The following is a 69,616-nucleotide window of genomic DNA, read 5'->3' on the forward strand; positions in this document are numbered from 1 at the left end:
ATTACTTTTTTTTAGGATTTAAAAATGGCTTCTGACTCTTGATCTGTTGATTTTTCTCTGCTTCAAGCCTTTGCAGGTCCCAGGGGCAGTTTTACCGTGGAGATTTAACATCCAAATAAACCGAGTATTGTTTTAATTCCAGCAGCCCTCAAGGCACTTATTTGGATCATAAAAAAACTATAAAAAGCTCCTGCTGCGCTGTGTTCTGAATTACAGACTGAAGGAAACTAGACAGAACTGAAGCATGACTCAGGCTAGGGATTGTCCTTCTGTTTAATACGCTGCTTGCTGTGCCAGTGCACATTAGACATGCAATTTGAAAGAATCCATCACAGGCTACAGTTCATCTCTGTCCAAGGCACAGAGGAGTGTGGTGCCTCATGCAAGAATCTATTAGTGAGTAAATGTAATAGAAAAAGCCCTCGAAACCCAGTAGCAGTTGCTTTCCCTGCTGTATTACATTGTACATATACAGCATTTAGTCTGGCTACTCACTTAGCAGGAGTCATAGTGATCGTAGTCGTAGTATTTTTTACAGTAGACAAGTTTCTAAGTAAAACAGAACCCTTTAATAATGGGTACCTAGTAATTGAGTGTGAAGCGGTGCAGCATGAACTGATTCTCAATTATTCAGATTGAGTTCTCTAAAGAAATCAGGTGCTGACAATCAGGTGAGGGACATTGGTGCTTGATATATGTAAGCACACAATTGAATCAGAAAAGAGTTAGGGTTAGGGTTAGGAGGGTTGGATTTAAGGTTAGGGTTAAGTACACTGTAACTATGCCTAATAACATTGTAATTCTGTGTAAGTACACATGCATTTACTAAGTAACTGCTATGTAAATACACAGTAATGAAAGACACTTCATGTAAAGTGGTAGCGAATGTGACAGATGTCCACATGTACGACCGCCTCCACAATATCCCAGTTGTCATGAATTTCATCTCATGTGAAGGATTATAAGTGGCTGTTGTACCCTCAGCTGGATTTGCATATCTCCTGTGTGCCCTGTGGCTAGCTCCTTCTGTATTCATCGATTCAAAACAAACAGGATTGTTTATTATTCTCATCGTTTTATACCTTATTGAACCCGGCAGCTGACCAAGCTATCAGAGAAAGCTATCGATGGCTTCCCTTGAGGAAACACTATTCCTTCAGGGAGAGATCCTCAAGAACACACCAATTACAAGAAATGGAAAATTCAATTGAGAGACGCGCTCTCTTAACAGATAATGACCTAAGAACAAAGTTCAGTTCCTTTACGATATGAATACAGCATCGTCAAGTCTCTCCAGCACACTGATGAGAGGTTAATTCAATAAAATACTTCTCTGAATGCATGGTGTTGAAATTGATTCGCTCAGAAAGATAAGGGATATCTGCTACATGGCGTCTGAAGGCTCTGTCTCTATGTCAGGTGATTTCTTCTAGAGGAGAGGCGAATTGCCGTATTTACTGTTGTGTGCTATGGGTAAGCACAGTAAAAACACAGTGAAATGGGTATGTCTAGAGGTGCCTGTGCTTCATTATCCACTGTTGTGTGCTGTGGGTAAGCACAGTAAAAACACAGTGAAATGGGTATGTCTAGAGGAGCCTGTGCTTCATTATCCACTGTTGTGTGCTATGGGTAAGCACAGTAAAAACACAGTGAAATGAGTGATGTAAGCTAAAAACAAAAGCACACTGAATGTCTGATGTAAGGATTCTAAAAGAATTGCAAATTCCTAAATCACTGTGCAAATGTATAATGGTGAATACTGTTATGATTAATACTACTAGTAATAAAAATAACTTTAAAGACACTACAAATACAATACAATTACACATGTTAAACACATTATGAGTATACTTCTATTGTTAGTATGTTTAAAAAAAAATTGAAAAAGGATATGACCAAAATATTTAATGAACTGAAACACTTTCAGTGAAGAAAAAAAACACCTTCTGTCAACTGTAATGAATCTACGCATATGTAAACATGTATTGGGTTTCATTAGCAGGTATGTAATAAAAGAGAAATGATCTTTGCATGCAAATTGCTTGTTCAGCTTTGAAGAGGATGACCAGCTTTTTTGTTCTCTAAAGCTCACTATAATTGGAAGCCTTAATGTATGTGTACAGCAATGTGTGGAGTAACTAATTGCCGTTTCTGGGAAATGGGATATCATTATTTGCCCCCTTCACCTGCACTTAAGCACTCGGTTCCATTACTGTTTTGGAATCTAAAAGGATCAAGTCTGAAAGGATATGACAGCTTGCAGATCAAATTGTAATTGTGCAATTTGTAATTGAAATGGTAAAGCACTATCTCCTCCCTGAAATATCTATTTATTCATCGTACAGATATCTGTCTCGAGACACATGCTCTTCTGTAACCTGCTGTTGTCTGACACGGATGAGGTCATTGCTGGGTCTGTACTGTGCCTACTTCATTGTAACAGATGCCCTGAGCACTGAACAAGATACATTGACCTGTGCAACAAACCAGAGCCTCGTTTCTACTGCCCCTGTAAGGTGAAAGTGGAATGGGCCGTGATCACAATCTATTTCCATTAATGCTTTTTTCTCCAAACTTTAACCTGTGTGGCAATGACCTGCTTAATTTGTGAGACACTGGGAGTGAAGGACAGAGGGATCGTAAGCATCATTGCAGAACACTACGCTTTGTTTGAAATGAACGAGTCCCACTACAAAACCAAGGCCTGTTCGTTATGAATACATGTAAATTGAAGACATGTGCTGAATCAGTCATGCACACCTGTGCTAATACATGCACAACATCAATCTGAATTACTGGTAAACAAACTGCATGAACTGATTAAATGATGCCTGGAATGCAATGAGAGCACTGAGCAGTTTCTTAAAAGTCACAGCAGAGACGGGCTGCAGTTCTCAGCTTCAATGCAGCACCTTGAACTAGAGAAGACTGTCACAGCAGGCAACACGAGATCAGTTTCCACAAGAGCACTTTTAAACAAATAGACCTTCAGCCATGCTGAATCTCAAGGGATCGCTCCCTTGACCAGCTGGAGAATCTTTTGTTATTTCAGTTTAATTAACTATAAAACAGAATTGCAAAAAGAAGCACTTAGAGGTGAATAGCTGAGATCAGTTCAGTATTCATGGAGGACACGGGAGGATATTCCTGTTCAGAGTCGTGCCATTCCCATCTTTAATGACATATTCATGGAGGATATTCCTGTTCAGAGTCGTGCCATTATTATTATTATTATTATTATTATTATTATTATTATTATTATTATTATTATTATTATTTATTTCTTAGCAGACGCCCTTATCCAGGGCGACTTACAATTGTTACAAGATATTACATTATTTTTTACATACAATTACCCATTTATACAGTTGGGTTTTTACTGGAGCAATCTAGGTAAAGTACTTTGCTCAAGGGTACAGCAGCAATGTCCCCCACCTGGAATTGAACCCACGACCTTCCGGTCAAGAGCGCAGAGCCCTAACCACTACTCCACACTGCTGCCCTAATTATAGATTCCCATCTATAATTACATATTCATGGAGGATATTCCTGTTCAGAGTCATGTCATTCCCATCTATAATTACATATTCATGGAGGATATTCCTGTTCAGAGTCATGCCATTCCCATCTATAATTATGTTTTCTTGACAAATCCAACTTGGATGTCTCGCAAAGAAGCTTTAAGCTTCTGACAGCTGTTTGATGTTCTGAAACATAACTTTAAAAAAAAAAGTTCTTTCCTATATTTTCTTGTTGCAGCAGTTTCACAGGATGAAAGCAGCACTTCCTTTAAGTTAAAGATAAATCCTTTCAAATATGACATTTTTTCTAGTGTTGTATGGGTGCAGTTTTTTTTGCACCATGGTGTGCGTGTGTGTGTGTGTGTGTCCCAAGGGGACTGTAGATCTCACATTGTGAGCCATTACAAATCAAAGAATGTTTCTTAACCAATCACAACGCTGCAGATGCCCTCAGGAGACCTGCTCCAGCTCCCCTGAGGGATGCACAGAGTACGTCACACTCATCTGCAGTCAGCAGCTGTCTGGCAAAGCTCCCAGAAGTAAGATAACTTCAATTATAATTCACAGACTGCTATAAAAGAGTGACGTTTATTGGGATTGCAGCCAGCAAACAACAGAGCTGGAAGTAAATCCAGATTTGCTACAGATACCTGACAATAAAAGAGCGGCCCATGAAAAGAAAACTGAATGAATAATATACAGTACTGTATTAGACAGTGCCCCTTATGCATGCCGTACCAGTTTACAAGGGTATCCAGGGGTGATCTCAAGATCAAGGCTCAATCATATGCTTCATTACAAACAGCGCTCCCCCTTTATAAAGCTGAGGTTGCACTGGAGCAAAGCAAGTGCAAAGGCAAAGGCTTGAAACCAGCAAGACACGCCTCGTAAGTCAACAGTTCATTCCTGGGACTTGCTGGTTTTATGCCATTGCAGTAGTTTTACTTGTGGTTACCGTCCATCAATGCAAATGACAAGGTGTTAATAACTGCTGGGGCTGACTGCCTCAGTGTAGTTCTGAACGAGCTGCCTCAGACATGCTTTTCATCAGCTTTAAAATGATAATCAGCCCACAGGCGTTGTAGTGTTAAAGGTGCTGTCTATCAATACATGTAAAAGCACACGCGCCTGTTCTTCAGGAATGCATGCACTCACTGCTCTTCAAGTGAGACTGTATGCTAATAATGTGGATGATGTTTTACTGCTGCAAACATCAAAGGGAGAAATAATGACAGCATTATAAGATGAGTAATGAAGCTGTTTTATTCAGTAAAGGGAGTGCTAGTACATAACATATGAATTATGTGTGCATGATTGAACCCTCCTCTGCATACTCTGCAGACAGGCCTTACCTGTGGTAAGTGAATTCTGAGTACATGCACATCCTTTGCATATATATCTAATGAATTATTTGCATTTCAACCTTAATCTATGTCCCCTTTTAGCTCAGGAGCGTATTCTCCACGTACTCTACTAAACTACTGTGTGTGCCTTCTTTCTTTTGTCAGCATCATTTTCTTGCCTAATTCAGTCCTAAATGATTTTTAAAGGTTAGTCTTACATATTCATTAAAGACCCAGTGCTTGGCCTTTTACTAATGTGATCCAAGGATAACCCTGAAGAAAAGGGTTTGGCTTTGATCCTTACACTGTTTAAAGAAAGCCTCCATTGAGATCATGAATTGCTTTAAAAGGGGTTAAAATTTAAGAAGACATTGGAACAGAATGCATGTTAATTAGCCTCCAACATGGAAAGGGATTGGTTGTGTCCGGCTGGGTGCTCTGAGACATAGGAAGGGATTGGTTGTGTCGGGCCGGGTGCTCTGGGACATGGGAAGGGATTGGTTGTGTCGGGCTGGGTGTTCTGAGACATGGGAAGGGATTGGTTGTGTCGGGCTGGGTGTTCTGAGACATGGGAAGGGATTGGTTGTGTCGGGCTGGGTGCTCTGAGACATGGGAAGGGATTGGTTGTGTCGGGCCGGGTGCTCTGAGACATGGGAAGGGATTGGTTGTGTTGGGCCGGGTGCTCTGAGACATGGGAAGGGATTGGTTGTGTCCGGCTGGGTGCTCTGAGACATGGGAAGGGATTGGTTGTGTCCGGCCGGGTGCTCTGAGACATGGGAAGGGATTGGTTGTGTCGGGCTGGGTGCTCTGAGACATGGGAAGGGTTTGGTTGTGTCGGGTCGGGTGCTCTGAGACATGGGAAGGGATTGGTTGTGTCGGGCTGGGTGCTCTGAGACATGGGAAGGGATTGGTTGTGTCCGGCTGGGTGCTCTGAGACATGGGAAGGGATTGGTTGTGTCGGGCTGGGTGCTCTGAGACATGGGAAGGGTTTGGTTGTGTCGGGCTGGGTGCTCTGAGACATGGAAATGTCTTTCATGTTTTATCTTTAATTAGAAATGTGCTTGATTACTGAATGAATTATTGCATTAACAGGGAGAGAAATGTTTTATATATGCCATTCTGACATGCACCCCAAGCTTTCCCATGCTTGCCCATGCTTGCCCATGCTTCCTCATGCTTGCCCATGCTTCCCCAAGCTTCCCCATGCTTTATTACACTGCTGTGCTTTTACTATGGGAAACTCATGCTATAGCTTTAACTGTGAAATGAAAATGAACTGAACTGAAATGCACAATACAATCCAGTCTTTAATGTCAGTCAAGAAATAAATTACATCCACTTTCTTATATAAAACATTGGTCATAAATATTCAATTCGTGATTCCGTCTACCAGAGGCTCCCTGAAGACTTCAACCCTAACTTGATTGTTGAGAATAAACTTTCTAGTGCAACTTTTTATGGAAAATGTAGGAATAATATTATATATATATATATATAGGCTGGAACTTAACAAAATGCAGACATACTGTGAACAATTGTGCTGGACTGCGCAGTGAAATAATCAGTTTCATGAGAATCCACTGTTCTTGCATTTCCATGTTAGGCAGAGCTAGATATGTCATTACTGGGAGTGTTTGATGAGCAGAGGCTGAGTGCTGCTCATTCCCTGTCCATCTCATTAGTGGAGCCCTCAGGGTGCTGCTTATTGCTGCACAGAGAATGTGGAGGAGTATAGCAGTGGAACGCTGACTCGGGACGAGGCGCTGCAGGGTGTGGAGCGGATGCATCAGTCGTGTAAAACACTGTGATTGCGTGTCAGTACACACGTATTTACTAAGCAACTACTATGTAAATACACAGTGATTAGAGATACTCAGTGTAAAGGGTTACTGAATAAAGCAGAGTAGATGCATGGTATAAGAGAAAGCAATACAGACGCCAACAATAATTGCATTATGGAAATTTATATCTTATGAAGGTTGTGTGGCAAAGGAAGGGCTTTCATCCCAACCTAATTACACTGTGCAGGAACAGGCATCTTCCCCACCCCAATTCAGAGACCTGTTCACAGAAACAGCTCCATCTCATAGTTCAATTGACTCCACCTGTTTAATATCTTCATTAATCAATTTGATGTCACGATACAGTCAGTTTGACCCTTGACTCCAAACTCTATTGGGAGGCTATTGACCTATGACGAATGTTGTTAAAGGTGACACCCCGGGATCCTTCAAGAAGCTGCTTGATGAAATTCTGGGATCAATAAGCTACTAACAACCAAACGAGCAAGATGGGCCGAATGGCCTCCTCTTGTTTGTAACCTTTCTTATGTTCTTATGCTCATAATAGGATGACTGAATTTAGTGGTTCATTTAGTGGTTCAACTTTAAGTTAGGGTTGTTGTGTTTTAAGGTAACCAGGTGGTTGTCCCACAAACACTACATGATATTGATTTTCCTGTACTCTACCTATAGATAAAATAAATTAGAAAATATACTGATCTCTAGGAATACTCGTAATTCAGTCCATTGAGAGCAACAGATGCTGGTTTTCTCACTGTTCCATCTTCTCCTGGAAGCTATGAACCTTTTTCATATGTGCCAACACTTTGCAATTATTTGTAGGAGAGATGCTACCAGACAGTCATCCCTAGGCTTACAGCATGCAATTATTTACGTTGGTTTAAGATGTAAAAATGTATTCTTTTTAACTGTCTGCAATACAGAGCCTGGAGGTCATTGTGAATGGCACTTTAGTTCATTATTTCTGTATTGTAAAATGATTGCAGATTCCCTATTTTAAATGCACTTCCCCACAGTGCTACTGCTCTTCACTTGTTACGAGAGATGAACACAAGGAATGCAATCTGACAGCCTCTAGATGGACAGAACTAGTCACCTGGTTGCCAGTCCATGTTATTTTATGCAATGATGATCATGATCCACACTGTACTAGGCATGTGAACAGAGTTCAGAATCCAGTTTAACTGAGGTTCAGCGTTGTTAGATAGAATGGATTGATTCAGCTCAGGCTCAGGTTCAGGTTAACGTCACATTATCTTTCACTTAGAGAAGTGTTAACTTGATGATTGGAAGGCTTCGAGTAGCCCAGTGAAAGTTAATTGACCTAAACCAGAGTAATCCCCAAACATGGTGGTGGTGTTCTGAATCCGGCTTCGCAGACACCCAGACACTCTGTGGGTTGCGCTATTGGTGATGTGCATCCCAGTGCAATATCTGAATAGCAATCCAGCATGCACACGGGCAGCTCGCAGGCTTCACCATTCATTTATAAATCAAGTGTCATCAGCACCCTGCCAATCAGGCTGTTTAATTACACAATGCATGCCATGTGCAGAGGGCTATGTGGAAGAATCCTCTGGGGCGGGCAATCAATATGCTCGAGCCTGCCTGGAACTTTGCCACACGCCTCTCAATGCTCCAGCTACAGGGCACATTTCATTGCATGGATTGTAGGATAAATCATTATTTGTAGAGAGTAAATAGATTCCTGGCATAAAAAAACAAAACAGATTTTAGTAAAAACTACAAAATATTCTGTGCTCCTGCCTGTTATTGCTCACTCTTGTACATTAATCATCATTTGAAAGATGAATTGGACCCTTCATGTGGATATTGTATGATTATATAAATGACTACTGCCTGATTCAGTAAGAGCAGAATTAAGCCTGCCTGGAGCCGTACAGATACTGAGTTCAGGGTGACCTGATATTTACCCAGGGATGGCTAACAAGAGCATGCAATATTTAAACAAGATTTCAGAAATATGCTTCATGTCACAGTAAACTTGCTTTTCTCTTGTAATTACTATCTAAGTCTTAACATCTACACAATGGAATATGAGTATGATGAATGCACACCCTTACATCTCCTGATTGCTCTTCAGTATGGGCCTGGATTTCAGTAGAGAGAAAACAGATAATTTTATGTCAATGCATTTCTTATTTATGCCACACAAAATAAAACATTTACAGGGTTTATGAATAATTCCAACAATATGAAAGTATTTGCAGAAAGAGTTTTGTGCTCGGGTGCGCTAGCAGAACTCAGTGGCTGGTTTAATTTAAACCATGATGACCCAGAGATTTCTGGAAAATCCAATATCCAGTCAAAACTCAATGTAAATATAAGCGCCCACTGCCATTGCCCTCCAAGGCTGCACGATGATTGATCCCAATTACGGGGGGGGGGGGGGGGAGGGCATCACTGTCATTGATAGAAGACAGTCATCAGGTGCAAAATCTTGCCCAGATCTGACAAGGCGTCTGCGAATAACAAAGGCCCTTACCTGTTTCAAGTCCAATAAATGGATATTGCTGGCTGTGGAAATCTCTCCATTTTCCAGCAAAAGCTGTCAGCTCGCTTTCATTGAAAAGAGATAGAGAGAGAGAGAGAGAGAGAGAGAGAAAGAGAGAAAGAGAGAGTGCTCGGTCAATTGTGCGTCGCCCCTTGGGAACTCCCGTCTACGGTCAGCAGTGGAATAGCCTGGATTCGAACCTGCGATCTCCAGGCTATAGGGCGCATCCTGCACTCCAAGTGTTTTTCCATATAAATCACAAAGTAAGTTTGCTCATAATTAAAGCTAAATGTTTTTTTACAGCACATACAAAAAAAGAGCTACTGTATTGTAATGAGCATCAGTCCACTTCTAATGGACTGAGGTTCATTGCAATTCTGACACTGTACAGAAAGCAAATCTCTCTGATATGCATTTCCAGCTCGATTTGGTTTGTTCAAGAAACAGAGTGGAGACTTTGAGAAAAACAACATTGCTTACAGTGTGCACAAATCTCTTCAGTGTATTTGTACCTTTAAAAGCATGTAAGGTCAGGATTAGTAATATTTTAATATTTAAACAGTGGGGCTATTTAGACCCGCCACTGTTTGGATGAGTTGAATAGACGTCTGTGTGTGTTTTCTTTTCTGTTTTCTTTCTTTTTTATTACTACAAGGATAAAGTGTGTTGAGTGATAGGGAGGGCACTGGGGTTAACAGCTCAGGCATATTACAAAGGTAGCAGCAGCCCTAAGCTGAGAGGAAGCTCAAAGCTTCAGACTGGATGCCATGACCTTATGAAATCTTGAGCCACAGTGACAGCTACCCTTGTTTTTATCATGGTAGGTAAGGAGGGGGTCATTTCCCAGCCCTATGCTTTTCCAATGCCATACTGTGATATCCTTAACCACAGGTATATTACAGTAACCTTCAACAAAGCAAACTCCGATGAACTCACTTGTCCAATGGTGTAGAATTCCACGGAGACCATCAACAGCTAATGCAAGAATGCCCAGATGAGTACAAGATTCTGCCCAGTGCATACGCACTGACAAGCACATTCAATCTGTATTAGCACCTGGAGCAGTTTTGAAATGTGACACACACCACATGGACACAGATTGCTCTCTTATACGCTTGCCTCTCCATTATCTCCAAGGCAAACTCTCTGTCTCTGGAATCTGCTTTGTTTCTTGCCTGACAAGTTGATAACGGGTATTCGTTTATTGTATGTTTGCTTCAAGATGCTGTATCAATTGAACATTCAATTTCTGAACTACAGTACGGTACCTGAATGTATGTAGTGAACCAGTTTGAATGCTGTACTACTTTTCAGACCCACATTACAGAGGAATGATCCCTGATGCGGGTTCATCTGTTAGATGATTTGACATGACTGCATTATAAAGTGCTGTAGCCCAGCATTAAACAGGAGAGCAGATATACAGGTAACACACGCTGCTGGCTTCCTCTATCAGAGAGATAGAATTGTTGCCTTTGAAGAGGTGACATGCTGGTAACACTTACAGGAAAGAGATCCTAGAGATGTCGGTAACACTTTAGGCTTGAGATCCGTTATAAGTGGTTATAAACAATAGCAACAAAAAAACCAAATGGCAAAGTGCATAATAACTGTATTGCAATAATAAAGCAAATTGGTGAGACAGACATATAGACAGACAGACAGACAGACAGACACACAGGCAGACAGACAGGCATAGAAAGATAAGCAGACCTGAAAAGACAGACAGACAGACTATATCCGTTATAAGCGATTATAAACAATAGCAACAAAAAAAATGACAAGTGTGTCTAATAGTCTTATTATATCTAATCATATTAAATCATTATTAATAGCATAATTAATAACACGTTTATAGATATTGTTTATAATAACTTGTGTCGGATCCCTTAACTAAACCGCGATGTTATCCTCCAATTTACTTACATAAATACATTGGCAGTCCAACTCAAAACTCAGATTTCTCAAACAAAAGAAACAGCTGCTTGACATTAGGCTGCCCGATGACCTGAATTGCCTACATTTTTACTTAATTAATCAATTACCTTCAACCAAATTGAACCAGCCTGGAAACCCTGGCCTGTTACAGCAGACCCATTAGAAACGGCTGTATAATTATTTCCCTGTGAGTCGGACAGTGCTGTACAATCCTAATGTGAGGTGAGAGGGAGCAGCGTTTTCTTTTTTCCATGCTCTGAAAGCACATGGAATGCATTTGTTATACTGGATCTATATCTAGATATATTTTTACACTTGTGATCGAAACCTGCTCTAAGAGGAAAGTTTATCTTGTGAATCATCCATATGGAAGGTGAGAAGATGGAGAAGATGGAGAGTGGAATTCACAGGATCCTGACAGCAATCCATGCAGGATCAATCCTGCCCTTGCAAGCGTCATATCTCCTCACAATACAGACTGCAATGATATCTGATCTAACTGCTCGGCAGCATGGTGAAATACTGTGACATCAGAGTCTGCACGATATTACATGTACAGCAAACCAGTGGCTCTGCTTAACAGCACTCAACACAGCGTCAATGCCTTCCCAGCATCATTTCAAACATGATGGGGCGCCCTTAAAATACTCCATGCGCTATGGAATTTATGATTTTGCATTTAAAAACATGTTCTGTTATAAAATGAGAGAAGTGATTTGTGATAAGTAATCATAAACACTATATTAAAATTGGAAAATGTTTTTGTTTGAACAGTTCTGATTTCAAACAGTCCATTTTAAGGGACAGCTTTTGTGTTTTTTTCTGATCAAGAATAAATACCAGATTAACAAATGAGTTCACGATTTTCTTATTTTGTATTCTTTAAGCAGCTCGAGGCAAGGTAATTTAGTTACTCTCTGTCTGTTTTAATGGGCAGCACATCATTTCTAAAACAAGACAAAAAAGAAAAGAAAGCTGAAGCCGTGAGCTGTCAGTTTCTCCCTGCGGTTATTAGTCATGAACCAGCTGCATTTTTAGCATGTGTCCCGCTACCATTTGTCATGTCAGTATATCTTGTTATAGTTTCCCTTGGATTTTAGATGGATGTCACAGTATACCCAATCCTCTAAAATCTTCTGAGACCACTGACAGCTATATAGACTCACCAATCCATTACCATTATCCAGTGCTCTTCACCGTTGCTCTTTCATTTACATTACTATACCTTCGCTGCTTCTCCTTGCCGTGCTGATCAGGGTCATCTGAGCGGTGGAGATTTTGAGAAGCTGATACCATCTGCATAAAATAAACAGATACAATCTTTCAAAGCATAATGCTGTAGGTATCTTCTGCGGGTCAAGGTGGAAATGAAGAAATGCGGTGAACAAGCTGTATTGGAAAGTGCCTAATAGATGTCGAAATGATTATTGGGTACAGCTTCATTTATCTGTGTAAAGCTGTGACACTTACTGTAAACTGTTCAAAGAAATAAACATATCAAATACATACACTGAATAGCTGTTGAAAGACTACCCGTGCTCTGAGCAAGGTAAAAACAAACAGAAGCACAGCACATGGTCGTAAATATATTTGACACGAGCCAACGTTCTATAAATGTCAGTAAGGTTTGTGTGTTATTTTACTCTCTGTGAGCGTGTAGACATTACAATAACACACAGGCTACAATCATGCATCTGCTAGTTTTTTTATGTAACTGAATAATACCAGAATACATAAAAATAAAATCGCTGCTTTGCTTTTATTATTGAAATATTGATCTAATAGCTATGCGTTTTAGCATCCTGCTGCTTGAAACTGTTTTTCTGTGTACGCTTTCACGCACTTTGAACATAATGTTCTGCATAGCAGATAATTTTTGTATGCTGTAGGTGACTCGACAGACAACCACATAAATAGTTTCAAAAGGATATCCTGTAAAATACGCTTCCGGAGTTACTTATTTTAATCTTTTTAAACGATCAAGTACAGCCTTTGAACCCAGGTGTAATTAAAACTGCAGTACAGTACTTCAAAGGCTGTTCTGTGACGCGCATGCGTTCAGGAGGTTGAGGCGCTGGACAGCTCCCCGCTGAACTCAGTGAGGTTTTAGACGCGCGGAAGAAACAGCTCGCCTGTTGAAGACAAATACTCCAGAGCTTAGAGCTCTAACAAAAACACCGAGCCCGCGGGGAAGAGACGGGGTTGCATTGGTTGCATCATTAAACTAATAAGCAAACATGTCAAACATCTGTTCCTGGGCAGAACATGAAACGAACCCTTTCATGGAGTGAAAATACTTTGAAACACTACATCGAAACAAGAAGCACTCCCAGGACCGCACAGGTACTGCCTTTTCTTAAATGAAATATAAATACAAAAAGCAAGACTTAAATAGCTAAGAAGCGACTAATTACGTCCTGAAGCGAATTCAGGTATAATGTATACGAGGACACAGTACTAACTAGACATCAGGAATACTGACGTGGAGTCTGCTGAATTTGAAATTATTAAAATATGTACGAAATCATTTTCTGCCATTAACTTGACTGCCCATCCAGTTTCTAAGCGTGTATTGTCATTGGAAGTCAATAACTTTAGAGCAGCGACTTGTCCTAACCCTGGAGATAATGGACAGGCTTGGCAGAAGCGCTTTCTTTACTATGCCTTACCTGTTTGATAGGTCCGCCAGATCACATAACTAAGACGGAATTGCAACCAGCTGTCGCTTAATTCCCATCTTGTTGCAGGATTATGCATTGCTAACTTGAGAATCGGGATGAGTTTCTGTGGCCCCTGCTCGTTGATCGCCGCCTGTCTTTTGTTCTGTCTCGCAGCCCGGTTCACCGATGGTAAGATTGCAATTCTAATCAGCACCGCTCCAAATACAATCGGAAGAGGTGCAGTAAAAGACAGCATAGTCTTCAGCTCTGTGAACCACTCGTGTGTGTGTGGCGCTACAGAATAGGTAGGGCAATATTGATTAGGTACTGTAGTGTACAATGATGAGATGCTGTTAATGCTACATAACTGCAGCTTTGGTCAATTGTCTGACTATAATAATTGTTTTATAACACGTCTTGTTATTGTAACTTTTGGGAAACATTGTTTTAATTTTATATATCAATAAACCTTTTATGAATGAAACATGTGAACTACACATTTGCTTACAAACCTATGCTTGTGTCCTACGTTGTATTATTATTATTATTATTATTATTATTATTATTATTATTATTATTATTATTATGGCATTACTATTTTAGGTGCTGAATGTAGTCCTGATTGCAACCCCATGAACGGATTCTGTGAGAAGGCTGGTGAATGCAGGTATTGTACACGCTTCTAGATTAACTGTGAGTCACAGTTATTCATCCGTGTAACAATTTAATTCCATATGTGCTTCCAACGGCACACAACAAATGTGCGAGTGAAATAGAAAAGCATACAAGTCCAGCCATTGCTTTGTATTTTACTATTGTGTGATAATTGTACTAAAGTCAGCATGACAAAAATTGTATGATAGGTAAAAAGAAAACTGCTTTATACCCATGGGAAATAATTCCACTGGTGTGCCTTTCTTTCCTGCGTCCCTTGTATTTGCCTTCAGTAATGAAGATTGAGATTCCTGCAGCATACAGTAGCCTGCAGGTGCAGAGTCCCAATGGACGGGCTCGACCTGCAGGCAATACATCTTACCAGAAAAGCTTGGGAAAGTGGCTGACAGAATGAAAGCAATTCAGACTATTAATATTTTTCAGTATGGACCCAGTGGGGGTGAAGGTGAAACAGCGTAATCAGAGTTTACATTGAAAACACACACACTGACACACACACACATACGCACACACACACACACACACACACACACACATCCCCCACACACACACACCCCACACACACGCACACACACACTCACACACACACACACACACACATCCCCCACACACACACACCCCACACACACGCACACACACACACACACATACACCCCCCCCCACACACACACACCCCACACACACACCCCACACACACAGGCACACACACATACCCCCCACACACACGCACACACACCCCACACACACACGCACACACACGCACTCACACGCACACACACACACACACACAGACACACACACACATACACATGTGCACACACACGCACACACACACACACACAGACATGCACACACACGCACACACACACACACACACGCACACACACACGCACACACACACGCACACACACACAGACACACACACACACACGCACACACACAGACACACACACACACGCACACACACAGACACACACACACACAGACACACACACACACAGACACAGACACACACACATGCACACACACACACACACACACTATGTTCACTTTGAAGAGACTTGGATGGCAGGGGACCCATACTGTACTGGGTTTGACTTGTATTCACAAACCCCACAGTACATGTTCCCACTTGCTGTGTATTTCACGGTGGCCGATGTTTGAGCCTCATTGCTGCTTTGTCATTTTCAGATGTAAACCTGGCTGGCAGGGCCCGCGGTGTGAGCAGTGTGCTCCTTTCCCTGGCTGTCTCCATGGCACCTGCAGTACACCGTGGCAGTGCATCTGTGACCCGGGGTGGGTGGGAAGTCACTGTAACATAGGTAACTGAGATCAAGCATTACACTTTGGAATTATAATGTAACCATTTGCTTTTTACATGTTTATACAAACTAACAAAAAAACAAAATGGAATATGAATAGAAATCATAGTGTGTTAAATTTAGTATATAATTCTGAACACAGAAACAGAAAGCTGACGTTCAATTGATATATTTTTTGGATATTTTTTATAGCAAATACCACAAATAATAAAGCTTTTTAAGCCTGCTAGAATACTACTACTACTACTACTACTAATAATCATAATCATAATAATAATAATAATAATAATAATCCTGATCATCATAATAATAATACAATCCCATTGCATTTAAAAAGTATGCCATGCTGATATTTTGCAGATATTCACCCTTGTACTACAAAGCCCTGTTCTAACAACTCTACATGTATAGAGACTGGCGATGGTGGCTACATCTGTATCTGTGCACAGGGATATACAGGGAGAAATTGCCATGTGAAGACTGGACCCTGCTACACCAATGGGTAAACGCTATGTGTTATAGAAATCGTTATTCATGTAACATCTTCATAACTCTGTACTTGTTGCTATCCATCATGATCAGCTACCGAACGGGAGCACCTGGGAGTCATGTCATAATGTCTATGTGTAGTTATGAAATGGCAAGAATACAGGGACTAACAAAAGTGTTCCAACCTGTCCAGATATGTCACCAGCTCATCCAATACATACTTGAGAAATACAGTCAGTTCTGCTGTACACTGATAATTGTGCTCTGTGATGCGGTTTGATTGGCCTAAAGGAACTCATGTAAAACTCCAAAACTACCAAATGCTAGCTCGTCAGAATTAACCCCCTTTCCATTATTCCATTCCCAGCTCTCCTTGCCAGAATGAACCCCTTTCCATTATTCCATTCCCAGCTCTCCTTGCCAGAATGAACCCCTTTCTCTTATTCCATTCCCAGCTCTCCTTGCCAGAATGAACCCCTTTCTCTTATTCCATTCCCAGCTCTCCTTGCCAGAATGAACCCCTTTCCATTATTCCATTCCCAGCTCTCCTTGCCAGAATGAACCCCTTTCTCTTATTCCATTCCCAGCTCTCCTTGCCAGAATGAACCCCTTTCTCTTATTCCATTCCCAGCTCTCCTTGCCAGAATGAACCCCTTTCTCTTATTCCATTCCCAGCTCTCCTTGCCAGAATGAACCCCTTTCTCTTATTCCATTCCCAGCTCTCCTTGCCAGAATGAACCCCTTTCTCTTATTCCATTCCCAGCTCTCCTTGCCAGAATGGTGGATCCTGCATTGATGCCCATGGATCTGCCCCACACTCTTCCTGCTTGTGCCCCTCTGGCTTTACTGGAGATTTCTGTGAGATAGATGTAGACGGCTGTGAGTCCGGACAGTGTAAGAATGGTGGCATGTGTGTGGACCATGGCTCTGACCACAGCTGTGTTTGTCCTGGGGGCTTTGTAGGCAAGAACTGCAATGAAAGTGTGATCCCCTGCCTGAGCCATCCGTGTGAGAACGGAGCGACATGCAATGGACACCCGGACGGAGGCTTTCACTGCGCCTGCAAGCCGGGATTCTTTGGAAAAACCTGCAGCTCTCATAAAATGAAGCCCCCCAGGCTCTCGGATGCTGCTCACGGTCACGCCCAGCACTCCAGCCTGCCCTCGCATGTCTTTCACAAGATGATGCACCACCCAGATCGGGAGGTGCTGAAGGTCACAGTGAAGGAAGCGCTGCACAGCCCCGGCTCCCTGCTCAGTAAGAGCCAGGTGGTGTGTTTCATCGTGCTCGGCTTGCTCACCTGCCTTGTGGTCCTGGGCACAACGGCCATCGTTTTCTTCTCTAAATGCGAGATGTGGATGGCCAACGCCAAATACAGCCAGCTGGTGAGAAAGCAGAGGAATCACTTCTTAAAGACCAACAACGGCGAAGAGAATTCCGTCAACATCATCATGCCTGAGAAAATCAAACTGAACAACTACGGCAAAAATTACACATCCATCTGAGCTAAGCTGCGTCGCTTCCAATTCCTTGAGGAAGTGTGCGTCATGACGTGTAAAATATCACCGTGGAGTACGATATTCGAGGCAGGAATAATTTTTGCTCTGCAGTTTCATTTAATAATAGCTTTCATTAGTTTAGTTCAGCCTCAGAATGGAACCATACTGTTTACACTTTTTATGTCAAAACAATGAAGATAAAATGCCATGATATCAAGCAAGGTTGGAATAATATTTTCTCAAACTGCAAATATGTTTTTAAAGAACATCTCGTTGTAATAATGTGTCCTTCATGACCAGGGAAGGAGGCGACAGAAGCAGCTTACTCTGATCTTATCATTCATGGAGACTGATGGTTTCATCTCCACAAGGGTCTTTCCACTCATGTGACCTGATCTGGATTCATCAGGGTCTTACATCAGTACCAAGGCAGGTGTATGAAGGCTCAGTCTAACGTGGATCCGGATTCTCTCAGTTTGCAGTGTTTGTGTATTTTGTCAGACAAATGTTGTGAATATTCATTCACAGTGTGGTGCTTTAGTATTTCTGTCTCTTCTTTTCATATACACTGTGCCAAATGAAAGTGTAATATCTGAACCAAACTCTAACTGACTTGCAAAGAGAAAGCAAGCATGCAGCAGCTTACTGCAGAACCTGTCACAGTACGAACGATGTATGTATCTGTATAGAGATATAGTGGATGGGTTATAAACCACTGAAATATGATTCATGTCTAAAGTATGTTAGAAGTATACAATGGAATCTAGTTATCAAACGTTTCAACTTTAAACAGTACATTATTGGGTTTTTGTTGATCAGTTTCTGTTTCATTGATGTGCAATTCCCCTGGTCTTTTTACAAAATAAAAAAGGTTGTACAGGAGATACAGTATAAAGCGTGTTTTATTACCTGTATCACTGGAGTGATTAAACTCTTGTCAGATTTGTGATGAAAATGTGTGTAACAAATAACAATACTAATTCCCAGTGTCCCTGGTGGATTTGTGCATGAAATAGGTACAGATAATATAGTGTTGTGTTCAAAAGCTAATCCATTTTTCATCTGCCATAGGAATGCTTTTTATTATTTTAAATTTTAGAAAATTTAAATCATACAAAATGGTCACAAGGGGGCATACAGGGACACAGGGACACAGGGATGGACAGACACACACACCCATACTGGGTCCCAGACAGCAGCTGACTGATCAGGGATGGATTAGCCACCAGCATTTAAATCAAAGACTGTTTTCAACAAACTAGAGAACTGGACAGTAATGCTGTTTCCAGAGAGGTAAGTACACTGAATCTGGGATTTCCAGTTTTAAAGCTCTGGGCTGCCATCTACTGGTAGTGAATTATATTGTTTTGTACAGAATGTACGGCAGGAACGTGCTGATGAGCTGGAGCTGAGCTGGGCAGACTAACGGGGGGGGGGCGGGGGGGGGGGGGGGGGGAAGCGGGCTCTCAAAAGAGACGGAAAACCACTAGCAGAAAACACGTAATCATTGGAATACAATGTAAGTAGGTTAAGTTTACTAAAACAAAAACTCTTACTAAATAGTAACAAAGAAGAAAATAAATGTTTACCACACTAATCAAAGAAGGAATTTCTGTGCTTGTTAGGCTGAATCTGTTTCGTTGCATTTTAACTGCACCCTGCACTAAACACTTAATCCTGACAGGGGCTTTTTCAAACCCATTGCCAACCATAAATGGGACAATCCAATACTAGCCTGAGTCAGTGGATTACTGTGTGCAAGTTACCACAGTCAGATGTAACCCCTAGCCTTAGTGAGAAAGACAGAGAAGCATATTAAAGCATTGCTCTTTGTTTGTGGAGTCTGAAAATAGAACCCTTTACAGCCTTCACTGAGACCCTTGTGTAATGTGTTCACGCAATGTCACGTAAGCGTTGATTACAGAGAGTACGTGGAACTGTAACAGCCTCTATTGTAAATCAAGTCTATTGTGCAGTGAGAAAGCACTGAATGGGTCCGCTGTGGAGTGACGCTGTAGCAGAGCTGCATAGCCGGACTCTGTCCACACAAGAAACCTGGCCCTTTCTAGCACTAATTCACTCAAATGGCAGAGACTAAAGCCATATCCAGGAGGGACTTGTAACCCAACTGGAAAACCAGCTGCGTTGCTTGGGACACACTGACTCTCGTTTCACTGGCTGCCAGACCCTGTTATTGAAGATACAGCGTGGATTTACAGCAGTGGGGTAAACTGTATTCCAAGGATTGGGACAGGGGCGAGCAATACGGAGGCGTGCAGAGGCTATACATGTTAATAAAGCGAGCAGTTAGGGGTTCAGAGTAAAAGCTGTTTGCTGTCACCTCGTGGTCATCATTGATATCATTTTCAAAAGCACTGAATGCAGAGCTGCAGCTCTGTAACCTGTGCACATGTTCAATGTGTGTTTATCTCTGTAACCTGTGCACATGTTCAATGTGTGTTTATCTCTGTAACCTGTGCACATGTTCAATGTGTGTTTATCTCTGTAACCTGTGCACATGTTCAATGTGTGTTTATCTCTGTAACCTGTGCACATGTTCAATGTGTGTTTATCTCTGTAACCTGTGCACATGTTCAATGTGTGTTTATCTCTGTAACCTGTGCACATGTTCAATGTGTGTTTATCTCTGTAACCTGTGCACATGTTCAATGTGTGTTTATCTCTGTAACCTGTGCACATGTTCAATGTGTGTTTATCTCTGTAACCTGTGCACATGTTCAATGTGTGTTTATCTCTGTAACCTGTGCACATGTTTATTTTCTGTGTCCTGCTTGGCACATAATGAAAGTCTGAGAAGAATAGCGAAGCTCTCACTGTTCTGGGTATTTGGTTCCCTTTTGTTCCAGTGGATGGCAGCACCTGTCCGTTCAACGACATGAGCAGTGCTGCTGCTCCATTCTTACAACAAGATGCATCTGCTTCATGCACCCACTGGATATACTGCAGAGAAATAAGCCCTGCAAAATGCCTCTTGTGGCTGCTTCTTACTTGTACACATTTTTCATTTCGCAAAATAGTGAGTCAAAATGAAGTAGTGTAAGTCATTGGGCAGTAAATCATGTTGACAAAATATGGCTGTTGAATCCCAGCCTGTGTGAAATGTAATTAGCACCCCTGTACCCCTTCACAACAGCATATTCCCTTTGCTTGAAGTAACCTGAATTCTTAAAGGGAGGCATTTCAAAAACATGGAATTAGAACCACCAATCGGAATGATAACAAATAGAGAATGAAATGGAAAGCTGCTCACTGTTTACAATGAGTGTGCAGTTGTCATCAGCTGTAGTTCTTTCTTTAATAACTATGAATTGGAGATGATTAAAAATGCATTTTCAGAGAGCACACACAATCATTGTATTGGGAGTTTGTTTAGTCTGCGACAGATCATACAACTATTTGATTTTCTTCAGTACTGTAAGGCAGCGTGGCTCAGTGAACAACCCAAGCAGGACCACAGCAGACCCTGTGAGTGGACACTGCATCTCTCCAACTCTGTGACCCAGAGACTGTTCCAGTTGCAGGAGTGTAGAATTGCACTTGTGTTAGAAGAATCCCTGACTGTGCTGCAGCTCACCCTGTACTCTTTCAGACCGCTTCAGTTCATGCTAGGACTTTAAAAACAACAAAACAAACACTTATAAAGAGTGAGGCCATCCAAAGTTGATACTGCAATATACAGTAGCTAATACTGTATCACCAGTACATGCCCCTTAGAACGGGATACTTAACTGAGAGGGCATTTTCAACATGACTTAATAAGGGGAAGAGAAAATCTGTCTATTCCAAAGATTCCCAAATATTTCTTATGAGAGAAGTGTAGAGAGAGTAGTTTGCAATACATATGTTTCCAGTGCCGGACTTGGAAATTCCCTGAAGAGCACGGTGGTCTCTTGTCGTGGAGCAGGCTGGGACCCCCTGCTTTAAACAAACCGCTATGTGTTCATTCCTCACCCCCCGGTTCCTCTCAGTCTGTTTTCTTGTAGTAAATCAGTAATAAAAACTGCTGCGCTCCACTAAAGTGAAAACAGATTTTGTTACGTAAGTTCTGGGCATTGGTTTATTTCCCAGTAACTTTTAAACGAGGCCCTGCCAACATAATAAATGAGAAGAATGTGTGGAATTGTCATTGCGGTTTTGAATTCATAGCTGTACACGTCCAGACATCACAGAACCTGACTTCATAGCTGTACACGTCCAGACATCACAGAACCTGACTTCATAGTTGTACACGTCCAGACATCACAGAACCTGGCTTCATAGTTGTACAGGTCCAGACATCACAGAACCTGGCTTCATAGTTGTACACGTCCAGACATCACAGAACCTGACTTCATAGCTGTACACGTCCAGACATCACAGAACCTGGCTTCATAGCTGTACACGTCCAGACATCACAGAACCTGACTTCATAGCTGTACACGTCCAGACATCACAGAACCTGACTTCATAGCTGTACACGTCCAGACATCACAGAACCTGGCTTCATAGCTGTACACGTCCAGACACCACAGAACCTGACTTCATAGCTGTACACGTCCAGACATCACAGAACCTGGCTTCATAGCTGTACACGTCCAGACATCACAGAACCTGGCTTCATAGCTGTACACGTCCAGACATCACAGAACCTGACTTCATAGCTGTACACGTCCAGACATCACAGAACCTGACTTCATAGCTGTACACGTCCAGACATCACAGAACCTGACTTCATAGCTGTACACGTCCAGACATCACAGAACCTGACTTCATAGCTGTACACGTCCAGACATCACAGAACCTGACTTCATAGCTGTACACGTCCAGACATCACAGAACCTGGCTTCATAGCTGTACACGTCCAGACATCACAGAACCTGACTTCATAGCTGTACACGTCCAGACATCACAGAACCTGGCTGCTTTGGTCTTGTGGTCTCCATTTACACTACGGCTAATGATTTCTTCATGTGTACCATTCACAGTTTTAGAGTTATTATTAAACAGAATCCCCATTAGCGGGTTGAACAGACGTGAAACCATCCAGTGACACCCAGCATGTATTTTCAGAGATGTTGCCTAAATTTAGACAACAACAGAACACTTAAGCATGAGTCTTACCAGAATGAGTTTGAATGCAAAAGAAAGAACGAAAGAAAGAAGCTCCATACCAGTTTTTATTGAGCTTCATTATGATTTGAGAAACTATTTTTGTCTCTCTGGTAATCAGACAGAACATTCAAACACGTTGGAAGCATTCCGGGGTTCCGAATACTGGGAGACAGGCAAAGATACATTTTGCTTCTCCATAGTTGTATTTTCCAGAAACAAATAATTCATAACGGATGTTGGGAATAGTGCCACTCGCTGGCAGACTTCATTAATGCATTCCACAGAGAAAGACCACCCCAGATCTCCTGTTCCCTTTTTAATAATAATAATAACACAAATTGAATGTTTCCTTTTATTTAATATTGGCCAAATGAAATATATCTATGCAGTACAAGAGACAATTATTCTGCTCCCTTTTTAATTGGATGTTGTGTTCTAGGCTGACTCCCATTGATGCTCCTGAGTTTCAAGTACAAGGTTACTGACTCGTTGTTGGGTTGGCTTATACCCAGGACTCTCAGCCATTCCAAAGCTGGATATATAATAATAGACTGCATTCCTTGTGTCCAGACTGAAGAGCAGCTTGGCAGAGCATTGTGCCTTTTACTTTAAAAAGGTCCTTAAATTGCATATATCCAATTAACAATTGTGTCTTCACAATCCTTTCAGTTAATCTGCAAAAACAAATAAGCAAAATGCTGAACCACTTGAAGGCTAAATCACTAAAACTGCAAATACATTTGCATTGATTGAATATTTCCCTTTTTCCCCCACAAGGAGCTCCTTAAATTACCCTCTCTTGTGTACCTTTCAGTTAGATAAGACCGCAAAAGTTTGCCAGCTTTAATTATCCCACCAAGCAGCTCCCTGTCCGAGACAGACCAGCTTCTTCAGCCGCTTTGCAAATCTGTTCAAGCGGCTAATTATCCACTGAAGAACTCAAAAAGACCTCACTCTCTATTAACAAACTGCATTATTAATGTCACTATAAATAGAAGCCCATTCGATCATTAAAAAACATCACGTTTCATAGCCGTGATCTCAAATTCTAAAAAAAAAACAACTAGCAGCAGAAATGTGAATGGCTCCTTTGTTCCCCAGTAATAAACAGCATGTCTTTCCTTATTTAATAACAGGCTGCGCTTCTACAAGCTCCTGTGAAGCTCCAGAGCTGGTTAAATAGGCATCCTGCTTCTCAAGAGCCATACAGAAGAGCATCTCGGTGTATAACCGCAGAAGAGACCCCAACAGGTTTGATAGAAGCAGCTAGCTGTGCTCCTCTTCTGCATTCCTGCGATAATAGCACTGCAATGGATTTGAAACCAGTATGGGTACGGTTTGATATAAAACAATGCGCGAGGGACACTGAGCATCAATACCAAGCACATTGAATTGATAGCTATAGCCCACAAGTGTCTGTGAGCAGTCAGATAGTGAGATTCAGGTGTAGAGGTGGCGATGGGGATGAATGGTTGGGACACAAACTGCACAGAACTGCAACCACACCATATATATATATATATATATATAAAGAGAGAGAGAGAGAGAGAGAGAGAGAGAGAGAGAGAGAGAGAGAGAGAGAGAGAGAGAGAGAGAGAGAGAGAGAGAGAAATTCTTTGTTTTTGAATGCACAATTGTTCCCTTTGATAGGTTGCTTTGCAAGGTTGCAACGTGTCAGGATTGAGTGGACCTGCTAAGTAAAGCTCTTTGTTTACACTGGGATAATTGTTTTGTACTGTACTCTGATTAGTGGATTTCCCAATTGAAAATCTCAGTTTAAATATTGTCAAGAATTCTTTAGCTGAGCTACCTCGATGCCTTGGCACTATAATAGGGCACGTAGCTAATCAATAGTCCTTGGTACTGTACCGACTGAACCATGGGGCAGTTGAGGTACGTCTTCATTAAGTTTGGATAAGTATGGGAATGGTGTAATTGGCTTTTCCTACAGCATAGTCACCAATATATTACTTGGGTACTGTCTAGGATATGCAACTCTGCATCAAAAACAGTAAATCGAAGCACTGCCAATAACTTCTTTACCATTCAATCACAATCAAAGAAATAGGACCGGAATCATACCTGTGGTGGTTGGCATGGAAACCTCCCCGTAAAATGCGTGTCCAGTTTTATAAAACTGACTTTTTTAAATGAGATATAAGCACACAGTAAAGCAATCACACCAACTTAACCCCATTCTAATGAAGGGATTATACACAGGGGAAGGCCTGCCAAGCTGGTAGAGGAATAGAATGTTTACCAGAATGTCTGCATCCTTTTGTTTAAAGCAGGAGTCTGTGAAACAGTCAATCACATCCAGATGTGTGGTCTGAAGTGTGTCAGGAAAGACAACCAAATCAAAACCTAATAAAGAACTGACTGCAAGAAAGAATCTAATGAGCTGGGACACAAAGTAGCTCCAAGCATGGAACATTTGAACAGAACTGCTCCAGAAATAACACAGTGTGACTTACTAGTGCATAGGCTGGATAGGCATAGGCGTTATAGTGCATAGGCATTGGCTGAGAGGGAAGGATCATACAAGCAACACAGCATTCCTTATTGTAGGAGAATCCCAGGAATCCCAGGAGAGCTATTCAAATGAGATGGTAATGCTGGTGGGCTCCTGCTTACATGACTGAGTCACCTTACAAAAAGAGGACCCGCTCCTTTAAGCACATCCGCTTCTCTTCAGTGAAAGTGGCTCATCACACGGTATGCAAACCCTGCTTTCCTTCCAGTTATCCCAGGACTCAGGACGGTTTCAAAGCTTCACAAAGCTTATAAACTGCTCCCACATGTAGCCTCCATCCCCTGCCGCTCACAAACCCAGCCTGCTGGCAGGTGCTACTATTTGGGGTTTGTATTTTGTTTTACAATCTGTGGTTTTTGCAAGAATCCAGTGTTGTAGTACAGACTTCATAATAACATCTAAAAAGGAGTCATGTGATTGAAAATCACAGAGTGTTCCCAAGCGCTGGGATTGCTAAATCTGCTGCACTACTACAGCACGTAGCGTAGTAGAAGTCATAGCTGAGATGCCAAGTTTGAAAAAACAACATTAAAAAGGTCATTAATTGCTGTGTGCAACGTTGAGGGCACTTGGCGAGCCTCTGTGTTTAAATATCCAGGTGTTTTTCATTTCACAGTTCACATGAGGTTCATTTCAAAAGGAGTAAACACTGCTATAAATCTAACTGGAGGAATCATAATACACACATTGCTGCACGTGTTGTTATTCGAGTGCTGTAGGTAAACTTGGGATTGTTTGATCTTAATCAGAAAAGAAGGAATCCCCAATGGAAACTTAGAGGTCAAACTCAACTTGTTTTTTAAAACCAGTTGTTTTTGAAAAATGGGTTTATAAAACAATGTTGTTGCTTATTCCTCCTGGGGCTGATCCCCACCGCCCAAACCAAATACTGTTACAAAATCTGCTTTATTATTCAAAGCAACATTCTTCATACGCATTGATTTGCCTTAGTGTTACATTGATACATATCTGAAATATCTTCACATTGATCGTTTTGTGTGGTTTTGGCAGGGGGGTGTTGGGGGGGTGTGTGGGGGGGGGGGGGTTAAAACTCATTCCTGCAAGGAAAATTCATTTCAAACCACCTGGGAAGGCAAACCAAACATGTAGAAATGTGCTTTGTTTGAATGGGAGGCCTGGCCTCATTGGAGGGGAATGAAAACCTCTGTGTGGAATGTGGTCAGGCTGAATTGGATGATTGCGTTCCTATTTAACCTGGCCACACAGAAAAGCACAGATTGACTGCTGTAGTCATTCAGAGCAGGGACGTGTGGAGAGAGAGAGATAGCTGGGGTTCTCTCATCGCTCTGCTGTCACGAGGCACACACACCTGTTAACAAGGGCACTGTGGTTTATTAATAAGTGTGCAATCCTGCACTTCAAACATCACTGTTGTGTTTGTGTGACTCCTGCATGCCTGCCTGGCCACCCAAATACCATGATAAAAGATTGCACAGATACTGGCTGACTCAAAATGACGTTACTCAAAATCTATTTTTATAAACACGTGATAACAATAAACCCTCCATATTAATGGAAAAATAACACGTATTTACATTTACGAGTGTAAATAACGAGTACAGCTATGTCCTAAAGTTTTGCATCCCTCTATAGAATTAACTCATTTTACTTCATGAAGTCCAATCAAACCTGCTGAATAATGTTACATTACCATATTGAATTACACACCGCTTTGTAGTTTTCCATATACTTAACGAAAAACTGACAAAGATTGAAAAATATGACATTTTGAAATCTAACATGAAATATTGTACCACTAGTATGGCTTCCGGTAGACTTTTGCGATATCATTTTGTAGTTTCTTTGATTACATGATGTTAAATAAAAGAGCTTTGACTAGCCCAGTGTGTACTGATCTGAACTAGACTGTCCTTCATGAATCACTCACTGACAGCCACGATGCAAGCCCAATTGCTGTAGATCTATAGGATTTAACAAGTTGTGCTTCAGGTATGAACAGAAGTAACTCATAAAGAATGTGCTGCAGTCCACCTCAGGTGCCCCTCCACGTTAATGTCAAACTCATTTGTTTTTATGGCATGCACTAAATTCGTTGCCCTGACCTCAAACACCCAGATAACCCAGTGTAAACACACACAAAACAAGCAGCGTTTACTCGTGCATACATACCTTGTTAAAGGTTACTCGCCTGAATTGGCCGATAAAATAAACAAACAGACTAGTAGAGTGCTCCCTCGGTTCAAGGTTACGGTTTCGTGTTTTTTCCAGCCACCAATCAGGTGCTTCGACTTGTTCTCACATGAACTTGCTTTAACTGCCCCGGTAAAGATTACACTACGCTGATTCAGGGAGCAAGCCGCTCTTCACAGCAGGGCTCTGTGCAAGCACGCACCGTCAGGTGAGGGGAACTATTCAAAGCAGACCCTTTCCTGTCCAGAACTGCTGCCTTATACAATTCACAACGGTTCCCAGTTAGTTGCCTAACAGCCATGGTTGTGGGCTGCTTTATAAAGCTGTCTTAAAAATGTCATTCAAAACCTTAACTACTGGTTTGTCAGAAATGACATTACACCCCCGGTGGAGATTCAAAAATGAATCGGGTAAGGTCTGTTATGCTTTTCATTAAAATCTAACGGCACCACTAAGTTCAAAAATAAAAAAAACACTGAAGAAGTTGTTCTGCTATCTATTGAATTAAACAAAACAAAGGGAAATAAAACAGCCTTTAGGACAGAAAGCCTGCAAAGCCCTGGTTCGTCTCTGATTGCTCTCAGAAAATACTCCTGTATTGTGAATTTAAAACACCTTGGTTTGATTAACCAGGCCTACCCAATGCACCATCCTGCGCAGGATGGGACTGAGTGACTCTGAGAGGGGGTGGGGTGAGGGGAGGGGGTCCAATCCAGGCACCACATGAGAGCAAAGAAACCGTGGGTGTGCTTCATCAAGTTGCAGTCTTTACAGCGCTTGTTTATATGTGGTTTGGGTTGTCAGTCCCATGCTGGTCTAAGAGATCTCTAGGTGCAGCCAGCATCAACAGCCTGCCCTGCAAGTCTGGGCACAGTGAAGGCAGCACAGATCCACCCAGCAGTCTGGTAACAGCTCATGGACAGTACATCACTCATAGGATCCTGCAGCCAACCCTTCCAATTAGGACAAAAGCCATGACAGAGCTATAAGCAGGCAGGTGACAGTGAGATTCCATTACATTATGTTCATAGGAAACTGAAACCTGAGTGCTTGGAACAACTTATCTAGTTTTAAAAAGCGTCCCTAATGAATTCGAACCTTGTTTACGAGATTTTTTAAATCAACTTGTCATGGTTTTGCATATTTGGGTGTATATATGCAGTAGTGTGCACATTTATTAGATCACCCCATTGCTTCTGTAGTTTATTGGACTTCATGCTTGACAAAAGTACCAACTGTACAAAAGTCTGTGGATACAACTTCAAGAAAAACTGGAATCATATGACACCAGGGATTTTGAGAAAGCACACAGACACAGTGCCAAAAAGATGCCAGCGGTTATTGATGCCAAAGGTGGCCATACTAAATATGGAGAGACAGAGAGAGAGAGACAGAGAGAGAGAGAGAAAGAGAGAGAGAGAGAGAGTAAAAAATAAGGTAAAAAGCACAGTTCATATTAATAACGTAAAAAGCACAATTCATATTTCTAGCTAATAAATAAATAAAAGATCATTCAAGACTGAATTTTGGAGCACATTAACTTATACAAGACATTTCCCTTTTCCCATAGCTGAGGCCTTAAAAAAAAGGAATTGATTGAAAATCTGTTCTGTTGTTAGGGAAAACATTCCAGATAATGACTCTACTTCTCCTGCGACTCTTTTGAAAGCTTTCTAAACGGAGATCTGGAAAATAATAGGTTTCCATGACAATATCTCTTTGCAAAATGATTCAACCACTGAAAAAAAAGGAAACCCACCAAGGAAACCCAATGGAAGGGCTGAAGCTGGATTGTACTTCTAAAAATCCATGCAATATATTGCGGTTGAAAAAAATACCTATATTTGAAATATTGGTTGTTTTTTTTGTGTTGTTTTCAAATAAATTGCTGTTGCTGAGTGACCAGTAATGCACCCAGCCATGGCCCAGGAGTTTAGAGAAAAACAGTGTTTGTTTTTGGAGTCTCAGTGGAACACTTACTGAGATCTTTACTAAAATATCCTTACTCACAAAAGCCTCTCCAGCCGTTTTTTTAAAGAGTTTTATTTTGAAATAATTGCTGCCTCTGAGTACCTCCAAGAGTGCCAGCTGGCAGAGGGCTTTGTAATGTGACAAAGCTCCTGTACTTCATTGTGTCTGCACTCTCCAGGGGACAAGGTGAGGACACTTATCAGGTAACAAACACCCTTGCCCAGCCCGGCTCTGTATCTTCACACTGCAGTATTGCTTATACACAACCCTGTGCACTTACTATCTGCAATAACATTAAAAGCAGGCCAAGGTGCATTGCTAGTAAAGGCCAGTAAACAACAGATGTCAACGATAAAACAGAGTCAAACATATCCTCTGCTTATGTGAAACCCTTTTTTTTTTTTTTTTACACAGCAGATAGAAGCTGTTTTTACTGTTACAAGAGCCCTGGGGTGACCTGGGGAACATTCAGCACTTTAGTTTTGCATTCAAGCTCTGGTTTTGTTCTGCAGCTCCACTTCACTTTATAGCACTGCAGGCCAAGATGTGCAACAAGCCAAAGCCTTCCATTCCAAAAGACCTTGGAGCCAAGAGCTTGATAAAAATGGGACTGACTAAGAACCACCATGTCCTGAAAGATGCAACTGAGCACAATCCATTGACTGTTTAGGTGCCAGAGTGAAACTGCAATACTGGAGCTTATTGTGAACCAATTCTCAACCAATCAGATTTGCTGCTGGGTAGGCGTGCTGTCAAAGGGAAGTTCAAACAGATGACAAGCCTCAAACTGTCTGGAGAGTCATGAGATTCTTAAGGGTTAGTCTTAAGGGTTAGTCTTAAGGGTTTGGGTTAGGGTTAGGTTTGGGTTAGGGTTAGGTTGAGAGTTAGGTTTGGGTTAGGTTTAGGTTTAGGGTTAGGGTTTGGATCAGGGTTATACCATGTAAGAAAATGCATGCATTATGTACATTGTAACTATGCATAATAACATAGTAAAAATAAACTCCTATAGCATGATTTGCACAGGACTGAAAGTCAGGGGTCCTCAGAGTTGAAAATGTGTAGGACGTCTAGTAACCTCACAGACGAGGATTAGTTTTCATCAAAAAAAGTTGTTAAATTCAAAATGAAATGTGATGTTGTGGCCAGACAAGGCAAACCATGAACCGGGCGTAAATAACACATTTTGTACCTTCTTTTCCAAAGGCTAGAATAACCATTTCATCTCTGAGTGATGTGTATTTCCATACATACCTTCAAATGCACCATTCAAAGCATCCATTTAAGAGTCACCAATTCTGTTTTGTATTTTGCCCCGATCCCCAGTTTGGTTCTGCCCCATCGTTGTGTTTTACTGAAATACGGAATCTTGGGACAGAGGTCCCTTTTGTATTGAGGGGATCAGAATTGAGCACAGTATTGTAAGTGCGGTCTCACCTCATCATAATCTCCTTTGATTTGTACCACACCCGTATGAGTGTAAAACATGATATTGTGGGTGTCTTTCACATGAGCGTACATGAAGACTGTCAAGGCCCGATTTTAAACAGCAGCTTAGTTTCATTAGACTCCGTGCTCCATGCAGTCCACTGTACACTAACTGAACCGCTTGCTCTTCGCATTGACTTGAAGTGCAATAGCAAACTGTAATGGGACCACGGTCAGTGTTCGAAAGGTCAAGAAATGAAACAAGTCCTCTTGGCGCCTACCATGCACATGTCAGGTTGATATAACCTGCAGTATTCACTGTGTTCCTAATGTGCGATTACAATGGCCTAGAGAAAAAGCTTTGCCAACATAAATCAGTGTTGGCTGCAGTTGCACTCAGTCAACCTAGACATGAAAACCTGTAGGAATATAACACTGAGGCTTGCAGACACTGAGGCTTGTAAATGGCAAAAACAGTATAGCACAGTATATTACAGACCCACCAGAGAGTCTTGTTTTGCACCCACATGGAACTCCAAGAAACATTAAGTGCGCATGAAAAACAAGTTTTTCAATTATTAACATATGGTGGATTTCAACCTCCAAATCTCATTCTTAAAAACAAGTCACCTGATATATCAATATATTTTAAAATCACTGTCACACTGCAGTCCGTTCAACAGCAAAACACAGCCTAATGTTGCTCTCACAGGGAGTGTAGAGATTGACTGGACCTCCTGTCCATGTCCTAGATTGACTGGACTTCCTGTCCATGCCCTAGATTGACTGGACTTCCTGTCCATGCCCTAGATTGACTGGACCTCCTGTCCATGCCCTAGATTGACTGGACCTCCTGTCCATGTCCTAGATTGCGTAACCCCTTCAGAGTTCATAGAGCAATAGCACTGGGACTCAGTAATTAGAGGACTTTAATGTGCAGCCATGTTGAGAGCTAATTTAATTAGCATGCTTCTGATCAGCTAAGATTGTGTTAGGAACAGCGGTGAGAACTAGATTGATTTTGATAAAACAAAAGCAAATGCAACCAGTTTCTGAGTGAAAGTGGCACTGTGTCATAGCACTGCCCCCACTTCCCATCACCCTTTCACATTACTTACTTCCCAGCATGAGCGCTGTGTTCTCTTGATTCCCCTGCATTTCAGTAATTTGTGCGTCAAATTCCTTTGAAGCTCATCGCCTAAATCAAATCATATTATATTAAACCTAGACAAGTAATACTGGATGCAGGGAGGAATGTGACTGGTAAATAGCAGGATTTATTTCAGTGCTACTTCTTCTAAAGCAATGGAATACACACTGTAAAGCAAAGGAATACACACTGTAAAGCAAGCATATTGTACTTGAGCTGGGACCTCAACCCTCAACTCCAGAGCATCATTATTTTTTCAATTGGTTGTTAGCTGAATTGGCAGTTGTACAATGGGCTTTTTATTTTGTGAACATGACATGCCAATCCCATTGAAGGCATCGTGATACTTTCATTATAGAAGCAATTCAAAGTCTGTCTCGTTAAAATCTTGAGTCCACCCATAAATAGGAACAAGGGGCAGGAGTTTAGGGGGCTGTTTGCAAAAGGGGTTTCAAGAGCTATATACTTTCTTTTGAAAGATTTTTCTTTAAACTTCTTAAATATCTAAAAGGAGCCATTTCGTAGGTGCCCCCTTTCGGAGTCATTCCAAGCGGATTGCATGAAGCCTGCGGAGAGCAGTGTCCTGTAAACAAACCAGCTTCTCCTCTACAGGATAACAGCAGGAGCTGCTTTCGTTTGACCACAGCGTTCTTAAGACATCCTGACAGCTGTGTTTGCTGCTGAATTCAAGATGCTATTAAGCTGTAATCCATTTGAAACGTTTGGGCATAGTAAAACTAAGTGGGAACTATCCACCATCCATAAAAAAGACAACATACTGCACAGTACAGTCCCCTCCAGCTTTAGACAAGATTCCTGGCTGGACAGTTCTGTCCAGGGATCAAACTCATGACTCCCGTGACAACGGCAATTACAATTGGTCCTGTTTTTAACATCCTCGTGATGCCACTGTGGCAGGAGAGGAACCATGGAAAATGGGAAACACTTTACATGAAGTGTCTCGAACTATGTGCTTTGTGTATTTGCATTGTAGTTACAGTAGTAAATACATGTGTACTTACACACAATTACAATGTTATTATGCATAGTTACAATGTACTTAATGTGTACATCTTTTTGCACGATATAACCCAAACCCATCCCTAACTGTAACTCTAACCCTAACCCTTTTTTTGATACAATTGTGTACTTACATATATCATGCAAAGAGATTTACACGTTAAGTACATTGTAACTATGCATAATAACATAGTAACTAAACCTGCTTGTTTTTTTCCCCTGTTTCCTTGGTGACAAAGTCCTGTCTCATGCATGTCATAGTTCTTGCAGCTTCCTCTGATAAAGAAACGCAGGCTCATGTACACATGTATTTACCAAGTAACTACAGTGTAAATACACTTGATGTAAAGTGTTACTGTAAAATGTTCATGTTAATAACTATGGACATGCATGTAAAATAATGAGTGCATGTTGTTTTCAGTATTGTCTAATCATTTTTCACAATCAGTCTACAGCAACTAGTCAACAACATGATTACAAACAGATGAGCTCTCTTCTCATCTTGTTGTTATTAAATGCGTCAGTAACAATAGCATGAAAATGTTGAAGTTGTAGATAGATTGTAATGAATACAAGCCTTGCCTGGGACCACGGCCTCCCACCAATCCTGGGATTATTTGCTCTTGTTGTTAAAGTGCTTAGCCGCTCTGACCTGAGTTAAACTGCACTGGTGCCCCAGGGGATAATTCAAATCTATTTAGCTCTAAAGAATGGGTTTTATAAATAGGAAACATACTTGGCACAGCTTTGACTCTGGAGTATTCCCCATGTTATACCACCATACAGATATTCCTGCCTGGGTATCTCTGCTCACAACTTTACACACAGTTGTTTTTTGTTTTAGTTTTTTGTTTTGCAGATCCAGGAGATTTAAGTGATTAAGAGCACTTTCACGGTCTTTGTTACTCTTAATACAACTTTAAAACACTCAATCAAAAAAATTCTTATGTGAAAAACAAGATACTCAGCCAACTACAAAAAACAAAATAAACGCTTGGCTTGCGAATGCAGGCGTCCAGTAAACAGTGTGCACTCCAGCTACTCAGGTTCCTGTGAATACTCTGTGTGATTAGTGATGCGCAACATGTGCGTTAAAATAGCAGAACAGTAAGGACTGTCTTGAAAAGAGACAGAGGGGCTGCACACAGCTCGGAGGACTGCGAGGAGCTCATTCTAACTCTGCACCATGGTCAGTATTACTTTAACAGCCTATTGCGTGAGATTATAAACAGAACACAGCTTGACGTTTGAGCTGAATCACTCCAGCAGAGTGCTTGTGGATAAAGACACCCAGATGATTGTACCTGTCATCTATTAGTGCCCTTATAAAAGTTTTCCACTGTAATTTAGCAGTTTTCCTGTGTTTTTCCTATGCTTATACTGTGCATTTGCCCTAGTTTGCCATCGTTTGCCATGTTTTTTTAATAAGCTTCACCATACCTGTCTGGGCTTTACAATGTCCACCTATGCTTTGCCATGCTTTCACTGTGTTTTATTATACTTTTCTATATTTTTACTATGGTGACTTTTATAGATGCTGCATTGTTCACATAACTTGTGTAATATAATGTACTTCATTCCTTGTATAATGCAAAGCTCTTGTATGATTCTCACCTATGCTGTATATAGTGTCGGAGTGCTATCTCTGTGCTGCATTTAATATGCTGATAATGGCATGAGCACTACAGGCTGCTAATCCATTCTATTGTACCACAGCGCTTCAGAACCACTGTGCTGCCTTTGGCCACTGAGTATTGTATTATAATATGACTGGACATGTGGGCTCATTCTGGAGTCAGAAGAAAACCAGCACTCACTTCACATCTTTCAAAAAGATCACTTTTTATTTCTTTCTTCACTTCAATTTAAAAAACAGCAGACAAGCAAGTACAGGTGCTCTCCTCAGTGTGTATTCAAGCCAAATGAATTACACTTGTATCTAGTTAATTGGTGATTCATACAAAAGCTCATTCATTCATTCTTAAAGGGAGAAATTCAACATTACAATAAAACAGTACACAACAGTTGTTTCTCAATAACTTCTTTGACAATGACTTATTTTGCAACAATACAATCACAGACATGGAACCAATGAAAGTTCCTCCTTTAACCCTCCTGGAGATTCAGTTAGTATCCATGTATCCATCTCGCTTCTTTTTGTAACAGTATTTTATCACCATCATTCTGGATGTAATCTGAAGCCGCAGTCAAGGCAAAAGCACATTTCTGGACAGTGAGTAACAGCTTGCATAGGTTTTGGTTACATGTTACAAAAGGAACAGTGTCTTTGGAGGTTATCACAAACACACCGAGCTCCTAACAATAAACTCATCCACCCGTTTCCTAAACAAACACACCGAGCTCGTAACAATAAACTCATCCACCCGTTTCCTAAACAAATACACCGAGCTTGTAACAATAAACTCATCCACCCGTTTCCTAAACAAACACACCGAGCTCCTAACAATAAACTCATCCACCCGTTTCCTAAACAAACACACCGAGCTCCTAACAATAAACTCATCCACCCGTTTCCTAAACAAACACACCAAGCTCCTAACAATAAATTCATCCACCCGTTTCCTAAACAAACACACAGAGCTCCTAACAATAAACTCATCCACCCGTTTCCTAAACAAACACACCGAGCTCCTAACAATAAACTCATCCACCCGTTTCCTAAACAAACACACCGAGCTCCTAACAATAAACTCATCCACCCGTTTCCTAAACAAACACACCGAGCTCCTAACAATAAACTCATCCACCCGTTTCCTAAACAAACACACCGAGCTCCTAACAATAAACTCATCCACCCGTTTCCTAAACAAACACACCGAGCTCGTAACAATAAACTCATCCACCCGTTTCCTAAACAAACACACCGAGCTCGTAACAATAAACTCATCCACCCGTTTCCTAAACAAACACACCGAGCTCCTAACAATAAACTCATCCACCCGTTTCCTAAACAAACACACTGAGCTCCTAACAATAAACTCATCCACCCGTTTCCTAAACAAACACACCGAGCTCCTAACAATAAACTCATCCACCCGTTTCCTAAACAAACACACCGAGCTCCTAACAATAAACTCATCCACCCGTTTCCTAAACAAACACACAGAGCTCCTAACAATAAACTCATCCACCCGTTTCCTAAACAAACACACCGAGCTCCTAACAATAAACTCATCCACCCGTTTCCTAAACAAACACACCGAGCTCCTAACAACAAACTCATCCACCCGTTTCCTAAACAAACATACCGAGCTCCTAACAATAAATTCATCCACCCGTTTCCTAAACAAACACACAGAGCTCCTAACAATAAACTCATCCACCCGTTTCCTAAACAAACACACCGAGCTCCTAACAATAAACTCATCCACCCGTTTCCTAAACAAACACACCGAGCTCCTAACAATAAACTCATCCACCCGTTTCCTAAACAAACACACCGAGCTCGTAACAATAAACTCATCCACCCGTTTCCTAAACAAACACACTGAGCTCCTAACAATAAACTCAACCACCCGTTTCCTAAACAAACACACCGAGCTCCTAACAATAAACTCATCCACCCGTTTCCTAAACAAACACACCGAGCTCCTAACAATAAACTCATCCACCCATTTCCTAAACAAACACACCGAGCTCCTAACAATAAACTCATCCACCCGTTTCCTAAACAAACACACCGAGCTCCTAACAATAAACTCATCCACCCGTTTCCTAAACAAACACACCGAGCTCCTAACAATAAAAACAAACACCGAACAGACAGGGTGCTGTTTTCAAACCTTCTCGTCTGTATTTCTCAACACAATTCAATATTCTGCTCCAGCTCAGTAGAGGACAGTGTGAGAATGCATTGTTCTTTTTTTTATTCCACCAAACATCCAGTCTGGATACAACTGTATACAATTAGCCTGTTACTGTAGGAATTGCATTCGAAGTAAATCTGCGAATCCCAAGTACAAAAGGTTTTGAGGGGGAACACCGACTGGTTTTCCGGTTACAGTGGCTGTCCGGCAATGCATTTGCCTGGCATTAATATGCAGCAATTCAGTACATGAAGGGTCTGAATGTCAGAGATGAAACTCATACAAAAACATTCGCTTCCAGCATTTGTAACCCATTTGAATTGCTTTCTTACTGGATACCCAGTTGGTATATAAACCCTAACACTGGTTTACAGCAATTACAGTAGATTCCCTATAGACAACAATCACTCACTCTTAGATGTTCACAGTAATTGGCTTAAAACAATAATTCTTGAAGCAGCATGCCCAGTTGATGGACCAGGGAGCACTGGTCATTGCTGGAGTCAGAGCCACCAAACCCCGCCCCTTGTGACATCATGCCCTGCCTCATATAGAACTGAGAGACCCAATTTGCGGCAGCACAAACAACAGATGAGTCTGCGTTTCTTTATCAGAGGAAGCTGCAAAAGCGATGACGCACATGTTACAGAAGACTTTGTCACCAAGGAAACAGGGAACAAAAAAACAAGCATGTTTATTTCAGAACAAGATCAAAAGATTGTGATTATAATTTGGAGGAAACATTAGCAAATGAATGCTGGACCCATAGCTGGTCTGTAATGAGCACAGGTACTGCCTTATAATGAATCACAGCAGGAGAATTCATTTAGACATCAATGGGATTCATGAATACCTTCTCACATAATAACTGCAAACGCTTTGACAATCTTATTTTCTTTGTGGTGGTGCCTATTATAAATCAGCCATGTGTCTCAAAACCTTAGTGTCTGACTTGAGGAAATATTCAGCAAGTCACCTGTGGCAAACACACAGACCGTATCCTCTAATGACTTCAGTGAACACAGACTAGCAGGATGTCTGGTCCCCATCTGCCTAATGGCTGCATCACCAGGGTTCAGCTGAGGACAGGCACTGCTTTCTTTAGGTAAATCCAAAAAATTCCATTCATTATGACAGGAATTTTTCCCTTGGCAAATCAGTGGGAGGCTACGCTCCTCATGTAGCTCCATTGTTGAGATAAGAAGGACCAGGATATGTGGAAGAAACATTTCAAATTTATTTTTAATTGATTTTAGTTACATTTGCCTGACTTTTGTGCCCGATTTGCTAAATGTTTTTGTTTGGTGTTAGTGCCATTTCTGTCTTAATATCAGTGCTAATATATCCTTCTTCAGCAAATGATCTAACCCACAACGGTCAGTCTGCGTGCTTGAATTTGTGCTTTTAACATGCTTTCCTATTAGCGCTCTGTGTCTATTCCTGTTGAAAATCCTGTTCTAAACAAACTGAAGAACTGCAGTGTGAGCTGTAGAAATTCCCTTTATAATGAAGCCTTCAATGAGATGAATGAGGACCATCTTAGGCACCTACCCAACTCCATACACAGCTTTGAATATACTTTAAATGGTCTGGATTACTGTTTTGTATGGCTTTTTAACTGCACCCTAAACAATGTGCACACTTTTCAATATTTAGTTTAGTTCTTTGTGTTTGTTTGTATTTTTTGCATTCAGTTTGTTAAGTTCTTTTTTCAGTTGGATGTGACCTTCCGATATGCACTGTGATCAAGTTCATGTGAGCCCAATGCTCAGCAATGCAAGCATCACAGAAAGGTCAGAGCATTGTTAGATTAACGATCAACATGCGGATGACAAAGCAGCCATGACTAGTGCTGACGAACACTAATTGAATGAACGCTTAAGAAAGATAATTCAGCCCTTTTGTCAGGATAAACTGCTGTTAGTTCAAGACTGTCTTCTATTGTGCCTGTTTACCGTTACTGGAGAAATGGCAGTCAGCTGTGCACTGGTAGTGTCTTCTCAGTGCAAACACAAGGTTACGTTTTCAAAGCAGTGTGTAGGCAGATCTCTTTCTACCAAGCATGCATTGAGCTTTTAAACAACATAATCTCAGTGCTCAAAACATGACAACACCTGTCTCTCCTTAGGCACTGCGTGCCCTTTAGGTGCTTTATGTAACTGCTTGATGAATGAAGCATATTCCAACTGGATTCCCTTATGCAGAGAGCACAGGGAATGACGCACACATGCTCAGCATCTACAAGATCACACCCGTCTGAGTGGATACACAAAGGCAATGCCAGTCCCATTGTCTCTCGTGTACACTTAGCCTTTTTTGATTATTTTGAGGCAGTATGCATATTCATTTTAATTGAGGCGTTAGAAGGGAATGGAATAATACACAAAGCTCAAGAGAATGCAGATCAGTTTGTCATTGTTAAAATGAGTGTGGTGTAAAGCAGCACACTGCTGTACACGGGCTTGAAGAGTAATAAGGGTACATACAGTCTTCAGTGTGCTCCTGCATTTCAGAAGCTCTGCTTGATGTCACTCCCACTCAACATGGGCTACTTTTACAAACAGAATAGTAAATCACATATTGAATCAAATCTCATGTTGAAACCAGTTATACCCAAGCTTTTTAAAGGATTCTCTTGCCTCTTATTAGCATTAGCATAAGAACATAAGAACATAAGAAAGTTTACAAACGAGAGGAGGCCATTCAACCCATCTTGCTCGTTTGGTTGTTAGTAGCTTATTGACCCCAGAATCAAGCAGCTTCTTGAAGGATCCCAGGGTGTCAGCTTCAACAACATTACTGGGGAGTTGGTTCCAGACCCTCACAATTCTCTGCTTTTGCTGAAACCTGTTTTGCACACCACTGTTTTATTATTATTATTATTATTATTATTATTATTATTATTATTATTATTATTATTATTATTATTTAATTCGATATAAGTCCATTTGTTTGTCAAGTACTCTGAAAACAATGACACACGACAGGATGTTCAATATCTGCATGCCTCTGGGTTGCTCCCACACACAGGACTAAAAGTCATAATCATTCTTTTTAAAACTACAGCTACTGTTGCTGTATGGTAATAGAGGAGTTCATTGTGGCCACTTCTTGCATTATCCTCCAGACATATTCTTGTAAAACCCAGTGTACAGCACCCCGGTGAACAGGATTCAGTGTAACGTGGAACAGTAAAGGCAGAGCCAACGGGTTTCTCCCTCCGGAATCCCCACGAAGACCAGCGACTTCGTGCCATCGGGGGGCTCCCCTGACAGCATGACTCACCCTGCACACCACATCTAGTTTATTTCTTGTTTTCCCAGGTTACACACACACACACACACACACACACACACACACACACACACACATGCAGTACACACACAATGCACAAAGACCCTTTCCATTTTTATATTTACTAATAATTGAAAGGACTGCATATGATTGATATTGTTCTTTCCTTCTTCTTCTTTCTTTATGCATAAAAAATATTCATAAAAAATAAACAGTTGGCAACAGCAAGATATTGCAGTGAGTGGGTGGGTGTAATCCGAATGCATTAAACACAGGGAGCGGTATCACGCTTCACTTCAGGGGAGATATGAAATAACTTCTGGAGAGAGAGTTCTGCAGGATATAAATAGTGTATTAGGGAACCCTCATAATGCATTGCGCTGTACAGTGGGAGCTGTGCCCGGGTCTCCAGGAGGGAACCCTCGTAATGCATTGCACTGTACAATATGTCATTCAATATGTTAACGTAACATTATTCAGCAGGTTTTATTCGACTTTATGAAGCAAAATGTGTTAATTCTATAGGGTGATGCAACACTTTTGGCCTTAGCTATATATACTATTCCATTAATGATCACAAACATAATTACTGTCAATTGTATTTATCTCAGATCTCAAATAGTGACCAGTGCCCAAAAACTCCACATGCAGAATCCCAGTTTATCTTGTGTTTGCAACAGGTGGGCTCAGCAGCAGGAGGTGAAACAGCCAGATTAAAGTAATATGTTTGTGTTTACATTGACAAGATAAGCAGATAACAAAAACAGCTTAAAGGAGCAAACAGGGTGATAGATTCAGAAGCTACTGGATTTCTAACATGCAGAGTGCCACGATGACTGCGGCCCTGGTTCCCTTGAAATCCTCTCCACATGTAGCTGGCATCTCCACTGCCAGGACATCCCTCAGTGCTGGAGAGAGATGCACTTCACAAATCAAGCCTAGATTGTAAAGTAACTGAACAGAGCACAGAAACCAGGCCCAAAGGACACAGCTGTAAACTAAATGGAGATTGTTCTGCTTGTTTTTTCTTCACTAAAGTATCATTTATTATGGGTGTTGCTGTTATTTCCTCTCATAAATTAAGTTCATACTTTTGTTTATATATATATTTCATTTAGCAGCCGTCGTTTTCCGTTTTTCTGCTGTGTTTTTTCTTGAATTCACCTGGTACGACATCAGGTTTGGGTTGCTCCTCGGGTTAGGAGGTCAGTGGAGCGCAAACACTCCTGGATTAAAAAATAAGCAGCTTTAAGATTTAATCCAGTCTCCCAATGTGGCCTTTTCAGGTGCTGTGCAGTCACTATGCTTCATCTTGAAAGCCGCCTGCAGGATCAATCTGAAGCCAAAAGAAACACATTTGAACTGAAGACAGGCCAGTTGTTTGATGTATAAATTGGGAGTCAGGACAAGTTCTTGTTATTAATTTGAACCAGATGAAAGGAAACCAATGCAATTCTCTGGCATTTCAAGTAAGATGCCTGAAAAGACGTTTGTGGGCCAAAACACCCCATGTAGCTCCATAAAGCTCAATATGATGAATGGAAGGAAGAGGGCTTCTGCATACAAGAAGCCCAAAATATTTATAAGTGTTGTCAATGATAGGGGAAGATTTAGGAGCATCAGCCTCTCTCACACCTTTGAAGAGCTGCCTTTGTTTCCAGTCAAACGGCCAAACTTCATGGAAATGTATAAGAAGTGTTACCAAAATAAACTTAAGCCTGCACTTTTTGCTAGGACCAGAAGGGGATTTTGCATGCACCTTGACCAAGAAAGCCGTCAGTCTGTTTAAAGCCTTCCTGTGCTGGATGAGTGCTTTGTACCATTAGGTAGTATGTGGAGACAGCCTTGTTGAGATTAGCAGGGTAATGAGGGTAACTAGACCTTCCTCAGTCTGCCTGCTGTTTACAGAACTGCACAGATAATACCTCCTGGCCCTGAACTCAGGGGAGTGTCCGTGTGATGACACCATGCAGCAGTGATCCCCGGCAACCGTGCATAACAATGAGAATGAAGTCAAGATAGAACCCTTCCAAATAATTCCAGAATGTTGGCATGGAATGCTGTGCACAACAGGGGTCGTCCAGGTATTCTCCTGCCAAGTCTGGCACACTGTATTCAAAAGGAATTACTAGAAACATAAATCTACTATTAAAAAAAACCAAACCTTGGGGCTCCCGAGTGGCGCATCCAGTAAAGGCACTCTGTGTGGCGTGCAGGATGCACCCTATAGCCTGGATGTCGCTGGTTCGAGTCCAGGTTATTCCATTGAGGACGGGAGCTCTCAGGGGGCGGCGCACAATTGGCCGAGAGCCACTCAGTGGGAGGGAGGGCTAGGTCTGCCAGGGTGTCCTTTGCTCAAAGCAAACTAGTGACCCCTTTGGTCTGGCCAGGCGCCTGCCGGCTTGCCTGTAAGCTGCCCAGGGCTGCGTTGTCCTCCAACGCTGTAGCTCTGGGTGGCTCCATGGTGAGTCTGCAGTGTGTAAAGAAGCGGGAGGCTAACGGCACACGCTTCGGAGGAATCTTTAGTAAAAAAAAAAAATGTATATGACATTTTCTTTTAACAAATTTGGATTAAAAAACAAAACAAACAGGCACACAAATAAAACAAAACTGGTCCTGGGCAGCATCTTAAATGAACATTTGGAAGGTATTTTATTTAAACAATGTCATCAACACCAACTTAATGCTACAGAACTATAAACTATTCAGAATTATTATTTGTTTATTTAGCAGATGCTTTTATCTAAGGTTACTTACAGAGAGTGTGTGCACTATGCATCAGATGTGGAGTCACTTACAGCAACATCTCACCCGAAAGACAGAGCACAAGGAGGTTAAGTGACTTCCTCAGGGTCACACAGTGAGTGAGCGGGGATTTGAACCGGGGACCACCTGGTTACAAGCCTTTTTCTTTAACTGCTGCACCACACGTTGAACTTAAGGGCTCTTAAGTGTTTTTAAACTATTATCTTTTAGGTTTGCGGGGTAATGAAGCATGCAGAGGGTCTACCCTTATCTATAACATACCATGAGTCAACATTTCCTCCTTTTAAAAGTTCACCCTTGCAGAGTGTGAGGAATGTACCCAATCCACTCTCTGTTTCAGAGCACTGCAGCATGTCATGTTTCTGACACTTCACATGTGAAGTGTGCTTATCCTGTCATTAACTTCAGGTGTGTTCCATGTTTATCCCACAGAATATTACAGACTTCCCCTTTTCATAGCAGTGAGCATGCTTGTAGACTAAAGTTTACCTCTGGCGCCAAAACTCTGCGCTGCAAAATGTTAGTCAGCAAGAATTGTGAAATGGGTTGTTAATTTGTCGCCAACTATTAATAATTCCCCAAAGTGTGTTGTTTTCCACAACATTGTTTTCTACTGTTGGAATATGTTGCAATCCTGTCCTGTTCTTCTTATTCCCAGTCAACAACATGGTCCTGTTCTGATGATGAAAAATCAAATTGCTGATCAAGGAAAAACAGGTTATTCATTGGTGAATATTTTTTTTTTTAATGAAAAAAGATGACATGACAAAAAAATGTTTTTTACATTTTTTAAATAGATGTCTGTATTTTAAAGGTTTCATAGTAACACTGGAATTATATGTAAGTACACAGGCTTGGTGGTCCAGTGGTTAAAGAAAAGGGCTTGATAATAGGAGGTCCCTGGTTCTAATCCCTGCTCAGTCACTGTTTTCTTGTGTGTGACCCTGAGCAAGTCACTTCACCTCCTTGTGCTCTGTCCTTTGGATGAAAACGGAGGTCCTATTGTAAGTGACTCTGCAACAGTTGTTAATACATCGTTCACCCCCTAGTCACTTTGAATAAAAGTGTCTACTAAATAATAATAATGTATTTACTAAGTAACTGCTATGTAAATATACTTAATGTAAAGTGTTGCCATATTTAAGATGACAGTGTGATGTGATGTTTTTATGATGCTGCATACATTATATTTTTAGCCTTTACCAATAACTGCTATCTTTATCAATATACAAAGGATGTAGCTGCTTAATTTTACTTTTTGGCCTCTGTAATACTAATAATAGCACTGGTGTGTATGTAGAGCTGTTTCTCATGTTCATGTTGGGCTTTGAGGCTTCTCTGCAGGACAAAAATATTTCTAAAATTTTCATGATTTTCATCAGGAAAATAAGAAATATTCATAGTTAGACACACAAGTATGTAGAGTACAGTTGTGATACTAAAATAAACATTTACAATTGAATGACAAATGTTTAAAATAGAAGTCTTTCTCATTGTCTTCAGAGGACCTTTCTTTCTGACACACACACACACACACACACAAACACACACACACACACACACACATGCACACACACACACACATAAACACACAAACACGCACGCACACACACACACACACACACACACACACACACACACACACACACACACACACCACAGTGCTGTCTCTGTCAATATGTGGATTACAGTAAAGTCCGCAGCCTTTGAGTTCCCAATTCACTGACTCATCAGTCTGAGGACACCTAGTATTTTGCAATGCACACTTCTGCCAGGAAGTCGTACAAGTGAATATAATTCAGGGAAATGGGAGGTCAAGACCCTCTTCAGTCAAAGACTGTGAGGTAGATGTGTGGTTTATTAAAATGTCAGATTTGAACCTACATCCCAATCTGCTTGCTGGCAAATTCACAGACTCGACTGATTAAACCCAAGAGCCATATTCACAAAGCAAGAAAACATAAATCCTGTGTGACGATGGTCCTTGTAGTGAAGGGAAGACGTCATACTCGTCTGAGCGTCTTAGAAGACTGTGTTCAATTCTAGTCACCACATATTACCAGAGTCCATGGAAGAGCAACCAGACTGAATGAATGAATGAGTGAACACTCATCAAAGAACCAGGACTATTCGCTGTGTATTGATGTTCTTGTTATTTTTCATATTCTTATTATATTATTGTGTCATTATTTTGCCTTCCATGCCCTTCTAGCTTATTTTTAAATCACCCTCTGAGGTCCAGCCAGTAGTTTTAAATCACCACATTCTACCATTATTTAAAATATTCTTTAAAAGCCGGTGTGGATGAATAATAAAAACATGCCGTTCTTCCACTGCTGTGCCTGCTTCAAGAGTTAAAGATTAACAGAAACAAGCTGGCCTTACAACACACCATGCTTGTTCTCAAACAGGAAAACACACTGAAGGGCACTTTGTGTTATCAGGGCTTAACTAATAGTATACCATTGGGTTCAGCGATGGGTTCCTTCACCCAGCAGGAATTCCATAAATTGTTACATTCTTGTTTACCATAAGCATGCCTGTACTTCGCTCTCTCTCAGATTCTAAAACAGCTTCCACACCAGTGTTGGGAAACAGCAGCCTTGACATTCAAGTTGATTCCGTTTTTGACCTCAGATGACTGTTAATAAGCACCAGGTGAAACATTGTGTTAACACGCTATGTATGTATTCATTACAGGAATGTTATGTGTAGATAATGGTAAGGGCCTGGCTCAGCGTTTACTGCCTTGGCATAGCAGCAGGATGCATGAGAACGGACCTGAAAAAGTGGGCTGCAGGGCTGCCAGACCGAAGACATGCACACAACTGTAATACATAGAGGACTGAGCGGTGTGATGAAACAAAGCACCTGCAGCTTGAAGATGGTGGGACCGAAAACAGACTGGGATCAAATGCTGTTGCATATCCTACCTTTCTAATACATTCAAAACATGGTCCACAAAACTCCACAATCAAACATATATATATATATATATATATATATATATATATATATATATATATATATATATATATATATATATATATATATATATATATGTATAGTTCATATGTACTTAATGTGTAAATCTTTATAATCCTAATCCTAACCCTAACCCTGACCCTAATCCTAACCCTAACCCTAACCCTAACCTTTTTCTGATCCAATTGTGTGCTTACATATATCATGTAAAAAATGTACACATTAAGTACACAGTAACTATGCATATTTACACACTGTAATGATGTGTAAATACACAGTAATTGGAGACACTTCATGTAAATCTTTGCTGCAATACATAAGATTTAGGACACTGTGCTGAAGTGCAAAGGCAAGGAACACAACAACGTTGAAAAAAAGGAACAACTCAGTTCTTGAGCACAGTATTATCCAGCTGGTTTTACACCACATGGTTTTATTCTTCTCTTTCCAAACAGAACCCGCAGAGCACACCACATAAAGGCCTACAAGGCATCAGCCATTGCTATTGCAAGGTAGTGCAGTCATTACTCGGGCTGTCCTTACACACTCCTCAGTTCACTCCACTGGCGAGCTTTGACCATGAGTGCAGTTTAGGGGAATGATGGATATGAATTGAAAGGTTAGAGGAGAATGTATTAGATCATGCAGTGCCATTCCCCTAGGCAAGCAAGCAAACATTCCCACTGTAACACACGTCACACTGCGGCAAGGGGGCGGAGGGCTGCCGTTGAGATCCCAAGGGGTTGAGATTTCAGTGCTGTGCTCCTCAAAGTCTTTCACCCCTTCAGTGCCATTGTCCTCATTTCAGGACAGGCTACTTAACTGGAATCTACCTGGTATTTAAATGTTCTCTTTAACTATATTATTATGATAACGTACTTTGTTAACCACAAAAGTTAAGTCTAAATGTAACTGTTAATTCTGCAAATATAGCCCTTCAGATGCTGAAGCCTAATCAATTTTCAGGTGTTTCCTCCTCTCAGTGATAATAAAGTTCCATTGTCTAGGTGCTGAGCTTCGTAGCTGACATGAAATTCCACTGCTCTGATTACTGGCACGTCTGATTGGACTGTCCTCAGAATAGGACGCAGCACTTCATAGCCAAAACAAAGAATTTCAAATGTTTTCTGTGAAGAAATATTGATTTAGAATGTACCACATTACATAAATGTTTACATAAATGTATTATACATTATAACTGCTTTTTTGTTGTCCTTTCTAATTTCAAATTTGCTTAATGTTCTTACTATGTTGTTTTCATTGTTCTCTTTATATGAACTGGCTTTCTTTTTGTATGGATTGGTTTTTTACTTTGTGTGAAGTGCCTTGGGGTCCATGTGATGGAAGGTGGATATAAATGTGAATAAATAAATAATAAATACAGCTTGTGTTTTTTCAAATAAAAATGTATTTATTGCTTAATGGGTTAATAGAATTTTACAGCACAAGAACAAAAAAAACGAAACGTATAACAGGTAAGATTTGAGCCCTAATAAACCCCTTCTTTTTAAACACCATTTATATCCTAATAAAAGCATGGGGTATATATTTCTCTATGTACAGTTTAGTCTTTTTATTTCTCAGTGACAGGATTGTTGAATAGTGCTGACTACCTCGCCTGACCCCAATTAAAACCAGCTACTAGGAACCAGATGAGCTTAGACGGGTCGAACGGCCTCTCCTTGTTCGTAAATATGTTTATGTTCTTATGTTCTTAATCACAGCTGAATTTTACTAAATCTTCGGCAGTCGCTTTGTAGCGTTCTTTAGGAAATACAGGTTGAATGCAGTTTCAGAGATATTCAACAACTACGTCTGAGACTGCAAAAACGATTGCTCTATGTACAAATCCGAATTCCTAAGCGTTGACGGCAGTTTTCTGTGAGGGCACAGAGGTTTACACTCTTATAAATGAAACCCATTAAACTCCAACACATGATCTGAAAGTTCTCTGCTTTCTGAGACCCACACAAACAGAGCACACTCAAGCTCAGTTTTTTCACACATGAGTTTTTAATGTTCATGAGTTTATGTTGTTGTTTTTCTGCTTTTGTTTTTAATGGTGTTCAATTGTCTGGAACTCTTTCTTGGCAGCACTCATACAGCTGAAACATTACAGAGGCAGAATCACATCGGGTATCAGCTTACATTTCCTTTTGGATCAAAAGCACTGCACATTTTGTTTTTGTGGACTGCAGAGTATTTAATTAAAAATCAATTACACAAATTAGAGAATGTAAATAACAGGGTATGCAAATGTGTTTGGTAATGTGACATGTCAGGCGATCCTCGAGCCCCTTAAACTCAAGCCTGATTTTGCCTTTTTTTGCCTATTTGTATTGCATCCCTGCTAACTCCTGTTCTGTAAGGATTACAAGCATGTAACACACATCAAATGAAAGGCCACAGAATTGTAACAAACACACAGTTATTGATATATATTATAAAAACTACCCCCCAAACAAAAACACATAACAAAAAAGTCTCATTTATTTTGTTACTCACTGAGAACAAAGGACCTCAAGGACAAAATTACACTACAAAATGCTTCTGAACATAAGAACATAAGAACATAAGAACATAAGAAAGTTTACAAACGAGAGGAGGCCATTCAGCCCATCTTGCTCGTTTGGTTGTTAGTAGCTTATTGATCCCAGAATCTCATCAAGCAGCTTCTTGAAGGATCCCAGGGAGTCAGCTTCAACAACATTACTGGGGAGTTGAGACCCTCACAATTCTCTGTGTAAAAAAGTGCCTCCTATTTTCTGTTCTGAATGCCCCTTTATCTAATCTTCATTTGTGACTCCTGGTCCTTGTTTCTTTTTTGAGGTCAAAGAAGTCCCCTGGGTTGACATTGTCTATACCTTTTAGGATTTTGAATGTTTGAATCAGATCGCCGCGTAGTCTTCTTTGTTCAAGACTGAATAGATTCAATTCTTTTATCCTGTCTGCATACGACATGCCTTTTACTTGCTCAGGGTCACACAATGAGTCAGTGGCTGAGGTGGGATTTGAACCAGGGACCTCCTGGTTACAAGCCCTTTTCTTTAACCACTGGACCACACAGCCTCCCAAAAAGAAACAGACAAACAACAAAAAAGTTATGGCATCCAAAACCTTGACACATACTTTATAAAAAATAAACATAACGATATACATTTTAGTAAAACAAAAAAAAAGAAGTCCCAGAAATGCTATTTGCCAGCTGGCAATATGATTTCTGTCCACTGTGAGTCAGTAGGGAGCTGTTCAAGTCCTGTATTGACAAGTACTGATTCCCTGCTGTGTTTGGGAAATGGATGGCTGTTACAGCACTAAACCCATAGATATACATTGAATCTGGGGAGGCGGTTTCCTGTAAGAACTACACATACTGGTATCTATTATGGTCCCGGAGATATTCTCTCGAGAATGTCGGGCCCGCGGCCATGCCCAGTATAATATACGAGTTTAACGGGCTAGAGCTACTGAGTATAAGCTGTGTGAGAGCTGAGTGCAACTATTCAGCTACAATCATGGCAAAGCAGAAGGGTTAGGGGATAGGTTTAGGGTTCTAGCATGCAAACAATGTCCACATTAAGTACATTGTAACTTTGCATAATATCATTATAATGATGTGTTTATTTGCTATGTAACTACAGTAATTAGAGACACTTCATGTAAAGTGTTACCAGGGTTTAATATTTCACCTGAGCAACCCTTGAGGTTTGAAACACACCCTTATTGGAATAATTCAAGAAGCAATTCGATGCCACCCAGGGGAAACTGAGTGCTAACTATGGGCATGCACGGCTGGGCCTAATAGCTGTATCCAGTTCCAATGTGAATATGTTCTTTTCAATCTGGCACACTTTCAGACCAGGGCAGTGTATTTTGATGGAGTTTTATGGCAGCACATCATGTAGAATCCACAAATTAAATCTATCCCCCTTTTTTATAGGAATCCCAATAGTCCTGTGATAGTTTGTTGGTATGCCAGAGAATCTTAAATTGCATGTAATTCTGTTGAATTGCAATTAAGACTAAACAACATCAATCACATCAAGTGTCACTGCTTTTCATCTCTATAACACTGAGTTACGTGGAGCTCCTGTTTCAACGTGTTTCATAAGCAGTTCAAAAGTGTATCTGTTCATCCTCCTTTGACCCCTGGTTTACTGAGTTCAGCCCAAACAGATCACGTGAAATGCCACTCATAACACATGCCTGTGGGATTAAGAGATACCATCGAGGATCTAGACAGCCAGTCCTATCAGTCTTCCTGGAAGACAACTTCTAAGAAAGGCTTAACCATTTCAAGACCAAGCGTTTTTCAGTGGGATGCTCCCCCAGGACCAGGTGTTTTTCAGTGGGATGCTCCCCAGGACCAGGCGTTTTTCAGTGGGATGCTTCCCAGGACCAGGCATTTTTCAGTGGGATGCTCCCCAGGACCAGGTGTTTTTCAGTGGGATGCTCCCCCAGGACCAGGCGTTTTTCAGTGGGATGATCCCCCAGGACCGGGTGTTTTTCAGTGGGATGCTCCCCAGGACCGGGTGTTTTTCAGTGGGATGCTCCCCAGGACCAGGCGTTTTTCAGTGGGATGCTCCCCAGGACCGGGTGTTTTTCAGTGGGATGCTCCCCAGGACCGGGTGTTTTTCAGTGGGATGCTCCCCAGGACCGGGTGTTTTTCAGTGGGATGCTCCCCAGGACCAGGTGTTTTTCAGTGGGATGCTCCCCAGGACCGGGTGTTTTTCAGTGGGATGCTCCCCAGGACCAGGCGTTTTTCAGTGGGATGATCCCCCAGGACCAGGTGTTTTTCAGTGGGATGATCCCCCAGGACCAGGTGTTTTTCAGTGGGATGCTCCCCCAGGACCAGGCGTTTTTCAGTGGGATGATCCCCCAGGACCGGGTGTTTTTCAGTGGGATGCTCCCCCAGGACCAGGTGTTTTTCAGTGGGATGCTCCCCCAGGACCAGGTGTTTTTCAGTGGGATGATCCCCCAGGACCGGGTGTTTTTCAGTGGGATGCTCCCCAGGACCAGGTGTTTTTCAGTGGGATGCTCCACCAGGACCAGGTGTTTTTCAGTGGGATGATCCCCCAGGACCGGGTGTTTTTCAGTGGGATGCTCCCCAGGACCGGGTGTTTTTCAGTGGGATGATCCCCCAGGACCAGGTGTTTTTCAGTGGGATGCTCCCCAGGACCAGGTGTTTTTCAGTGGGATGCTCCCCCAGGACCAGGTGTTTTTCAGTGGGATGCTCCCCCAGGACCAGGCATTTTTTGACTGTATTTGACTCTCTTCTTATAAAAATTCACTAAAATAACAATTCTGTATTTTTTACAGTAGCATCTTGGAAATGGTGTCCTTTTTTCACTCTGTGGAACTTTATAAAGTACTTCAGAAACCATACAAACTTTATAAAGTACTTCAGAAACCATACAAACTTTATAAAGTACTTCAGAAACCATACAAACTTTATAAAGTACTTCAGAAACCATACAAACTTTATAAAGTACTTCAGAAACCATACAAACTTTATAAAGTACTTCAGAAACCATACAAACTTTATAAAGTACTTCAGGAACCATACAAACTTTATAAAGTACTTCAGAAACCATACAAACTTTATAAAGTACTTCAGAAACCATACAAACTTTATAAAGTACTTCAGAAACCATACAAACTTTATAAAGTACTTCAGAAACCATACAAACTTTATAAAGTACTTCAGAAACCATACAAACTTTATAAAGTACTTCAGAAACCATACAAACTTTATAAAGTACTTCAGAAACCATACAAACTTTATAAAGTACTTCAGAAACCATACAAACTTTATAAAGTACTTCAGAAACCATACAAACTTTATAAAGTACTTCAGAAACCATACAAACTTTATAAAGTACTTCAGAAAACATACAAACTTTATAAAGTACTTCAGGAACCATACAAACTTTATAAAGTACTTCAGAAAACATACAAACTTTATAAAGTACTTCAGAAACCATACAAACTTTATAAAGTACTTCAGAAACCATACAAACTTTATAAAGTACTTCAGAAACAATACAAACTTTATAAAGTACTTCAGAAACCATACAAACTTTATAAAGTACTTCAGAAACCATACAAACTTTATAAAGTACTTCAGAAACCATACAAACTTTATAAAATACTTCAGAAACCATACAAACTTTATAAAGTACTTCAGAAACCATACAAACTTTATAAAGTACTTCAGAAACCATACAAACTTTATAAAGTACTTCAGAAACCGTACAAACTTTATAAAGTACTTCAGAAACCGTACAAACTTTATAAAGTACTTCAGGAACCATACAAACTTTATAAAGTACTTCAGAAACCGTACAAACTTTATAAAGTACTTCAGAAACCATACAAACTTTATAAAGTACTTCAGAAACCATACAAACTTTATAAAGTACTTCAGAAACCATACAAACTTTATAAAGTACTTCAGAAACCATACAAACTTTATAAAGTACTTCAGAAACCATACAAACTTTATAAAGTACTTCAGAAACCATACAAACTTTATAAAGTACTTCAGAAACCATACAAACTTTTCGCTGTTTTTAACACATTATTATTATTTTTTTTTTAAATGTTAGATATTTTTTATTATTATGTATTCTTCTTAGAGATAAATGTATAAAAACATGACCCAAGAGATCTTAAAATACTTCCTGAAAGTTTTGTTGAAAAATATTGATGTTTGGACAAATTAAAAGACATTGTTTCACCTGAGTGATTGCAATGGCATAATATATTAAAACACATGAGACATAATAAATGTTCTAATATAACTATGTCAAATACATGAGATTGACAGTGTTTTTCCCTGTCTTTCTGACCTCTAAACAAGTTTCTCTGAAGCAGGCTGTGATGTCTTTTCCCTCCACGCTGCCAAAACATTCTCCCCCCTTTGGACACTAAATGCCCCTCTCAGTGATGTCACACAAAAAAAACTATCAGCAAGTGAAATTCAAGCCCTCCCCTATCCAATGGTATGTGTTTCAAGCTTGTACTGTAAAGTATGGTGACCCTGTAAGTCATCAAAACGAAGTGTGTTTTTTATCGTGTTTACACGATCGCAGTCCCAGAACTCCACTTCAGAATGATCATGTTAACACGATTCCAGTCCTTAAAGGGCTACATGAATTGTGGTGCAGTAGGTGGACAGGACAGCAATCAAGGAGAGGACTCAATACAAACAAACCAATTCCAGACCTGTCACTGGTGTTCTAGTACAGGGTTGATATATTCTTTTGACATCACATTGATAAGAGCAGATAAGATAAGGGGCACTTTAAATACTATTGCCCTGCACTGATCCAAAGTACACAAGATCGATTTCATGTATTTAACCCTTATGTAGAGTCTTTCATCATAAACGATTCCAAGGCACTTCACTGCAGATATCAAAGATACACACAGAGTTACAGACCAACCACAGCATGGAACTGGAAACACCTTCTTTTTACTCCTGTCTTGTTTGTTGTTCCAGCCTCTTCCGGCCTCCAGTACTATCACAGGACTTCGATCCCAACCTTGTATTTTATCGCATTCATTCTTTCTTTCGGCGCCAGGGAGCGATTAGCCAACCAAGGGCCAAAATAAAAACAAAAGCAGTGAATCCCATTTTTTTTGCATATTTACAAACACAACATAACCTCTCTGAGCTAAACATAAGATTACATTTAAGCTGAAAACCAAAAGTAAAGAAGATTTATAGTCTTGAAATTGATGAGCAAAAAAGAGTTTTGAAAATGGACTCCAAGAGTAAAAAATTGTATTCACACTAAAAGTTGAACTGGTATTATTGATTTCACATGACGTGATGCATCTCCTCCCCATGGCTGAGGAGTTCATGACATCAATATGAGGTGGTTTAGTTGAACTGTTATTATTGATTTCACATGACGTGATGCATCTCCTCCCCATGGCTGAGGAGTTCATGACATCAATATGAGGTGGTTTAGTTGAAATGGTATTATTGATTTCACATGACGTGATGCATCTCCTCCCCATGGCTGAGGAGTTCATGACATCAATATGAGGTGGTTTAGTTGAAATGGTATTATTGATTTCACATGACGTGATGCATCTCCTCCCCATGGCTGAGGAGTTCATGACATCAATATGAGGTGGTTTAGTTGAACTGGTATTATTGATTTCACATGACGTGATGCATCTCCTCCCCATGGCTGAGGAGTTCATGACATCAATATGAGGTGGTTTAGTTGAAATTGTATTATTGATTTCACATGACGTGATGCATCTCCTCCCCATGGCTGAGGAGTTCATGACATCAATATGAGGTGGTTTAGTTGAACTGGTATTATTGATTTCACATGACGTGATGCATCTCCTCCCCATGGCTGAGGAGTTCATGACGTCAGTATGAGGTGGTTTAGTTGAACTGGTATTATTGATTTCACATGACGTGATGCATCTCCTCCCCATGGCTGAGGAGTTCATGACGTCAGTATGAGGTGGTTTAGTTGAATTGCAAGACGCGCCGCCAGGAGATGAACGGTTCACATCCAGCCCTTGATTCTCTGTTCAATTCAATTGGGCTGAGATACCAAGCCATTACAACAGGGGTTGCATACAGGGGGCAGGTGAGGTGAATGCATCAGGTTAGGGAAGAAGGGTGAGTTTTCTTTCATGAAGGGATTTGTTACCTGTGCTCTGAAGGACCCCTATTTTTAAGAAATGAATTGCTTTCTACTACCCAGCTGCAGTTAATCCTGTGGGCTTCTTAGCAGTGTGGACTATTTTTAGAAGCGGATTTCAGTCTGGGTTCTTTCTACTAAATCCCATTACATCTGTGCAGAGTTTGCTGCAGATTGAAATGAGTGGTATGAATAGCGATTGTTTTTTGAGAGGTCACCTAAGGAGAGAGCACTCAGAATTCAAAGCTTTCTTATTTCCTGTAAAGAAAGCCCTCATTGTAAGAAACTGAAAACATTTGGAGTCTGGCTTATTTGGTTTAAGCCATGGTAGATCATCTGAGGCATGTCAAGCTTTCACTAAGATACTTATTCGGCTGAAAATAAAAAAGGGGTTTTATGATTTTAATTATAGCAACATAACACAGATGCCGTTGCTAATCAAAGGTAAAGAAATGGTAAGCAGCTTTAATCCCATTATCCCTTCATACAGTGAAATAGCCAAACCCAACAGGACTATCATTTAAAATCAACTTTTACCTTTTACTAAAAGCTACAGTACAGAAACCAATGGAAATGTGACATAAGGTTGGGGTCAGGGTTGAGGTTAAGACAAGGGTTAGGGTTAGGGCTAGGGCAAGGGTTAGGGTTAGGGTTAAGGTTATGGTTGGGATTGGAGTTAGGGTTAGGGTTGAGGTTCGTGTTAGAGTTAGGGCCAGGGTTATGGTTAGGGTTAGGTTTAGGGTTAGGGTTAGGGTTATGGTTGGGAATGGAGTTAGGGTTAGGGTTGAGGTTCGTGTTAGAGTTAGGGCCAGGGTTATGGTTAGGGTTAGGGTTAGGGTTGGGGTTAGGGTTAGGGTTAGGGTTAGGGCTAGGGCAAGGGTTAGGGTTAGGGTTAGGGCTAGGGCAAGGGTTAGGGTTAGGGTTAAGGTTATGGTTGGGATTGGAGTTAGGGTTAGGGTTGAGGTTCGTGTTAGAGTTAGGGCCAGGGTTATGGTTAGGGTTAGGGTTAGGGTTGGGGTTAGGGTTAGGGTTAGGGTTAGGGCTAGGGCAAGGGTTAGGGTTAGGGTTAGGGCTAGGGCAAGGGTTAGGGTTAGGGTTAAGGTTATGGTTGGGATTGGAGTTAGGGTTAGGGTTGAGGTTCGTGTTAGAGTTAGGGCCAGGGTTATGGTTAGGGTTAGGGTTAGGGTTAGGGTTAGGGTTAGGGTTGATTGCCCTTTCTTAATGCAAATAGATATTACCTCAACACACTTAGATGGACACTCCAGTGTTCTCTCTGAATACTCCTGCCGGCCCCCAGATTCACAAAGGAATGCTCTCACTAAATTCTCTTGTGGGTGGACTTGGCTTACTGTATCTTTAAATTTCTTTAAATAGTATTTTTAGTACAGATGTCCTAAATCATACTATTAAATGATTAAAGATGTTCAGATTATTTTATTGATTTATTTTGGCAAAGCACTGCATAACTGCAGAAACTGTCTGAAACCAGAGCTCCACAGCTAGCTTTGTAACTGGAGAGATAATCCAGTTTAACCCTCTACAGAGCAGATGAGCCATGCTGGATCACATACGAGAAGGGTGAGCCTAGTCCCCATCAGAGGTAAGGGCCAGTTATTATTATTATTATTATTTATTTCTTAGCAGACGCCCTTACCCAGGGCGACTTACAATTGTTACAAGATATCACATTATACATTATTTCACATTATACAGATATCACATTATTTTACATACAATAACCCATTTATACAGTTGGGTTTTTACTGGAGCAATCTAGGTAAAGTACCTTGCTCAAGGGTACAACAGCAGTGTCCCCCACTGGGGATTGAACCCACAACCCACAACCCTCCGGTCAAGAGTCCAGAGCCCTGACCACTACTCCACACTGCTGCCAGTTTGTGTCATGTGACATGTAGGACATGCCCCCAGGGGAGTGGCGAGGGCGTGGTTTCAAACGAGGGACTGCTGTGATACCAGCGATTTATCCCTTCCAACCCCCCCAGAACTTTATATAATCATCTCCGGGACAACATTGACTTCATCTCTGGTCCACCTGGGGGCTTTCAAATGATTCAAAAATCTGAGAACACGTATCCAATCACAGCAGTCCCTCAGTCCCGGAAGCTTGCCTTGACCCGTTCAAGAAGTACAACAAAGGGGTTTTCATTGTTTGGTGGTGGTAACATTGAATTGTTCAGCTGACTGTGTATTTTAAAATGCACTCGCTTTCGAGACCACAAAGGTGCTTTCATCAATCAGAAAAAGGAAAAGAGTTAAGACAATTCCCTCTCACTGATCAGTTCAGTAAAAACACACTCTCTGTCACAACTGAATCTGGCCTTTCAGATCTCAAGAGTTGCTTCTGAATATATTTTGTTGTTGTTTTTGAATTTTCAGAGAAACTTTCTTTACCTTTCAGTTTTCACTTTTCACCCGAAGAAAAAGAAGAATCCTGGAAGGTAGAGTGTTTGAGAAACATTTTCAACTATTAAAAGGTATTTCACCAGAAACAGCGTTGCTCTACTGCAGTGTTGAGACTCGGGTGCAACTGCTTTTGATGAGAATCTTGTTTTTCATTCCATACGCCTTCTTCAGAACTCGATCCACAAACAAATGTAACCTTTGAAGTTAATACGTTTCAAATCGCTGTGTAGGAGGCAGTTGGCTCCAAGGAAAAAAAAGTTTAAAAAAACCCAATGTTGACCTTACAGTAACCCTGAGATGATGCAGAACTCACAGGCTTTATGGCATCATCAAGCACCGATTGCGTTGTAGCTCCAAGGGAAGGAAAACCTTTAGCATGTTAAAGAGTTCCATCACTCAGTGTCCTCGAAGCTCCCACTAGCATCGGTGAGTCATCGGCAGAGAGAAGGGCAGCCCTGGCATCTGCTGCCCACTCATGCTGTACAACGGCCTTTCAAAAAGCACATGGCCTAACCCAGGGGTTACCTTGCACTGCATGCCATGATACTGCAGCGTTAATCTCAGGGACCCCCTCCCAGAAAGAATGTGCCTTCTGTAATGTAGAGCATAGTGGGAGTCATTATAAAGAGTCCCGGTTTAAAAAAGTATGGGAGTTTGTAGATGATCCCTAAGCCTAGTGAAGGGGATGTGTTTAGCTGTAGGTCTACTGCTGGAAAAAAAGTTGATCAACTCCAGAATGATGAATTCTTGTCATTGTAGGCACAGAACAAACAAGCAAATAAACAAAAGACAAGCCTAATCATAACCCTAACATTGAAAATGAAGTGTCTGTAATTGTTGTGTATTTACATAGTAGTTACATAGTAAATACATGTGCACTTAAACACAATTACAGTGTTAGTGTGCATAGTTACAACGTACCTAATGTGTACATTGTAGATTATGTTCATAGAGTTTTATTTTTTAAATGCTGTCTCAATCCTAATATTCTAGGGTGGTGCTAAACCTTTGGCTATAGCTGTATAGAAGTGTTTCCACTGTAAAGTTCTGCTCATTGGTTTGAATGATCAGAACGTGTTGTATGTGTGTGGAGGAGAGCAATGCAAGAGCAACAGATGTATCTGGAACATGAAAGGGACAATAGTCATTGTGTTCCCATGGCTATTAAAGCAGCTTGCTGTTCTCTTTTTTATATTTAATGATTTCTCAGGTTTCAATGATTTCTCATTTCTTTATCATTTAAAGGGGCACATACAATTATTACAATTGATATCAAACCTTACACCCTGCATGCTGCACTGTGAGATTCTGCCACACTGTGTAATCGGGTCTGTGAACTCTGCCCTGACATTGAAAATTGTGCCCGACAGTCACAGCTTGAGAAGCTCTTCATATCTCCAGCTTTGTATTGTGTCTGTCAGCCAGCACACATCTTACCACCTTAAACTAAATGGAATGAAGTATTTTCAGATGAAAGGCTGGTTCACAGCACCAATAAGGTCTCTTCTGGTACCTTTTAATCCCTAAGCACGCCCTCCTTTCATAGGGTTGATGTCAAGACTTCAGCAAGGGACACATAAAATAACCTTTGATGCAAGTTTCATTTGTGAGATTGCCACTGTCCTGACTTGCAGGTTCAGGTAGAAAAGACAAGTTTATGTTGGGTAGGTTTTACTCACCATTTTCTTGTTAATTACAAAATCTTGTATTAGATCATGTATGAAAAATCAGCCAAAATCACTGAAAATCATCCAAATTGACTAAATCATAAAAAATCAACAAGGTCTGTACTTACAACAGTTTTATTTGTGTTTGTTATGAATGTGCAACAACATTCTGATGTGTAAAATAAACTTGCAAATACACATGGCTGACGTGTGGAATTCCAGTGCTCTCCATCGCAGATGTGTGTGCAAAACACTTGACGAAATGATAACTACAGTGTAACTAATGTGTTAGCCATATACCTGCATCCTGACTGCACTATCGGGTCATCTGTTATGTAAGCTTAGCCTGTAACAAACATAAGGCTCACATTGTCATATTTACATGGGAGACATTATATTTAATTAAGTTAAAAGCACTGCAGAGTTCAAACTGAGAGTCCCGTACGTAATGAAGATGAGATAATGCGCTTGTTTTGATTCCCTCTGACATACCTGCCGTTCACATGACTTCCCTGCACCTACATGAAACAATACTGCGTTCCCATTGGAGACATGAAGCTTTGTGTCAGCTTCCTCAGTGTTTTAATATGTATTGTTTTGTCTAGCCTTGCTTTCTAATGATTTTTAATATAGGTGACAGTGCAGTAAACTTGCTGTTCCAGCTGTAAAGAGAATCCAGTGAGAATGTGTTTGATGTTTTCATTAGCCTGTGTATATGCTGCACTCTGTAAAACTGTGTATCATTTAAAAATATGAAAGTGGCATTTGTAACATTACCAATGTGCTTTTATTTTTTAAAAATACAAGCGTGAGTCTGGGACACTTTACATGAAGTGTCTCGTACTACATAGTTATTAACCTGTAGTAACACAGTCATTCCACATATGATTCTAGGAACCGGACCAGCACTGATGGGCTGAACGGAGCGTGAAATCAATCAGATACAAGGAACCGGACCAGCACTGATGGGCTGAACGGAGCATGAAATCAATCAGATACTAGGAACCGGACATCTCGGTTGTAAACTTTCTTGTGTTCTTATGTTTTAATAAAAAATGTGAACATTATTGTTTTTAATTTTATACTTTTGTTCTAATCATATCTTACTCTTACACTAGTTTAAAAGAAAGAAAGAAAGAAAGAAAGAAAAAAGAAAGAGAAAAAAGAAAGAGAAAAAAGAAAGATTGATGGATTGACGGAGTTGGAGTCCTCGCCCTACTGCTATTTATTTATTACGTATGTGATTAAGGTGGGAGAACTTCAATCATATGAGTAGGAGTAAAAGAGATGGATTCAAGTGCTCGTGATGTTTCCATCACTGGTTCTTGACAATAAGCAGTTGAATCTGAGAGAGCATTATTAGAACTAGCTCTATTCAAGCTGACTTGCCGACATTGGAGGCACTCCAGCAACACGTTCCTGCAAAGTTCTCAGAAAACGTTCCGTAATCTGGTAATTGAACACAGATGGAAAGTCTAATATGAGTTTTCTCCACATTCTGAACTATTACAAGCTTGGTCAACATAGGGCTTTTTATTATTATTTCTAGGAAAAAGAAGAATTGGCTCAGAATCATAAATGAAAGAGTTTGTAAAGCAGAGATTTGTTTTTGCGAGTGTATTTTTAGAAGTTCCCTGGAAGGAAAACTCATGTCTATATATTTGGATATACCAGAGGTGGCCAAACCACGGCTCGTGAGCCACACGTAGCTCCCGGGAAGTTCAAGTGAGGCTCCTGGGAAGTTCAAGTGAGGCTCCCGGTAAGTTCAAGTGAGACTCCTGGGAAGTTCAAGTGAGGCTCTTGGAAAGTTCAAGTGAGGCTCCTGGGAAGTTCAAGTGAGGCTCCTGGGAAGTTCAAGTGAGGCTCCCGGGAAGTTCAAGTGACACTCCTGGGAAGTTCAAGTGAGACTCCTGGGAAGTTCAAGTGAGGCTCCTGGGAAGTTCAAGTGAGGCTCCCGGGAAGTTCAAGTGAGGCTCCCGGGAAGTTCAAGTGAGGCTCCTGGGAAGTTCAAGTGAGGCTCCTGGGAAGTTCAAGTGAGACTCCTGGGAAGTTCAAGTGAGGCTCCCGGGAAGTTCAAGTGAGGCTCCTGGGAAGTTCAAGTGAGGCTCCTGGGAAGTTCAAGTGAGACTCCTGGGAAGTTCAAGTGAGGCTACTGGGAAGTTCAAGTGAGGCTCCCGGGAAGTTCAAGTGAGGCTCCTGGGAAGTTCAAGTGAGACTCCTGGGAAGTTCAAGTGAGGCTCCTAGGAAGTTCAAGTGAGGCTCCTAGGAAGTTCAAGTGAGGCTCCTGGTGACATGCTGAGTGGCACACACTTTGCGGCTTGAATAAACTGAACAAGGAATAATAAACAAAAATGAAAAGAAAAGAGAGAACAAGTAAAAATTAAACACAACAAGTTTATTATTTGTGTCCTCTGTATTCATTTGTGTTTCTTATTCTTTCTTCGCTCCCTTTCTCTGCCCTTCTCTCTCTTCAGTTTCTTTGAGCCTGCATGTTCATTGCAGGGACATTTCGTCACTTTATGACTTTTGACAGCGCTAGAGCACCTCCAGTGAAAGCCGGGTGTGCAGTTGAAAGTAAATTTCATAATTTTGAATGAAGTGCTCATTAGTTTCATGGAGACAATTGCATTGAGCAAACCCTCCACGTGTAAAAAACAAAGGTATGAGGCTTTAAATCTGAATGGGAGGAAGAGTTTGCTTCCACTGAAAACAGCGCTAAACCTCTGTGTCTCATCTGCAACACATCGCTTACACGCTGTCTGTAGTCTGTACAAGGCGAGCAACCTCAAACCACAACAAATTTTAATCTGAATATCCTCCTGGATCAGACCTGAGGAGAAACAAGCTGGCTCAACAATCAGCAGATGCTCCTCAAACATCGATTCAAACACGTTTTGTATGGCATGGAATATCGCTTGTGCCAAACGTCCTAATTCAGATGAATGAATCTTTTTATAAACTTGGAGTGCTGGCGCTAGACATGTTTACATGTTATATACAGGTCTAAAATGAATATTATATTTACATATTTTACATCTCGTCATAAGCAGGTACTGTAATCCCTCTCAAAATAAATACAGTGCATTTGTCATCCACAAAGCTCTCAAAAGTATTTAATACACACAGCAGTCATATAAGACAATTAAAACATGTTTAAAACAATGCTAGTGTTTAAAATGTCTTGCTCGCACACACGTCATGTTTTACGGTGTGTGTGGTGCGGCTCTCGGCCATGTGGAAATGTTGGTATGTGGCTCGTAGGGTCAGGTCTGGCCATCCCTGCTATACACAGTCAATGCTCATTAAGACTAACTCCTTTTTTGTGCTAATGATTTGTTTCTAAATGGTGATTTGGTTCAGGAAATGTCTAAAGAGCCGATATATTTTCAACATGGGCTTGTAAGGTGTTATATGATGCGTTGTAATTATGGGTAAGTACACATGTATTTACTAAGTGACTAGGATGTAAATACACAGTAATTAGACAAGCTGTAAAGTGTCACCCTGTTTCTCTCGCACTCTCATGTATATGTGGAGTACAACAATCAACAATTTCTAAGTATTCATGTTTTTTTTTTTTTTTTTTTAACAAATCATAACAAGGAGTAGCAGGCTGGCTCCAATCAGACACAAACACACTTTGGACTTAATCCATAAATGTTTTTGGCTCCAAAACAGCAAAAAAGAATATTTTGGAGCCAAACCTGGTAATCGTTTGGCTTCAGCATTGGGTGAGTTCAGGTGTCCTACAAAACTGCTGAGCAGCCTTTTCCCTGCTCCCTTCAGATCAAGACATGCCCTGATCCATGACTTCATGGCGTCTCAATGCTTCTGCATGTGCACAACAATCTTGACATCCTGTGTGCTGCCAGAATAGACAGGAATTCTGTGGATGATGTCATTATTTTGTCAGAATAGAATGTTCATATATTCAGACTACTTATATACATATATACAGATTACTTTCAAATCACCCTGTGTGTGTCTATCTATCTATCTATCTATCTATCTATCTACCTATCTATCTATCTATCTATCTATCTATCTATCTATCTATCTATCTATATATATATATATATATATATATATATATATATATATATATATATATCATCTATCTATCTATCTATCTATATGTACTGTATATGTCTGTATGTCTGTATGGGTTTCAGTATATATGCAAGTCTTCAGGAGGAGGAATGTTAAGAGAAGGAGCCAGCCTCAGGCTCTGCTGTAACCCTTTCTGTGGTGCTTGTCTTGCTGGTAAACTATCAGCTCTGAGTCCTGGAGCGTTGCCATGCTCATAAGTATGCGGGAAGCATTGGCTGTTTTTCCAGTTCTGCTCGTGTCCTCAGATGAACCTGCTGCTGTGCCAAGAATCCATCCAGCACCGTTTACAGGTTAGAAGCCAACAGTGAGTGAGCTTCAGCAACAGCAATCCTTCAGCAAAGAAAGGTAAGCAGAGAGATCTCAATAACCTTTATCAGCAGACATCAAAGGGGGAGGGTCTATTTAAATACAGAAAGAACACAATGACAGCAGGCCAGGCAAATACACAGTGATGAACAGGGAGTCATCAAACATGCTTGAAAATAGAAATTGATGGAAGCAGCAGGGTTTTTCATCTTCCTTTCACAGAAAAATACATAAATGCTTCAGAAATGGAAACTGTGCCGTGCAATGAAGGCTTGTTCTGCACTGTTAGGGAAACGTGTTTTATTCTGTAATGTTACGATTTGCACAGTAAAATGTAGCATTAGGTGTCTGAAGCTAACTAATGTACTACTTCTGGAGTATAATTGATGTGTCTGATCATAGGTGTTTATTGAACCAACAAAAAATGGTTACAAATAAAAAAAAAACAGTTTTAAAATGAAAAATAAAATGCAATTGTCATTAAAAAAAGAGTTCATGTTGTGTATATCGCTCTTTTCAAGATGGCTGATAGCACACATAACAGTTTGGTCAAAGTTGGCTCTATGTACTGAAACAAGCTTTGATGTTTCTTTTTAGTTTCTTGGAGCTTGTGAGGTATCAGAAAGGCCTATTCTCTAACAGCTGTGAGATGGTAGTCACGCTGGCTTTGTCTCGTGGAGTTCCCAGGCCCCTAATAGGAATGAAAGGGTTCATTTATAACACAGGCTTGAACCATGTCATACATCCCAAGTTATTTTCAAAGCGTTTCATGCCATCTTTCATTATCTCCTATGTGTTGAAGGATGACAATTCAAGGGTAATGTAGCTGTGCCTGTAAATGTTCCTCTGAGCTCTTCTTTAAAGCCCCCGCTGCCTGCGTTCTACAACAAGCCCTGACCTCCTGATTGTCTCCACTCTTCTTTCCTTTTTGACTCTTCTTTTACTCAAGACTCTTCTTTTGTTTATGAGTCTTCTTTAGTTTTTGTCTTGTCTTGCTGCGCTTATTGCTTTGAGGTGAATACCCCAGAAATGCTTATATCAGTTCTAACATAACACTGACATGGTCGATTTGTGCAGGACTAAAAAGACACAGGACGCCTGAGTTTGAAATTTTACACGAGGTCCCGCTGTGCTGTAAAAAAATTGGAGGACCTCCAAGAATATGATCAGGGATAAAAACAAGTGGATGATTTGCACAGGACTGCATTTCACCAATATCGGTAAGAAGTCCGAGGCCATCTGTTTATCTGGTGATTTTTAGTCCTGTGCAAATCAGGCTTGAGATAGGACAGTGTCCCGTGCGAGAGACTAAAGGTGACGCGAGATTCTAATGAGAGGAGAGAGAGAGCGAGTTCGGTGTAAGTGGAAGATGTGTGCTGTGTTGCTCCGTTCCTCCTTTATGTTATGTTATGATGTAGAGGCAGTTTGCCCAATGCCTATATGTGTATAGGATTGATACTGCTACAGAAGGGAACCCAGCTATGTTAACTTGTGAGATATAATAAAACTCTTAAGCTGGATTTCCTGAAACGCTGCATGTCCTTGTGTTTGTGGCCTCTCATCGAAACTGCAGCAGAACCTTCCGCTGATGGACGACCTCCAAGGACCCCGAGCGCCGATTCATCACTCTGTGTCATGACTATTTGTTGACCTTTGTTGACACTGTTTAGTAAGCTCATCGGCTCTGTGTTTAGCCCCCCCGTCTGTCCCCCCAGGCTTCGATCATCCCCCGTTCTGACGTCACTTACTTGTGTTTCCAGTTTTCTCAGCTACACATGTGAACTGAATCCGACTGCACCCCTCCCAGGCTGCCAGCCACAGCCTCCAGTCAATAACATTGTTCCCTCTCAGAGGGGATTCTCAATTTTCCAATCCATATTGTGCTTGAGGTATGAAAAAGCTCTGGTCTACCCTGCTGGGGAGCTTGGATTACCTTCAAAGCTGCTCTTTATTCCAGCACAGGATTTGGTGTGCTGGGAAAAAGAAAAGGAGCTGGTGCAGCTTAGCTCTGAAATGCAGCTCCCCGAAATAACCTCTCTGGCTAAACTGGTGGGTTATGAATTAGTGCAGACTAACCGCATACAAACAGTTTGGGATTGCAAATGCTGCTGTCATGGAGCACCAAGGGGGGTAGGATGCTAGGATACCATGCAAGTGCACTGCCAATTAGGGCATACATGGTGTTGGGCTGCATAACTAAACTCAACCAGCCAGTAAAGCTAGAAATGCTGTGTTCTTCCCCGCGCTCCCTGTTAATGCTCAGCCTTCCCCAGTAAGGGTCCCCTCTGGAGGGGCAGGCGTGGGAGCCCTTGCACCCAGAAATCAGTCTAACTCTGGGAGCCACACAGCTTGCTTCTTTATGGAACGTGGTCAGGGGTCTTTGATCCTGCAATGCCCTTCAGAAAATAAGACAAAAGTTAAACAAAGGTGCTTTTTCATACCGTGACTTGAAATCTTTTTTATCCAAAAAACAGAACACTGCAGTAAAAAACGATTAATGTCCCTTTTTCTTCCTCTGTTCCTCAGTTGTTTAAACAATCATGATAATGAATCAGTAGAGAGCTTGACACTTCAGTCTTTGGCAGCAGGGTGGTTTTTGCCTTTGCATTTTGTATTTGTTTCTAAACGACTTGATAGAGTCAGGTCCACGGGATCAGAGACATGAACCAAGGCCCTGTGAAAGCCAGGGTTTTACTGCCTCTCCACCTGCATTGTTACCATCGAATAACAATTTTAATAAAGCAAGCTACTAAATAGTTTAACAAGTACTGTAAAACTCATGGGATCCTGGCCTGAATTCAATCAAAGTCTATGGTAGCACAATCGTTATACTTTATAATGGCCATGGTGGTGCTATAATTTTGATTTAATTGTGAGATTTAGTATTAATAGGAACTGGATAGGAGTTAAAGGTCTTGGCTAATGCAGTATTATAAAAAAAATAAAAATCACTGCATGGCAATGTTGAACCACAATTGTGTGTTGCCATGGAAATTGGGAAAATAATATCAAGTCTAATCCCTACATTAAAACACTTCTCTCTTCCTGGAGAATTGGAGAGGGCACCCTCGGGTAAATAAGCATTAGTCATGAGGAGGTTTCTCTGTGGGGTTTGTGTGCTGAACCCTCTGCTCCATTGAGTTGTAGGGGAAGCGTGTTTCTGCCGCAGCAAACCACGTTCACATGCTGTTTGAATAAACAAATCAATACAGCCTTGGAAGTATTTTCAGTTAGAAGACGACAAAGCAGCCTGGTTTCAGCATGGGCTCTGTGCTTTTCTAAATGGCAAAGTCTGCCAACGCTTGGCAGAACTACACTTACGTGGTAACACTTTCCATGAAGTGTCACTAATTACTGTGTATTTACATAGTAGTTACATAGGAAATACATTGCAATAACATTACAATGTTATTATGCATAGTTACAATGTACTTGCACGATATATGTAAGTACACAATTGTATCAGAAAAGGGTTAGGGTTAGAGTTAGGTTTAGGGTTAGGGTTAGGGTTAGGTTTAAGGTTAGGTTTAGAGTTAGGGTTAGGGTTAGGGTTAGGGTTTGTTGTATCTTATTATAAATAAACTTGATTCTACTGCATTTGTATTTTTAGCAGCATTAACAATAAAAAGTGAGCGTCAGTGAATTTTTCTTTTTAGTCCCATGATATCACTATATGAAAATGATTATCGACAGCGAACAATATCGCAATATGAACATTATTATTGATAGTGAACAATATCGCAATATGAACATTATTATTGATAGCGAATGATATCGTAATATGAACATTATTATTGATAGTGAACAATATCGCAATATGAACATTATTATTGATAGTGAACAATATCGCAATATGAACATTATTATTGATAGTGAACGATATCGCAATATGAACATTATTATTGATAGCGAATGATATCGTAATATGAACATTATTATTGATAGCGAATGATATCGCAATATGAACATTATTATTGATAGTGAACAATATCGCAATATGAACATTATTATTGATAGTGAACAATATCGCAATATGAACATTATTATTGATAGTGAACGATATCGCAATATGAACATTATTATTGATAGCGAATGATATCGTAATATGAACATTATTATTGATAGTGAACAATATCGCAATATGAACATTATTATTGATAGTGAACGATATCACTATATGAAAATGATTATCGATAGCGAACAATATCGCAATATGAACATTATTATTGATAGCGAATGATATCGTAATATGAACATTATTATTGATAGCGAATGATATCGCAATATGAACATTATTATTGATAGTGAACAATATCGCAATATGAACATTATTATTGATAGTGAACGATATCGCAATATGAACATTATTATTGATAGTGAACAATATCGTAATATGAACATTATTATTGATAGTGAACGATATCGCAATATGAACATTATTATTGATAGTGAACAATATCGCAATATGAACATTATTATTGATAGTGAACGATATCGCAATATGAACATTATTATTGATAGCGAATGATATCGTAATATGAACATTATTATTGATAGTGAACAATATCGCAATATGAACATTATTATTGATAGTGAACGATATCGCAATATGAACATTATTATTGATAGTGAACAATATCGTAATATGAACATTATTATTGATAGTGAACAATATCGCAATATGAACATTATTATTGATAGCGAATGATATCGTAATATGAACATTATTATTGATAGTGAACGATATCGCAATATGAACATTATTATTGATAGTGAACGATATCACTATATGAAAATGATTATCGATAGCGAACAATATCGCAATATGAACATTATTATTGATAGCGAATGATATCGTAATATGATAATTCCAATATCCATATTGGGGCCCATCACTGTTTTCTCCTGCATCCGTGAAGGTCCCTTGGTACATTTAACCAAGAAGAGATCTGCCTCCCCCACAGCTAACCAATCATTAGCGAGCAGGGGCAGGACTTAAACCATTTCTGGTTAACTGGTCTTGAAGTAGCTGACTCTGTTGCCGTTGGTAATTTCAAGAGTTATTAAGAGACTGAAAGTTACTGTTTGTTTTGTTTTGTTTTTTTTATTACATTTACAACACATTCAGCAAACTGAAAAAACTAAAACTGTGAAAACTACCAGGCATGGACAGTTACAAGAAGATGATCCATGTTACTCTCTATAGATGACTCTGTTACTGGGGTTAACAGAAAGGGATACCATATGCTGCAATATATATGTTTTGTTTTGTATCTCTGGTTCTTGGTAGGCTATGTTTTTATATATATGGTTCTTGGTAGGCTATGTTTTTGTTCACAAACACACTCATGTCTAGTTCTTGACCATGTAGAGCACATCTAGTGGCATTCTTAGCATTCTGAATATGCAAGTCAAACCTTTCTGCACAGCCAAGTTTCACATGACCTAGGCAGGGCAGCTGCTCGTAAATTATATCCACTAAAGTTTAGTAACAGCTGACATGTGAATAAGTTCAGGCAAATAGTCAAAGTGACGATGAGTCAGAGAAAAAAATAAATAATAATAATGCAAATAATTCAGCTTCAAGGCACAAGGCACATTGTCTATTATTAACCACGTGTGACTGGAGGAAGGCAGAGGCTGTCTTGAACGAGGAACGTTACTTATTACTCCTCCGAGAAGAGGCGTTCACATCTCATACATTTACAGCATTCTCCTCCAGCTGCCAACACTATACAGCCCAGAAATATCTGAGAGGAGTCGTGGTCCCCAGTAATTTGGTAACCGGTACTATTAAGGTTTGGAGGGAGGAGAGAAGCGATTGGCTTTACATCAGGGAACAGAGGACGGATAGTTGTCATTTTAGAAACTACACTGAATATAACTACACTGAAGGGATAAAAAACAAGAAGACTTTCCAGCGGCACTGCCTCAAATCCAGGCTGAAACAAGGTGTGAAGGTGAAGAAATCCTGTTTTATTTCAAGTCACGTGGTGGTATTTAATTGGCTTTCACAGCTAGCAGATGCACTTCTAAAAATAAGATGTGTCGCCTCTGCAAATTCCAATGCTAAGAATAATGAGATATAATTGCATAACCAAGAAGAGAGTGATTGAAGCCAGTTCAGTCTAACTGAAAGCATCAGACTCCAATCTCTATAGCCCATGCAATGTATCACCCGTTTTTTTCTCACTATGTATACACTGGACTGCCTCACTCTGCCTCACTCATACACTGGAATGCCTCGCTCATACACTGGACTGCCTAATCCACCACATTGAGTATCCTCTATATATCCCTTCAAAGCATTTATGTAACATTACCAGTCTATGTTCTGTTTAGTCCTAAACAGCAGACTAACCCCAGGTGTGATTTACTATACGATATGCAAATGCAGGGTCTGAGACAGGGCTTT

At 40.7% G+C, this 69,616-nt stretch overlaps 1 protein-coding gene across 2 annotated transcripts; it reads left to right on the forward strand.

Moving 5' to 3' along the window:
* The first annotated feature begins 13,205 nt into the window (after positions 1 to 13,205).
* On the forward strand, positions 13,206 to 18,646 carry LOC117422205 (protein delta homolog 1-like). 2 transcript variants are annotated; one of them, XM_034905452.2, is made up of 6 exons: positions 13,206 to 13,462; positions 13,867 to 13,968; positions 14,383 to 14,446; positions 15,646 to 15,776; positions 16,137 to 16,278; positions 17,029 to 18,646. In XM_034905452.2, exons 2-6 carry the CDS (start codon positions 13,896 to 13,898, stop codon positions 17,768 to 17,770), a joined length of 1,152 nt encoding a protein of 383 aa, XP_034761343.2. In that variant the 5' UTR covers positions 13,206 to 13,462; positions 13,867 to 13,895; the 3' UTR covers positions 17,771 to 18,646. The 2 variants fall into 2 exon arrangements, with proteins under 2 accessions (XP_034761343.2, XP_034761344.2); XM_034905453.2 differs by lacking the exon at positions 13,206 to 13,462 and having other exon boundaries at positions 13,896 to 13,968; positions 15,646 to 15,750.
* Positions 18,647 to 69,616: the final 50,970 nt, after the last annotated feature.

This window comes from Acipenser ruthenus, chromosome 18, assembly GCF_902713425.1.
Source record: "Acipenser ruthenus chromosome 18, fAciRut3.2 maternal haplotype, whole genome shotgun sequence".
Lineage (NCBI taxonomy): Eukaryota > Metazoa > Chordata > Actinopteri > Acipenseriformes > Acipenseridae > Acipenser > Acipenser ruthenus.

Bases quoted from the DNA above. Each gene is read 5' to 3' on its own strand.
- LOC117422205 (XM_034905452.2), top strand. From the start codon at position 13,896: ATGAGTTTCTGTGGCCCCTGCTCGTTGATCGCCGCCTGTCTTTTGTTC. The intron at 14,447-15,645 runs GTATTGTACACG...TGTCATTTTCAG, and splicing joins GAGAAGGCTGGTGAATGCAG to ATGTAAACCTGGCTGGCAGG. The intron at 15,777-16,136 runs GTAACTGAGATC...GATATTTTGCAG, and splicing joins GGGAAGTCACTGTAACATAG to ATATTCACCCTTGTACTACA.